The 72,089-nt window shown below is 41.0% G+C and overlaps 1 protein-coding gene across 2 annotated transcripts; it reads left to right on the top strand.

Moving 5' to 3' along the window:
* Window positions 1-11,369: 11,369 nt before the first annotated feature.
* LOC105498819 (DIRAS family GTPase 2) lies at window positions 11,370-42,752 on the top strand. 2 transcript variants are annotated; one of them, XM_011771169.3, is made up of 3 exons: window positions 11,370-11,537; window positions 38,035-38,146; window positions 38,724-40,305. In XM_011771169.3, exon 3 carries the CDS (start codon window positions 38,760-38,762, stop codon window positions 39,357-39,359), a length of 600 nt encoding a protein of 199 aa, XP_011769471.1. In that variant the 5' UTR covers window positions 11,370-11,537; window positions 38,035-38,146; window positions 38,724-38,759; the 3' UTR covers window positions 39,360-40,305. The 2 variants fall into 2 exon arrangements, with proteins under 2 accessions (XP_011769471.1, XP_011769470.1); XM_011771168.2 differs by lacking the exon at window positions 38,035-38,146 and having other exon boundaries at window positions 11,373-11,537; window positions 38,724-42,752.
* The last annotated feature ends 29,337 nt before the right edge of the window (window positions 42,753-72,089 follow it).

The following is a 72,089-nucleotide window of genomic DNA, read 5'->3' on the forward strand; positions in this document are numbered from 1 at the left end:
AGTTATGTGGTGGATTACATTGATTGGTTGATTTTCATATGTTGAATCATCCTTGCATTGCAGAAATACATCCTACTTTGACATGATGTATAACTTTTTATGTATTGGTGAATTGTATTTGCTAGTACTTTGTTGATATTTTTGCATCAATATTCATATAGAATATTGGTCGGTAGACTTCTTTTCTTACAGTGTCTTTAACTGACTTTGGTATCAGGGTAGTGCTGGCCTCATACAATTTTTTACATGACTGAGAGGAATTGTCTGTTAAGTATTTGTTAAGTTTTTGCTTACTGATCAAATCTCCCCATTGGTCATAGGTATATATAGATTTCCTATTTCTTCATGTTTCTGTCTTATCTGTGTTTCTAGGAATTCATTAATTTATCTTGGTTATCTGACTTCTTGGCATACAGTTGTTTATAGTACATTTTTATAATCCTTTGTATTTCTATAATATTAATAGTAACGTATTTTCTTTCATTTCTGAATTTAGTAATTTGAGTCTTCTTATTTTTAAAAGGTATCAATCTAGTTAAAGGTTTGTTAGTTTTGTTTATCTTTTCAGAAAGTCAGTTCTTGGTTTCGTTAACTTTCTATGGGTTCTCTCTTCTCTATTTGGTTGATCTCTGCTCTAATTTTTATTATTCCCTTCATTCTGCTAGCTTTGGGTTTAGTGTATTCTTCTTTTTCTAGTTCTTTAAGGCTGATATGGTTTGGCTGTGTCCCCACCCAAATCTCATCTTGAATTGTAGCTACCATAAGTCCCACCTGTTGTGGGAGGGACCTGGTGGAGGTAATTGAATCATGGGGCAGGTGCTGTTCTTGTGATAGTGAATAAGTCTCACGAGATCTGATGGTTTTATAAAGGGGAGTTCCCCTGCAAACACTCTCTTGCTGCCACATGTAAAATGTGACTTTGCTCCTCATTTGCCTTCGGCCATGATTGTGAGGCCTCCCCAGCCATGTGGAACTGTGAGTCAATTAAACCCCTTTTCTTTATAAATTACCGGGTTTTTGGCATGTCTTTATTAGCAGTGTGAGAACACATTAATACAAGGCATAAAGTTTAGGTTGTTAATTTGAGATATTTTTTTCACTTTTAATGTAAGCATTTACAGCTATAAATTTCCCTTAGCACTGTTTTTATTGCAGCTCATAACTTTTGAGATGTTGTAATTTTATTTTCATTTATGTTAGCTATTTTATAATTTCTCTTGTGATTTTTTTCTTTGATCAACTGGTTTTTGTTTTGGGGATTTTCCAGTTTTCCTTCTGCCATTGATTTCTAGTTTCATTCCTTTGTGAACATAAAAGATACTTTTATGGATTTCAATCAACATTTTAAAAAATATTGAGATTAATTTTGTGACCTAATATGTAATCTAGCAGAGAAATTTGCATGTATACTTTAAATTCTGCTCATGTTCGGTGGAGTGCTATATATGTGTTTGTTAGTTCCAGTTGTTTTACAGTGTATTCACTCTCTGCTTTTTTATTAATCTTTCATTTAGTTGTTTTATTTTTTTATTTAAAATGGAATATTGATATCTCCTAGTATTGCTGTAGAGTTGTCTACTTTTCCCTTAATGTTAATGTTTGTTTTTTATATTTTGGAGCTCTGATGTTTGGTGCATATATTTTTATAATTGTTATATTTTCTTAATAAATTGAATTTTATCATTATATCATATATTTATCTCTTATAACATTCTTTGACTTGAAGTCCATTTTTCTAATTTTAGTATAGCCCCCTCTGCTCTCTTGGTTACTATTTTCATGGAACATCTTTTTTCCTTATTTCACTTTGAACTTGTGCATGTTCTTAGGCCTGAAGTGAATATTTTGTAGATAGCATATAGTTGTGTCTTATTTTTCTGCATATTCTGTCAATCTATGCTTTTTGATTGGAGAGTTTAAAGTAATTATTGATGATATAAAACTTGCTATTACCCCTTTATTTTTTTCTATGTGTATGATAGGTTTTTGGGGGGCCCTCATTTTCTTCCTACTGCCCTCCTTTGTTTTCAGTTGATTTTTTTGTAGCAGAATATTTTCATTTTTTTCTCATTTTCTTTTGTGCATATTTTACAGATATTTTCTTTGTGCTTACCAGGGGATTACATATAACATCCTAAAGTTATAAAAATCTATATCAAATGTGTAACAACTTAACTTCAATTGCGTCTAACAAAAAAAGCCCTCTAGTCATTTACAGCTCTGCCCTCCCTTTATATTATTAAATGTCATGAATTACATTTTTTTTTTTTTTTTTTTTTTGAGATGGAGTCTCGCTCTGTCGCCCAGGCTGGAGTGCAGTGGCCGGATCTCGGCTCACTGCAAGCTCTGCCTCCCGGGTTTACACCATTCTCCTGCCTCAGCCTCCCGAGTAGCTGGGACTACAGGCACCCGCCACCTCGCCCGGCTAGTTTTTTGTATTTTTTTAGTAGAGACGGGGTTTCACCGTGTTAGCCAGGATGGTCTCGATCTCCTGACCTCGTGATCCGCCCGTCTCGGCCTCCCAAAGTGCTGGGATTACAGGCTTGAGCCACCGCGCCCGGCCGAATTACATCTTTATGTATTTTATATCCATTGTATACAGTACTCATTAATATAGACTTATAATTATTTTATGCTTTTGTATTTTAAATTATATAAAATAGTAAGTGGAGTGAAGAACCAAAATTACATAATAGTAATTACAAAATTTCAACTTGAAGAATTTCCTTTAGGATTTCTTTTGGGGTAGGTCTAGTGATAATAGACTCGCTCAGTTTTTGTTTACCTTGGAATGTCTTAATTTTGCCTCATTTTTGAAAGACAGTTTTGGGAGATACAGAGTTTTTGTTGATAGTTGTTTTATGTTTAGGACTTTAAATACATCATCCTACTGCCTCCTGGCCTGAAAAATTTCTGCTGAGAAATCTGCTGATAATCTTATTGGGGGTCCATTGTACATGACATGTTGCTTTTCTCTTGCTACTTTCAACATTCTTTGTCTTCGACTTTTAACAGTTTCACGTCTTTGGATTTAGTCTACTTGGAGCTCATTGTCATTCTTGCATTTATATATCCATGTCTTTCTTCAAATTTGGGAAGTTAGGACTTTTTTTTTGCCTCCTTTTTTCTTCTGAAGTTTCTCTAATGTATATATTGGTCTGCTTGATGGTGCCTCATAAATCCCTTAGGCTCTATTCACTTCTTCATTTTTTTTTTCTTTTTGTTCCTGAGGCTTGATATCTTAAAATGATCTGTCTTCAAGTTTGCTGAATCTTTTTTCCACTTGCTAAAATCTGTTGAAGCCTTCTGATAAAATTTTTAATTCAGTAATTGTATTTTTTAGCTCCCAAGTTTTGTTTTGGTTCTTTACTGATATTCTAATTTTGTTCATATGTCATTTTTTTCTGATTTCCTTTAGTTCTTTGTCCATGTTTTCTTTGGCTCTTTGAGCATGTATAGAACAGTCTTTGTTTAGCAAGTTTTTGTGTAGTAAGTTCAAAGCCAGTGTTTCTTTAGAATCCGTTTTTACAGATTTATTTTGTTCCTGTGAATGGGCCATATTTTCCTGTTTCATTGTATCCTTTGTGAACTTTTGTTGAAAATTGGGCATTTAAATAAAAATAACCACACTGCAGACTTTGCAGACTGCCTCCATGCAGGATAGATCCTTATTAATCAGCTTGGCATGGAGGTTTAAGGTCTTCTGTGACTCTTTTGGGGATGCATATTCCCTAGGACTGTGTATGTGCCATTTTCCCAGTACCCTTATATACATGACTGTTTTTACATGTCTTAATTTTCCTAGGGGTTTCACCCCTTCTTCTTCCCTGGCCTTAGATGTTCTATTGTGGTTCTCTGCCTATAATATCTTCCTTCCAGATATCTATGGGTCTGAAGTTCCCCTGTAGTTTTCAGGCATTCCAATACCCACCACTGCTTTCAATATCCCCTGACCTACTATCCAAACTGCCATCATTCTTGTGTGATTGCTGAGTCAGGAAAGACAGAAACCCATTCCTTGGGTGGTCCCCAGACAAGCTACAACATTGCAAACAAGTCCTATTCTTTTACTTTTTTCCCAAGAAAGATACCAGGAATTAAGTGGCTTCCTTTGGCACTCTGCTAGGGAGGGAATGGGGCAAGGTGAGCACAAACACAATGCCATTTTCTACTATTAAGAGCTTGTTTTTTCTTGATTGGGCATTCACTTGGTTGCTACAGATCCTTGGTCGGCTTCTAGAACTTTCACTGAGCTATTCACTCAGTCTGTTATTGCTTGATATTTCTACAGGGAACAAGAACCTGGAGTTCCTAGTTTGCCATCTTGCTCAAATATTTTGATTCCTGTATATTCTTAGGTATGTTCTTTATTGTTTTAGAATCTAGGTAGTGAGGGAGGTAGCAATTATGTACATCCTCCTTCAATTTTTTTTTTCAACCTGACATGCTGAAGAAATGATGAGAAAGACTCATGGTGTCTAACTTCATAGAGCTTATAGAATAAAGGGGAAGACAAAAAGAAGCATATAAATGACTGATATACAAGAATAAAGATATCATAATCTAGACCATAAAGGAAGCAAAAACTAGGGGCTGGATGATGGAAAGTGTCCTGGGCAGTCCAGGCTACTATAACAGAATACTACAGACCATGGATTAAACAATAGAAATTTAATTCTCACACTTCTGGACGCATGAAACTCCAAGATCAATGTGCCACAAAATCTGGTGTCTGGTGAGGGCTGTCTTCTAGGTATGCACATAGCCACCTTACTGCTGTGTCCACACGTCATGGAGAGAGAGTGTGCTGGTGTCTCTCCTCATATGAGGCTCCCCCATCATTATCTAATTCCCTTCCAAAGTCCCTATCTCTAAATACTATCACATTGGGCATTTAGGCTTCAAATATATGAATTTGGGGGAGGGTTACAAATATTTAGTCATATCAGGAAGTATATTAGTTTGCTAGGGCATCTGTAACAAAGTATCAAAACTGGATGGTTTAAAAAAGATAGACGTATTGTCTCACAGTTCTAGAAGGTTGAAGTCCAAAACCCATGTTTCAACCTTGTTCCTTTTAAAACCTTGGGGAACAATCCTTCCTCACTTCTCCCAGCTCCTGGTGTTTGCTGGCAATCTTTGGCATGCTTTGGCTTGTAGATGCATCGCTCCAGCCTTTACCTCCACTGTCACATGATGTTTTTCTCTCTGTGTGTCTCTTTCTCTCTTCTTACAAGGACACCAGTCATGTGTTCTATAAGGGGTGTTCCCCGTAGGGGCCCATCCTACTCCAGTATAACCTCTTCTTAACCTATTCTATCTGTAACAGCCCCATTTCCAAATAACATCACATTTTGAGTTACCAGGGGTTAGTATTGTACATATCTTTTTTTGGAGGACACAATTCAATCCAAAGCAGAAGGTGATGAGACTTTAAACAAGGTGATCAAAGAATGCCTCTCTGTGGATAAGATTTTTAGGGGTATATTGGAGGCAAGGAATCCGGTGAAACAGCCATGGCCATAAAAGCACACAGAGCCAAGTAATGGTATGTGCAGCCGCCCCAGTGGGAGGAGGGGCAGGGTGAATTTTGAGAATTGAAAGAAAGCCAGGCCCATTGGCATCTGTGAGTAGGGAAGATGACCTGAGATAAAACTGGAGATGTAGCAAGCAGCTGGATCGTGAGAGCTTTGTAAGCCAGATGAAGGTTTGGGCTTGATTCTCAAAGCTCTAGAATATCCTGCTCTGCTCATCCTGGCTGCTACAGGAACAGACTGGAGATCACATAGGTCGGGGAGACCACTTAGGAAGCTGATACTCACCTGGTAATTCCTTCAGTCTTGTTGATTTTTCAGAGGGGACAAATGAGTGAGAGGGACAGAAAATGTTTTTGCCTACCACTTATACAAATGGAGAAGATCTAACAGACAGGGAGAAGTGAGGGTGTGGAAGAGACAGATACTTAGAAAGAAGAGATCCTGAGCATAGGGGAGACATAGGCCTGCTGAAGAGGCATAGCTATGTGACTGGCCTGGAATTAGGATGCTTGAAACCCATATTCTATTGTGATGCTGGGGAGCAGGATATGACTATCTGCAGGACAGCTGGAGTGTGGTGCAGGAAATGTCAACGGGGAAAGGGAGAACCATGACAATAGAGGCCAGAGGTGTGGTGAATCTTTCAGGCAACCAGGTAGAGAGGAAGACCACCAGGCCAAAAGGATGGCAGATGATGACAGGATGAAGAAAAGAGAATGACATCATCCAAAAAGAGGCAAGATTTTGCCGCTGGGAGTAGAAGATATGGCCCAGAAAAGACCATGAGACCAGAGGAAGGAGAACTTCTGCTTGAGATGTGACCAGAAGCAGGGACCTGGAGAACAGTCCTTCCACAAAGAAGTTTATGAATAGGACACAAGCATTCCAGAGGATGTAGTGGAAGGTTTGGGGAGGAGGGAAGGAGAGGAGTGTGATGGGTTGGATCCAGCAATGTTAGTGCGCAGAGTTACATTTTATGCATATAATCATCTGTTCATGTTCACTAATATTTTGAGTAGACCGAGAAAACTAGGTCAACCTCACATAAGGCAGGGATGAGAAACTCTCTGAGATTACGGAGAACAGATGTCAGCTTTAGCATCTGTGTAGCTCGGGTAAGCTGAAAAGATTAATGGGGCACACGTGGTATCAAAGGAAGGAAGGAAGAAGAACGGTGAAACCTTGTTAAACTTAAGAGCATCTAGTACAGTTGGGTGGTACAGCCTGAAGGGATGATTAAAAATAGAGAATCAGGATTGAAGCCAATGGAATAACACTATAGCTTTATCTGCTGCAAAGAAGACCTACTTCTGAGATTCTATTTGCAACAAAATGGCACCATCCTCTAAAAGTCACCCTTGGGGACTGTGGGGGATGCCATTGGGCACAACCTTATCCATCACGCAGGACTGAAGCTCTTATTGCACCAGTGGCAATACAATAGAAATACACATTTCAGTCCCACTCTGGACCTACTGATTCAGAAACTCTGAAGGTGCAGCTCAGCAATCTGCTTTTTAGCAAACAATCCAGGTGATTCTGATGCACAGAAGGGTTTGAAGCTCATTGAGCTAAAACTAGTTTTTAAATATCACATATCTATAATTTTGGAGTATCACGGCAGAAGGCTCTCAGCTGACTCCCTTCCTTGACATTACCTTCTGCTGAAGACAGCCAACTTGCCCAAAATTATATTCCTGAGGAGTGAGGAGAGACGGCACACAGACAATGACTGATCCAGGGTGGCTTTCTTGCCTCAATATGGGCTGTCTTTGAAGGGCCACCCCAACTTCAGAGCTCTTATGTTTGGACCAGTTAACTCATGGACAAGAATGAAAGGAAAATTTTATTTTCTTCTTCCATTCTGGGGGCAAGCCTTTATGTGCTTCCTTTCTCCAAGATCTGCAGAGCATTTTGCACTTCAGGGCTGTGACCTTAGTTTCCAGGATTTGGCTCCTCCAGAGATTAGGATGGAGTGACCCTGTTGAGGAGGGCATGGTGACTGGGGCTTGAGGTACAGAGAGACCTGGGCCAGTCCTGGAGGTGGGCATCCTGGCTGGTGACAAGACTGCTGGGAAATGGAGTGTCCTCTGGGCAGCAGAGGCCTGTGCCCCACCCTTGTATGGTAGAACTTGAGAAGGGACAGCTGGGAAGAAACCAATGTTGTGATGTCAGGAAAATCTGCTAAGTCTTCATTACCGAAACATCACAGAGGATGGGGTGCATTGTTCCCCGGAGCACATTCTACCAGCATGGTAACTTTTCAAGAATTTTAGAGGAGATATGTTGACAGGGCATTTGCTAAATGTATAATTAAAAAAAAATTGTAGTGCGATGAGTTTCAAACTCTGCTGTGCACCAGAATCACCTGGAATGTTTGCTAAAAAGCAGATAGCTGGGCTCCACCTTCAGAGTTTCTGAATCAATAGGTCCAGGGTGGAGCGGACATGTGTATTTATAACAACTTCCCAGGGTTGCTGATACTGCTGGTCCCCAGAACCACTGTCTTAGAGAGAACAGGATAAAAGTAAGACAAAGAGACCCATGGAGAACATAGTCCAAAGGCATGTGTTTTCATTCACTGCATGCTTGCTTGCTTAGCACCTGATCAGTGCATTTACTGCCTTCTCCCTTAGTTTGTGTCCCCAGTGTCAAAATTTGGCCCTTCCTCTTTGTCGGCAGTGTCTGGCACTCTGTGGACCAAGGTCATAAATGGAGCTACGAGCCATCACACAGACCATGCTGGCCTGGTAGGGGAGCAGAGCTGATGTGTACCTTGAGGGATGTGCAGTTTGTATAATGTACAAGGTGACCAGCAGAGGGTGAGAGTGGCCTGGGGCTCAGCAGGTGCATCCTTCACCCAGATGGGTACCCAGAGTGCCTGCACCTGTCCAGAAAGTTCTTTGTACAAAGGGTCTTCTGCCCCTCAAGCCACGCACTGTCTGGGCAGAGGGAAGGGTTGTGTCCACACAGAGAGGGGCCATCTTCTCATTTGCACAAGGGCCAAGTGTGAGCTTGCAGAGTCCTAAGCTGTGAGAACAAAGCAGGAACTTGGCTGAAGAGGCTCTTTTTACAGCCACCCAAAGACCCTGGGGAAAGTGCACCTGTGAGACTGTGGAGAAGGATGGGGCTTCCCCAAAAGGAGTGACACTGGATAGAGTTACTGTTGAAAATGGAGGACTGTTATGTTTCTTCCACCTGAGCATTGAACAGCCCACCACCATTTGCTACTGGTCTCTGCATGACCTGAGTGGCATAGCTCATCTGGATTCCTGCTCTAAGCAGCATCAGCATTACCAGGGACCCCACTCCGGACCTACAGAATCAGAAAACCAGGGTGTGGCCCAGCTGGAAGTGTTTTAACAAGCCCCCTCCTCCAAGGTGATTCTGATATATTGCGGTATTTGAGATACTCTGGCTTGGAGCTTCTCCACTTCTACCAAACTTGGGAATCTCCTGGATATTTTATTAAAGTCAGATTCTGAGACTGAAGTTCTGGAGTGTGGATTAAAAGTCTGTATTCTTAATAAGTTGCCAGGTAATGTGGATGCTGCAGATCCGTGAATTCACGTTGAGTAACAAAGGTTTATACTAGATTAATGGTTCTTGACTTTGACTTCTGTTTTACTCTTGGCTGTTATTAAAAAAAAAAAACATAGACTGGGTAGCCTATAAACAACCAAAATTTATAGCTTACAGTTCTGGAGACTGGAAAGCCCAAGATCAAGGCAGATTTGGTGTCTGATGAGGGTCTGCTTCCTGGTTCATAGACGATGCCTTAGCTCTCTGGGCCCTCTTTTATAAGGACACTAATCCCATTCATGAGAGCTCTGCGTAGAGGTCCCACCTCCTCACATTGGTAACTAGAATGTCATCATATGAATTTTTTGAGGACACGAACAGCAACTTCACATAAACACATTGAAATATATGGATGTTTGGGTCTCATCCACAGAGGTCCTGTGCCAGTTGTGGCACGAGTTGGGCTGGAAATTGGACCTGGTTTTAAAATGTATTTATAGCTCCCCTGCTGATTCTAATGTGCAGGCAGATGTCAGGATCCCCTAGCCTAGAAGCAAATGGGACAGGCTCTTAAAAGGATATAAGTTAAGGGGAAGTAAAAGGAGGAATTTGGAAGCAATCTGCTCCTTCTGGCTGATGAAAGGTTAGGGATCGTAGGGAGTGCCAAAGAGGCTGGAGACATTGTTTTAAGTGAGTTGCTCCTTGTTTAAATGAGGCCTCTGGGCCTCTGCTTCACATTCTCAGAACAAATAATGATGGCATGTGGCAAAAGGCAGGATTCTTCTGCATTGTGGGATATTCAGCCTAGAACTGGCTCTCTTTATTAGCTCCTGATTTGCTCTCCCTGATTCCACGCTAGCACTGGATTTTTGCCTTCAGCATTTTGACTTCTTTAATCTTTTTACCCTCCTTTGTTGAGTTCTTAAATTCCATTTTGTCATTTAACCTGATAACCTACATTTTGGTTGTCATGGAAAACAACATCCTGACTTGTAAAGCTGGATGGTTGTCTCAGGACCCAGAAACTGCATCAGACGGTGCCCAGAATCCACTGTCATCGTATTTGGAGCCTCCTCTGGGATGGGTTTCTGAGTGGGATACATTCGTTTGTAATGAAGAGGAGACCGTGGAGGACAGGGTGATCACTCTGCTTTCAGACATCATTAGTGTAGGGGCAGGTTTATTGACAGTAGCCTTAAATGGCTTTAGTAAAAACAGTATATTTTTATTTTTGTATTCCAATGGCCATAGGATCAAGGCCATAATTAGGACGAACTGGGGAATAAAATAAGTTTTCTCGACTACAAGTTGTAAAATGTATAGTTTTGAAGTATGATTTTTAAAACACATATTTCCTGTGAATAGCAGGGCAGAATTTTACTTTGGAAATGAACTTCAAAGGTTAACATGTTTTAATTATTTAGAAAGTGAAGACGGGATTAAAACCGATAAATAGGATTCTACAACACCAATCAAATGTAAAGAACTACAGAATATTAATTTTGCTTAAGTCTTTTAGCATATTTGGTGTTACAAAAGAATGAGTAATATAACCAAGAGAAGGAATCTTCCTTCAGTCTGTAGTTTAAATTTAACATGGATCAATGTTACACTAAAGCACTTTTAAAAATGCCTGCACAGAATTGTTAGCCATTAATCTTTTTTCTTGCTGATTCACCTGTTTTTAATCAATGCGTCTTTGACAAAATTGTTTATCAATGTCAGGAAATAAACGTGGTTATTTCCTTGAAATGCTAATGTGAAACCACTCAGTGAAAAGGCAATTCTAATCCAAGCTTGCCAATAGCGGTGTTGTCATAGGATTCTATTAAATTAGCATATATTAATCTACGCTGTGTGGTTGGCTATGGTATGGGTCAGGGCATTTCGTCTGCCCTTAAATGAGTTGGTTTTTAAAAGTTAAAATCTGGAAATGGAAAAAAAAGTCTATATGGTTAGTAGTAATTATAGTTGGAAATGCGAACAAAAGAATCTGGTTCCCTTTCAACGGAATTATTTTAATTCATTAAATTATCAGAAAATTCCAGTCCTCGCCATCTATTCCAGGAGCATGCAGTAGGTGGCACCTAAAAGCTCTTTGGAGGCGAGCAGGCGCCATTTAAGCAGGAACAGCAGCCTCTGCAGCAGTTGGCACATCTGAGAAGGCAGAGATTGAAGAGAGTAGGAGGAGCGTGCAGCGGCGGTGACAGTGCCAGGCCGGCGCGGCTCAGGCCAGCGCAGGTGCAGGGGCTGCGGGCGGGTGGAGCGCGAGAGCGCAGAGCGCAGGGCGCAGGGCGCACGGCCGGCGGGCGGTGCAGGGCGCACGGCGGGCGAGCAGCTGACAGCATCGTCACGGCGGCGGGAGGGAGCGCGCTGCGCCTGCCTCCGGGAGGAGCCGCATCCACACACCCTGCGCTGCCCTGTCCTGCGCGAGCGGAGCTCTGAAGAAGCTCTGAGCGGAGTTGTGTTCTTCCCCAGGTAACCGATTTCCCCCTTCTGCCGTGGCTTCGCTGTGTCCGCATTGGGCACGGGTGGCTTTGGCATGATTGTTTGCAGCCCCTGGAAAGGGATTACCGCTCTCTGGGAGGGCTAGTCAGCGTGTACTGGAGTTGGTAAAGGGGGAAGAAACCTGCATTTTTGTATCCTTGTTAGGGAGGGTGAGCATCATGCGACCCTTGTCTAAAACATGTTCTTTTTAAAAAATCTGTATCTTACATATTATTAGGGATTCCTTCCAAAACAGGATTTACCGTTTTAGAAAATTCTACGGTGCAGGTGTTTCTGTTAATGTGGAAGTTTAATGGATTTAGGAAAAGAGTAAGAAGATGTGATCTAAAGTGAGAAAAATGCCAAGCACGCTAGAGACGGCCGTTTGGTTCGGCGTGCTTTCATCCTCGACTGCTTCACTTCATGCGCTTGGCTGAGACCTGTCTAAATCTTTTGTCTGTCTTCTTAAAGAACGTGTTTCATGATATCTACGTGGGTTTCTTTCCGCTTCCTTGTTGTAAGAGCAGAAGATGGGCAAGGGGCTGCATCCAGTCCTCAGTTGTAAGACTGGTTTCCCATCAGATGACAATGACTGCTGACAGCTCCCACGCTCGCCTGCAAAGCAGTGCTGGCTTCCGGCGGTGTGGGAACCTGCCTCTTTCGTCCTCTCTTGAAAAATGCTGTTTTTCCTCTTCCAAACTCCAATTCACCTTCTATGTGGGTTTGGGAGACTTTTAAACTAAAAGCTCTGTGAATCATGTGTTACATCTATTGAATGTTGGAATACAACATTGTGGTGGAATTCAGTTTCTTCCTACTGTGCAGAGACACAGCTTGCCTTCCCTGGGAACTTATTTTACATATTTGCCCTTGTTATCTTTTAAATAGATCCCTTAGGATGTGAGAAGCTAGTCTAGCATGTCAGAACTTTCCTGCTTCAAACTAAAAATTTTCAAAAATATTATTTTTAAGGAAGATTTTCTAGGTAACGCTAAAAGTCTGGAGCATTTTACATTCCAAATCAGTCACAATGCGCTCCATTTCCAGTGGCATTTGGATTTGAGGAGGTGGAGTGGGAGGGAGAGAAAAGGGGAGGATAAAATTAGAATAAATTTAACAAATTTGTAGGGGAAATCATACTTTTTTTTCTTCTTGGTTATTGCCTGAAATTGCAAATTGTCCACAACTTTATCTATCTCTGGAAATGCAGGAGGCTTTGTGGGCCGGGGACAGGAAGACACATAGTTCATTTTATAGAAATAAAAGATACAGTGGCAAGGAAACATTTTCATCCCATTTAACAGATGGCATTTAATTTGGTAATAGTCCCAGGCAAGCACAGGGAAAGGAAGGGGAAAGAAGGGGGAATTGCTGTCTATTCCAAGGCACAGAACTGCTGCTCACACTTCAGTGATCCCTGCAAATGGGAAGTATGTATTCATGGTTATTGTAGAAACCTCCAGAATCTTTCTTTGTTACAGCTTCAATAGAGTTGTTCCTAAGAGGCGACTCAGAAAACATACAGATTGAATGCCAAGTTGTGGAAGTCACTTTTCAGCTTGTGTCTAACAACCCACCGTTCTCAGCAAAGCAGTTTCCTCACGAGAAGAGTGGAGGAGACTTTTTTTTTTAAGAGATTATTTATTGTATGTTGTTCGTATCCTATACACCACACATGACTTTTACTGTATTGGAAATGTATTATTTCAGTGGTAAATACTGCATATCTTACTGAAAAATTAAAACCTTTTAAGAAACAACTAGGGTGCTTTTGTCAAAAAGAGAGTGTATCTGTGATAATAAAAAGTATCGTTCATTCTTCTTCTAATTTGGAGACCAGAGTTGATATGTTCAAAATTAACCTATTGATTTAAGCAAAATCATCATTTCGCTATGACAAATGCCTTACATTTTTCTACCAGAGAATTTCTTTGTGAGAGGACCATTCTGTTGTCTGAGATGGAGTGGTTGCCTGCCAGCTGTTTTAAGTAAGAAAAGTGCTTGGTGTTGATCTGTAACTTTCAATTCAGATAACAACCATCTCCAATTCTCACTCATAGGGTGGATTGGCTCTATTTTTTCATCATTCTATCTACCTGGTATGAGTATTAACAGTGGACAGATGTCTCTTTAAGAGCAGAACTGATTTGTAGGACACTAATTGATTTTGGTTTTGATTTTTCCAGGAAAACAGCTGCTCAACCGAAAGGGAATACGATGGTTGTTATGTTGTCAAAATTGCTGATGGCTTTTTAAGAGTTAAATTTACTACTTCATGCATACATATTAAACATGAACTTAAAATTATTTAGCTGGTGTCAAATAAATCTTTAGTTTTCATTATATTGCATGGCTCACAAGTCTCTCCTCACTGATGGGGAGGGACTCTTTGAAGTACTAAAAACAAATGCCCCCTCATGCTCTCCTTCTTTGCTCTCAACCACTGGCAAATTTAGGAAAGAGATTCCTTATAGCTGTCTTCTAAATGCAGTGAAGTGTTTTCTTAGAAATCAGTACTGTACAATAGAATTGAAATGTGTGAGTCACGTGCACAATTTAAAATGTCCTAATGGTCATAATGGAAAAGTAAAGAGAAACAGCTGAAATTAATTTTAATAATATATTTAAGCCAGCATATAAAAATGATCATTTGGGTATAATCCATACAAAATACTAATAAGATATTTTACCTTTTTAAATACCTGCTGAGTACTTACAAGACATCTCAATTTGGATTAGCCGTGCTTCCAGTGCTCAGTAGCCCATGCAGCTGATGGCTACTGTATTGTCCGGCACAGCTGTAGATCATTACTCAATTGATGGTAATTTAAAAGCTAAGATGTTCGGCACCATCACCAACTAAGCACTATCAAAAATAAACATACAAGTGATCTCAGATTGCTGTGAGATATGTGTCCTTCTCCTTCCTGCCATTAACTGTGATGCTGTCTTGAACCTATTAGTTCTTTATCAGAAAGACAAAAGGATTAGATCAAATAATTCCTGTGATTCTATGAAAAATAACCAGTGAGTAGATATGGGGGATCCAACCTGCAAACAGCCTAGAGGTTTATTGTGGCAGAAACAAAGGAAACAGGTATGCCTTAATGGGTGTCATCATTTTGCACCACTACGAACTTCTATCCTAAGAAGTACTGCCCCCCTGGGGTTGCTTCAGCATTATTCTTGATTACAGAGGTCAGCAACTTAGTCCGCAAGTCCCATTATGGATCATTCAATTTTCATATAATTTCTTTTACTGAACAAGCAGTAGCAAACCCATTATAAAACTAATGAACAACTAGTGGGCTATTCTTTACTATGCAATAAAATATATTTCGCAGATCTTTTAGTATTATTATTCTTTACTGGTATGTGTTTGTGTCTATCTGACACCATTATATGAAGTTTAGGGTGAAATCTAATGCTTTGTAATTGACCCATGAATACCAGATTCTTGAAACACAGAAATTAATGACCTTAATGAAAACATGTCAATTTCTTTATCTAGTCCCTGAATACCTCCATGATCAGTGAGTGCTCGTGGGGTGGGTACCATTTCCATCACATGGTTCTCTGTCTCAGAAATTATGACAGGAGATTTAAAGAGGGCAGTGTTTTGTATGAAAGGATTTGGGGCAATATTTTTCTAAAGCTAATTAACGTCTGCAAAGTGATTATTTTTCTGAGAAAATAAGAACGCAAGAACTTTCCATTAGGCCTTCGCATAATAAACACACAGACGCCCTTCCCTCCTTTACCATCTTTAGATACTCATCGGAGCTCAGACAAAGGAGCCTTTGGAGGAGGAAGCTTTCCTTCCTCTGTCAGCCTTACTTTCTGATTGTTTTATTGGAGCACTTTGTGCCTTTTGAGTTTGGGAGTTTCTCTCTAGAAGATGCTGGACAAAAAGGAAAAGTGATCAGAATCCAGGTTTCTGCATTGAGGGCAAATCCAGGTGGAGTCCACTCAGCTCTCTATTTGCTTTAAAAAAATCCAGCTTAATGCCATTTTTGTGCAAACTTAGACTCATCTCCCCAGCCTTATTACCCAGCTACCTACCACCCCAATTACACACATACACACACACACACACGATCAATGGAGCATTTCACTGCCTCCTTGCCTATAAAACAGTCATCTGACACTTAAAAAAGGATTGACTAAGCCTTTTGCTTCCTTCTCTTTACCTTTGTGCTTCTCTCTTGGGACTTCTTTGGCTTTCACTGGGTTCTTACTTACAGAATGAATGGGAGCAGACCACAAAATGTAAAACTGACATTAGGTTTTTAGTAAGGTCTGTGTAAATGTTTGTAAGCCAAGAAAAGATAGAACTACTGGATAATAGAAATGGCTGGGTAACCCAGATTTTGAAAAGAACCTGAATTTCTCTGAATATCATGAAAATCATGTGCTTATCTATTTTTTAAAAAATTTTGCCAGATTTACATATAATGCTTTGTGCACCTCTTTTTTGTTCTTCCATTCTTTAAATGCTAGTTTAAATTCCTCCACATACACAAGAGTTTCAAGATGCAGAAACAAATCAAGTTGTTGTAATAAATATTTAAACATAAAAAACGAAAAGGTGAATATGGGAGAATTCTTAGTAGGGGAGGGACTTTTTAAGGATAAACTCAAACTGAAATACTAAAAAGGACAAGTTTGTTAAATTGGAATACACAGAAATTTTAAATTTCTGTCCAGAAGACAGTTAAAAATAAACAACATCAAAGGAAAGATATTTGCAACATATTTTAGATGAGGCCTAATTTTTTAAAATACAGTGCTTCTCAAATTTTGTAAACATCAGAATCACCTGATGGCCTTGCTAAGCCTGAGATTGCTGACTTCAAACCCATGTGTCTCTGATTCAGCTGATCTGACTCAAAGGGGACCAGGCGTTTCTAAGAAGGTCCTGGTGAAGGGGATAGTGCTGCTCTTTCCAGCACAGCTGGAGAGCCATGGCCTTAATCTAAGATAACACCATCCTGGCAAACGACTGAAAACTGAGCAAAGAACAAGAACGCGCCGGTTTCAAAGATACAAATACCAATTACTTGGAACAGAAAAGATGCTCAATGTCAGCCAAATTAAGTAAATGCAATTAATTCAGTAATGAGAAACAGACATCTTGTTTCAATGGAAGGGATCAAAGAGTTTGATAATACACCATATTGTGCAAGGTCTGGGGAAATAGCACTCATACAGCACCATGGGACAGGAGATGGAGAACTGGGTAGTAATTTTCAACAGCAACAGGCAATCTCTACCAAATTTGAAGGTGCCTTCCCTTCAATTGTGCAGTTCCATTTATAAGAGTTTTCTCTACAGATAGGCTCAGAAACATGAAATATTTATGTATAAGGCTATTCATTGAGCAAAAGACTGAAAATAGAAAGTGGTTAATAAATGATAGCTTATTCCTCAGCAGAGTCTTACATACATCTGACTCTATATATACTAATATGAACAAATCTGTAGATGGCTCCCAACTTGCAATGCTCCAATGTATGATGTTTTGACTTTACAATGGTGGAAATACTATATACATTCAGTAGAAACTGTACTTCAATTTTTGATATTTTCCTGGGCTGGTGATATGCAGTGATATATTGTATGATACTCTCTCACGATGCTGGGCAGTGGCAGTGAGCCATAGCTCTTAGTTATCCCCATGATCACCAAGGGAAACAACTGATACTCTATAATTGACTGTGTTGCCAGAAGATTTTGCCCAGCTGTAGGCTAATGAAGGTGTTCTGTGCACATTTAAGGTAGGCAAGGCTAAGCTATGGTGTACAGTAGGTTAGTTGTACTAAATGCATTTTTGACATGATATTGTCAATTTATGAGGGGTTTATCAGGACGTAGCCACATGGTAAGTTGAGGAACAACTGTACATGACACACTGTGGATACCATACTTCCATGTGTTTGTCTATCTCTCTGACTAAATAGCTATCAGTTGATGTCTGTCTCTCTTTGACTATGTACCATTTTGTTAACACCAGATCACACTGCTGCTCCGTTACCAACGACCACTCAAACCGTTTAGTCACATGCTAAATGTTCCACTACCAACCCCTCTTCACATTCAATGTATGCTTTTGACAAGAGACCATTTCTGGCGATTGAGAAAAAAATCATGTTGAGTAAGTTGCCATTGGCAGTTAATGTGAAACAATGAGCCAGTTAAGTCAAAACATTGTAGAAATATTCAACTTTGTCTGTTTTGTTGCATTTCAAACAAAATATTGTTGATTTTTGCACTGGTAACTTTTTGGTGACATGTTTATTCTTATAGAGGTGTTCTGTAAGAATATTCAGGGCCGGGCGCAGTGGCTCACGCCTGTAATCCCAGCACTTTGGGAGGCTGAAGTGGGCAGATCACAAGGTCAGGAGATTGAGACCATCCTTGCTAACACGGTGAAACCCCGTCTCTACTAAAACATACAAAAAATTAGCCGGGCATGGTGGTGGGCGCCTGTAGTCTCAGCTACTCGGAAGGTTGAGGCAGGAGAATGGCGTGAACCCTGGAGGCAGAGCTTGCAATGAGCCTAGATTGTGCCACTGCACTCCAGCCTGAGCGACAGAGCGAGACTCTGTCTCAAAAAAAAAAAAGAATGTTCAGTTGTATTCTCTATCCTTTAGGACAATTCCAGATTCCACTGATGTTGTTCCACTTCCATTATGGAAACAGAAGCTATGTTTGGGGCAGAAGAGTCTTGCCCTGCAACCCTAAAACTGCAGATGGAACCCAGACCTCTTGGTTGTAGGACTTGTACTCAATAGGAAACTTATACTAACTAGAAACTGTGAATCTTTTACCCCAGCATTGAAAGATATGTAAATACTAATTATCATCTTATCTTCCATTACCTTCTCTTAAGACTGGCAAAGATCAACACATGAGACTCCCTGTTCTGACTCTAGTCTCCCATGGCCTGGGCCTTCTCTGGTCAGGCTTATGAGGACACTTTTGCCCCTAGTGTTAAGGCTACATTCAAATCATGAATTGAATATCCCATGATGTAAGTATAACCCATGTTTTCCTCTAAACATGTGTTTTCTTGACCTCTTCATGTAGTTGTTCAGAGTTCAGCTTTTGGTGTGGACCTTATATGAAGCATGTATAACATTTTTGATGTGTCAGAGAACATACACAGTTATCCATTATAAGCTGCCTAACATCATCGTTGCATTTTTAAAATGAATATTATATAAGTTTCAAAGTTGCTTGGCAATATTATAGGTTAGTCTGAAAGGCTTCCTTCTGTAGAATCCAGCGCTCTTCGTTTGGTTGTTACTAATTTGGATTAGTTTGAGTGCCTTCCCAGATTAGCTATGATTACTATGTCTAGGTGCACTAAAACGTTAGTGAAGATTCTGTCCCCAGATACCTGCATGGCGTGAAATGTACGTCCATAGCTTCCTTGTTTCTAGACCATGTTTCTGGCCCTCTAGGCTCTTGTGATTGACTGCTCTTCTTCCATGTGTGTTTGGACTTACTTAAACTTGAGTTCAAATGTGGATTCTGTCACTAGCTGTGACTTTAACCATCCAGAGCCTCAGTTCTCTCATCTGTAAAATGGGGCTACTAAGAGCTAAGTAAGTCAAAAGATGTTTTGAAGATGAAGCTTGCCTAGAACCTCTGGATTCTAGCTAGGTAATAAGGACTCAGGCTGTTTGGGTGGCTGCTATCTGATGAATATTTGAGTGGTTCCTCTTTCTCAGTGTCTCAGGTTTATTCCTCTCTTTTACAACTTGGCATGAAGCCCATTGTCTTAGAGTTTGTACTTTATTTCTGGATGGAATTCTGGCTTCAGCTTCAGCCCTTTCTCATTTACCAGAGCTCACACTCTCAAATGAATGTTAAAACGTTTGCTTTTTTCCTATATATCTTTCTGTTTTCATTGGACCAACTGGGACTCTATTTTTCATCTGGTTAAATCCACTTTCCTCCTTTTGCCAATGTTCCTTTCCTCTGTTGACTGGACTCATCTCCCCATAGGAGTTCCTGACTCTAACTAAATTCGTATGGTTTTGAATATGAAAGAACATGCCTTGGTTGATATTCTTGTTTTTCTAGCCTTGAGCTGTTCATCTGTGTAAAGATCCTGGGCATCCTGGCCTTGACTGGAAGCCTGTCAAGGGCTCCTCAGGTATAGGGACTGTATGAGGTTATTGATCATTGGATTCTAGACACATTGGTAGCTATTCCCCCTTTTAGCAGTATCGCTAACCTGCCTGGTCACCGTGGAGCAGACACAAATAAATTTTCATTGATAATGGCTCCTAGATCCTTACTATATGCCCTTGCTCTCTTCTGACCTCCTGGAAATTGTTCTTCATTCACCAAAGGTGTTGGCTCCTGGTCCATTGTCTTCCTCCTGACCTCATGTTCAGATATCATCCAAGGTCACTTCACTCTTTCTCCATCACTCTTCTTATGCTCCACAGGCACAGGAGGACCTTTTCAGGACTGGAAAATCTTGCATTTCTAGGGGACCAGAGGGAGCCTCCCCACTCTGACCATAGCACTTCCTTTTGACCCTCAGCAGGAACTTAAATTTAATCTTGCTGGTGAATTCAGCTATTACCTTCTCTTTAAAATGTATACATGTCTATATATCTGTACTTGAAAATTAATTTTTAAAAATGTAACAAATCAAAACTGTGTACCATGTAGCCAAACCAATTCACAGTCTTTCCTCTGATTCACAACCAAAGTCTCAGCAAGTGTTTCTGAGCTGCTTATCTCAATTTCTACATTTTATGTTCACTTCTCAATCCACTGCAATCTTATTCTACCCTGCGGTGCCATTGAAGCACCTCTTGCTGGGTTCACCAGTGACTTGCATTGCTTTGCACCCAGTGGGTGACTGGAGGGTTAATGTTGCTACTGACTGAGACAAAGAAAACGATAGGGGAGCAGTTTTGGGGTGTTACATGGTGTTTAGACTTGTACATGTTCTTTCTGGGGTGTGTGCATGGCACCCAGGTGGAGATGTTGAGGCAGGAGAGCGGTATATGAGCCAGCAGTTTTAGGGAGAGGTCCTGGCAGTGGGTGTGCAGTTGGGGGTGCTGGTATACGAATGGTATGCATATCAGATGCCCCCACTGACTGAATGAGTAGAGTAGCGGCAAAGGAAGAGTAGCAAAGATAGGGTGTGGGCTGTCTCACAGGCGAGCTAGTTGCAGTGATGGTGCTGCCTACCTCTCCTGCTGCCTCTACCCTGGTACAAGCCACCGTCGGCGTGTATCAGGATTGTTGCTGGAGACTTCTGACTGGAATCCTGCCTCCACTCCAGACCCTTGGCCCGCAGGCCCTCAAAGGGGTACTTTTACAATGGAGGTCCCACCCTATCACTTCTCTGCTCAAAACCCTCCAGCTGTCTCCTGTTTGTCTTAGAATAAAAGCTGACCTTTTCCCTGTGCTTACAAATCTCTACATGACCTGCCTGTCCTGGCCTCTTTACTTTGCTGACCTCATGTGCTTTTCTCTCTCCGTTCAAGAATTTATCCACATGTCTTAAGCACGTTGGACAAACATCTGTGTTTGCACCTACTGTTCTCTCTGCCAGAAGAAACCCTCCATCCACACACAGGTTTCTACAGAGTTCATGCCGTTACCTCTCTCCAACTTTTGCTAACATATCAACTTTTTAGGGAACCCTTCCCTGGTCTCTCATCATCTTTGATGCTCACTACATATTTTTATATCTAATAAAAATATTTTGTATTCATGTATTTTTGTCAAATGGTTCCACACTCAAGGAAATCCTGCATATGGACAACCTTTAAAATTAATTTTTAAATTTGATTTTCAGGTTCTTAATTGTGCCGATTGGAGAGTTAATTTTAAGGACACATTTACATTGCTTTGAGCAATATCATGTAAGGGTGGAATCATTTTTATATGTCTCTTTTCAAAATGCTGTCTCTATAGGATGATTAGGTTTCCAAAGCAGGTACTGTGTCTCTCACCTTTAAATTACAGGGATGAAGAAAGTATGCATATTTTTGGAAAATACCTGCTCTATGGCTTGCTACTGAAGACCTATCAAGTAGAAAACATCAATAAATTTAGAACAGTGCTTTTTGTATAAAAGAAAAATACACACCTTGATATTAGTTCTGCAACTCATTATTATTATTATTATTATTAGCTACAGAGTAACTAGCAAGCCATTGTGTGATAGAAAATATTTTCATGGTTGCTGCACATCTCCATGTAAAGTATTAGAAAGATTCTATTGTATTTTAAAAGTCTGATTTTTATAAATGAAAAATAACATATCCAAGTGCTTGCTATCTAGTAGCTCCCGCCTACTTTTGGCTTCAAGATCTTTTCTGCAATAGTGTAGTGATGAATGATGTGTTAAACTCACCTCTCGTTCTGTTTCTATCATGTTATCACATATCTTTGTGTAAGTTTTTATTTCAATTGGCATTGCCAACCTTTGAGTGGTTTTAAGTAGAGATTTTCAAAAAACTTTATTTACTTTTTTATAGTTCAATTCTCTTTGCTGCTACAGCTTTCCTTTGTTGGACCACACACACACACACAAAATGTATTTCCACAGCAAATAATCAATATGTACTGAGTGTTTCTGATGTACCTGACATTGGGCTAGAAGCATGGATGTGCTGGAGAATGAACCAAAAGTCCCTGCCTTCCTGTTGCTATTGACTGAGACAAAGATATTGATATTCAAGTAGGGATTAGGAGAGAGAGAGAAAAAAAGAACAGAAATAAATGCATAAATAAACACTGAAAGAAGAATATATGTGCCAAAGTATCTTATTGTTGAAAGAGAATCATTCTAGCAAATAATAAATGAGCTGAGGTGTATTGAGAACATTTGTACTTTTACCCAACTGTTTTGCAAAGCTCTCTCTCTCTGTACCTTCTAATAGGGTGGCGCCCCTCTGTATCTGTGGCATCCACATCTGCAGGTTCAACCAACTGAAAAAAAAATTGGGGAAAAAGAAGATGGTTGTGCCCGTATTGAACATGTAGACTTTCTTTCTCATGTCATTATTTCCTAAATGATGCAGCATAACAGCTATCTATATAGCATTTAAGTTGTATTAGATATGATAAGTAACCTAGAAATGATTTAAAGTATCCAAGAGGGTGTACGTATATAGGCAAGTACTACTCCATTATGCATACGAGACTTGGGTGTCACAAAGTTTGGTATTCACAGGTGTCCTGGAAACTATCCCCCTCAGATACAAAGGAACAACTGCATTGGTTTTTCACACCGTCAGCAGTTTTTTTTTTTCTATATGTCTTCCCGTAGGATTTTGAGAAAGAAGTGAATTTTAGTTTGTGCCATACATTCTGGTGGATTATTGTGTGTATTTTGCCAGAGCGGGAAAATAAATTTTTTTCCAGTGGCTCGTGGCTTTTTGCCTTTCACTATTAATAGAAAACCTCAAAAGAGGATTCTAAGCATTTTTTAAAAATCAAGCTTATTTAAATTTTGTAACATGTTGGATTAAGTATTGTGTGTTATTAAACTGTGTATAGAGATTTGTTTTTATGTTCTCCAGCAGTGCAGACGGTGTGAACCACATATGATTTTGTATTTGTAGTAACCACATTTTAAAAAGTAAAAAGATGAAATTAATTTGAAGTAATAGATTTTTAGGCTGGGCAAGGTGGCTCACACTTGTAATCCCACCACTTTGGGAGGCCGAGGGAAGTGGATGACTTGAGCCCAGGAGCTCGAGACCAGCCTGGGCAACATGATGAAACTCTGTCTCTACCAAAAATACAAAAAATTAGCCAGGTGTGGTGGCCTGAGCCTGTAGTCGCAGCTACTGGGGATGCTAAGGTGGGAGGATCACCTGAGCCCGGGAGATTGAGGCTATAGTGAGCCATGATTGAGACACTGCACTCCAGCCTAGGCAACAGAGTGAGACCTTGTCTCAAAAAAATATACATATGTGTGTGTGTATGTATGTGTGTGTGTGTGTGTGTGTGTGTGTGTGTGTATATATATTTTTTAAATTTTGTTTTATTTTGCATTTCATATATTATCCAGTTTTACATTCTCACAGGATCAGCAATGACAATGGCCACCTAGTCTTTCCAATCTGAAATGGCAAGACAGTCACAGCTGTGGCTGACAGAAAGTACGATATACTCACAAATCTATGAAAGATGATCATTTCAACTTGTAATCAATATCAGAATTTATGAATGAAGTTAAAAAATTTTTTTTATTCTAAGTTTTCAAAATCCAGGGCAGCACATTTCAGTTCAGCTAGCTGCATTTCAAGGGGCCAGTGGCATTGTGTGGGCAGCACAGGTCTAGGGGCTGAGTGTTAGATGCCATGGCTAATAGTGATGGCTTCACACAGTCAGTGATACAGTAGGGACTTAAGGCCAGCATGAAGATGTGCATTTTAATTGGTCTTCTCAATATATTAGTTTTGTTTTGTTCATCTTGTCAGATTAGATGAGATGGTTGCTGTTTTTTTTTTCTTTTCTTTTTTATGCAGAACATGCAAGTTTGTTACATAGGTATACACATGCCATGGTGGTTTGCTGCACCTATCAACCTGCCATCTAGGTGTAAAGCCTGGCATGCATTAGGTATTTGTCCTAATGCTCTCATTCCCCTTGTCCCACAACCCCTGACTCTTGCTGTTTTCACTATAGTGTGGATGAATAAGGAGGAGCTGTCTGCCTAGCTAATGCTGCCAATTATGTTCGTTACAGACATTATCTTTAATTCATGGTTCAGTTATTGCTAAAAATGTTTATATATACAGTCATATCTATTTTTATGGTAAAATATATATATATAACGTACAATTTTCCATTTAAATCATTTTCAAGCATGTAATTAATTCAGTGACAGTAAGTAAACTCACATTGTCATGCAATCATCACCACCATCCAACTCTAAGAATCTTTTCATCTCACAAAATCCAAACGCCATACTCATAAAACAACAACTCTCCTTCTTCCATTCCCTTAGCCCCTGGCAACTCCCATTCTTATTTCTGTCTGTGAATTTGACTACTATATGTACCCGCTATAAGTGGAGTCGTACAGTATTTGTCTTTTTTGACTGGCTTATTTCATTTAGCATAATGTCCTCAAGGTTCATCCATGTTGTAGCATGTGTTAGAGTTTCCTTCCCATTTAAGGCTGAATAATATTTCTGTTGTCCTAGTCCAGTTTTGCATTGCTGTAAAGAATTGCCTGAGACTTCATAATTTATAAGAAAAGAGGCTTAATTGGCTCATGGTTCTGCAGGCTGTACAGAAACCATAGCAGTGTCTGCTTCTGGGGAGGCCTCAGGAGGCGTACAATCATGGCAGAAGACAAAACGGGAGCAGGCACTTCACATGGCAAAAGCAAAAGGAATAGAGAGTTGCAAGTTGGGGGTGTGGAGAAGAGGAATGCCACATACTTTTAAAGGACCAGATCTTGCAAGAACTTACTCACTTTTGCAGACAGCACCAAGCCATAAGGAATCTGCGCCCATGATCCAGACACCTCCCACGAGGCCCCACCTCCAGCATTGGGGATTACAATTCAACACAAAATGTGGGCAGGGACAAATATCCAAACTATATCACCTGTCTGTGTACACTGCATTTTGTTTATTCATTCATCTTTTCTGTGGACATTTTGATTGCTTCCACCTTCGGGCTATTGTGAGTAGTACCACTGTGTGAACACGGGCACGCAAAGATCTATTAGAGTCCCCGCTTTCGTTTCTTTTCCACCAAAAGTGGAATTGCTGGATCATACAGTAATTCTATCTTTGATATCTTCCACAGATTTTGGACCATTTTAGATTACCATCAGCAATGCACAAGGGTTTTGGTTTCTCTCCATCTTTGCTAACATTTTTTATTTTCTGTTTTTTAAAAATAGCCATTCTAGTGGGTGTGAGTGGTACTTCATTGTGATACTTCATTAATTTACATCTCCCTAATGACTAATGATGTTGATATCTTTTTATGTGCTTGTTGGCCATTTGTATGTATTCTGTAGAGAAATATCTATTCAAGTTCCTTGTCCTTTTTTTTTTTTTTTTTTTTTTTAAAGAAACAGGGTCTTGCTATGGTGCCCAGGCTGGACACGAACTCCTGGGCCAAACCATCTTCCTGCCTCAGCCTCTCTGGTAGTTTGGACTATAGGCATGTGCTGCTGCACCCAGCTTCTTTGTTCATTTTTTAGTTGACTTGTTTGTGTTTTTGTGGTTCAATTGTAAGAGTTTCTTTATATATTCTGTATACTATATTGTTTTCAGATATGTTTTCTCCAATTTCGTAGGATCTCTTTTTCTTTTTTCTTTTTTTTTTTTTGAGACAGTCTCAAGCTGTCGTCCAGGCTGGAGTGCAGTGGCACAATCTCAGCTCACTGCGATCTCTGCCTCCCGAGTTTAAGCAATTCTCCTGCCTCAGCCTCCTGAGTAGCTGGGATTACAGGCGCGTGCCACCACGCCTGGCTAATTTCTTGTAGTTTTAGTGAGACGGGGTTTCACTGTGTTAGTAGCCAGGATGGTCTTGATCTCCTGACCTTGTCATCCGCCCGCCTTGGCCTCCCAAAGTGCTGGGATTACAGGCGTGAGCCACCACACCCGACCAAGAAGGATCTCTTTTAATTTTCTTGGTAATGACCTTAGTTGTACAAATTTTTAAAACTTAGATGAAGCCTAATTTACCTATTTATATGAGTTACAAGGGGCCTTACATAGATAAAAATTTCTTAAAAAAGAAGTACAAAGTTGAAGACTCATACTTCCCAATTTCAAAATCTACTACAAAGTTACAGTAAACAAAATTGGGTGGTGCTGGCATATGCACAGACATATAGAGCAATGGGATGGAATTGAGAGTCCAGAAATAAAGTCACTTTTATAGTTGATTGATTTTTGACAAGGGGGCTGAGACCATTCAGTGGAGGACGAATTATCTCTTCAACAAATGGTAGTGGGATAAGTGGATATCTACATGTAAAATAATGAAGCTGGACACCTACCTCACACCATATATAAGAATTAACTCAAATAGATCAGTGACCTAAATATAAGAACTAAAACCATAAAACTGTTAGGAGAGACATAGGAGTAAATCTTCATGACCTTGGATTCGGTAATGGATTCTCAATTGACACCAAAAGCATGAGCAACAAAATAATTCATTATTGTTTGAAAGAATCATTTTTTTGTACCTTGCCAAGTTTGTAAATGTTTACATGGCTAACACTAGAAATTCACGTAACCAAGAATACACGGGTAGCCCACGGGCTGACAGTGAATTAAATAATCTGAGCTGCACACGGTAGTGCATCAAGCCCTCGTAACTGGCATCAAATACTTCATTTTCCATTCATGCAGATTTGTGTGCTCCAGTTGACTTTATCTTTGGGTAACTGTTTCCCTGCAGAGGTTAGCTTGCTGCATTGGTCATTGGTCATCAGTCCTCTGACCAAGACAACAATCTTGTTTGTTATTCACATGATTTTCCTTTTTGTTTTCCTTACTCACATAGAAAATGAACAAATCAGAAGATGCCCAAAATGTAGTTAGGCTTTGGGCAGTCTTAAAAGTGTCATTAAGCGGCTGGGTGTGGTGGCTCATGCCTATAATCCCAACACTTTGGGAGGCCGAGGCAGGTGGTGGTGCGTGCCTATAGTCCCAGCTACTTGGGAGACTGAGGCAGGAGATTCGCTTGAACCTGGGAGGCGGAGGAGGTTGCAGAGAGCCTAGATTGTGCCATTGCACTCCAGCCTGGCAACAGAGTGAGACTCCATTTCCAAAAAAAAAAAAAAGTGCCATTAAGTATGTTTTATTTGGCTCTTTGGAATTTTTTGCCATCATATATTCCCCAAATGAAATTGTTCTAGACAAATATAAGTGAATCTTATTTGTATACTTAAGCTGTGGGCTTATTGGCCTCTTGGATATGAAACCTTAAAAATAATTTTTGCTATCCCCACTGTTCCAAGAAGTGTCCCATTTATATCCACTGACTTCATTCTTGCAGATAGTATGCATCTTGAAATGAGCAGCTGAGACCCTCCGGATGTGTCTCTTGCTTCCATATCTGCCCCACTGCCAGGGACGATGTCTTTATAACACTACAACACAAGATTCCTGGAAAAGCATTCTGCTTTTTTGGATAAAGTCGAGCCATGGGTGTTTAAGTCTCTTTTATGATCCAACATTTCCCACTAACAAATCTATCATTTTTTAGATTCAGCTAAGAAGGGATATAAACATTTATTTAAATCAAGATTCTAAAAATATATGAAAGTACACTTTTCTACTTAAAGAATTTACATTTTGTTGATTTTTGTTTCTTAATGACCATTATTCACGCTGTATTATTAAGAGTTTTAAGGGGCTCTCGTACAAATGTCAAATATAGGGTTTGTTTAAAGCTAATAACATTTTGTGGAAACCAAGTCAGTAACGGAGCAGAGACAATCTGTATAAACCTTTTAGCTTCATAAACCTTTTAGCTTAGGCTGTAGATAGAACATTTAGGGCAGAATAGTACACTAAATTATCAACCTTTTTCAAACATTTACTCTCAAAGATCTGAATTCTTCCAATCTATGATTTTCCCTCTAGTTTTGGCTGTTTGTTTAGACAGGGTCTCATTGCATCACCCAAGTTGGTCTTGAACACCTGGGTTCAAGCGATCCTCCTGCTCCTCCTGCCTCAGCCTCCCAAGTAGCTGGAGTTACAGGTGTGTTTCAACATGCCCAGCTCCATGACTGTTTTGAAGCAGAATTAATTTAGAGTAAAATACAGATAAAGGCTGTGGGTTTCTTTTGCCTGAGATCATGCTTCTATCTCATTTACATGTATTCAAGTTTCTTCTAAAATATTCTTGAATGGGAAACTTGTGTCACTCAGTAAATCAAAATGCATTTTCCCTCAATCTAGGCCCTATAGGCCTAATAATGATTTTCACTGCCTAGGAGGTCTCATTTTGAATTCTTGACATATATTTTTATATTTTATGCACTTTGGGATGGATTTTTTTTTCTTTTCTTAATCCTTTCCTTCCTCTATCTGTCTATGTATAAGCTTTTTCAGAGTATAAGGGAGTGTTGAGGCAGTTTAGTTCAACCAAGTTCAAGAAAAGGAAAATAACAGGGGTGTGTATCAAGTCATCCCAGCCTTCCCATTCAGGGGATGGGCTGTGGATAAACAGAATTGCACATCTTCAAGAGTACGCACACTCCAGCTACCTCTCCCAGCCGATGTGATGATTCTTTCATAAATCAAATGGAAAACCAGAGACCAGCAGACATGTGGGGAAACGAGCAGATGAAAAAGAAGGATTAACATGAACAAACAGACAGAGATAGCTCAGATAAGCGAGGAGAACAGCCACAACCAATGACAATGGGCATTCTCATTGTAATTCTGCATGGTAGCATATTTCCCAAGATAAGAAACTACTTCTGTGAAAAAGGGAAAATCAGAGTACAAGAAAGGTTATTAAAAATAGAAGATGCTGGAGAAATCGAGAATAGGTACAATCAATCCCTCATCTAATAGAAGCTTCAGAAAGAGAAAAGATATAGGGATTGGAATGTTGTAATTTTTAAAAATAGAAGAAAATGTCCCCAGGCTGTGGGAAAAATTGGGTTTTTATCCCTTCTATCCCCCTCCAGCCCTCAAAAAGCAATTCTGAATGGATCCCTGTGAATCTTCAGAACTCCAAGGTTAAAGAGAAAACTCTAACTCTTCCAAAAAGTAGGGAAAAAACACAAATTTCTTACAAAGGAAAGATAATCATACTGGCTTTGGATTTTACATTAACAAGCCTGGATGCTAAACTTAAAAATGAAATAACGTCTGAAGAAGGAAGAATTTGAACTTGGACTGCATTCAGGACTCTGTCAATCAAGTGAGAGACCATGAATTCAGAAATTTTAATGTCATCTAAAATAATGTATTAGTCTTGTTTGTACCAGCACATGAAATGGTTGAAAGGAGACAAATTGAAATACCAAAATTGGCAACTAAGAATTAGAGGAAAAAAAAAACTCCAGAAAAAAAAAGTAAGATCCAAATGTTACTGGCAGAAAATGATTCTTCAATTAGCAAAGTTTGATGAAAGAAGATTATCCTTCTCTCTTAGTGGGTCCAGTCCTATTACTTACTCCTGCAGTGAAAAATAGTTACAGAATCCTATTAATGTTCTTTATTGATAGGGTATATATGCGTTTATTTATTTGAGACACCGTCTTGCTCTGCTGCCCAGGCTAGAGTGTAGTGGTGTGATCACAGCTCACTGCAACCTCACACTCCTAGGCTGAAGAGATCTTCCTGCCTCAGCCTCCTGAGTAGCAACTATCACAGGTGTGTGCTATCACGCCTAGCTTATTTTTGTATTTTTTGTACATACAGTGTCTTGCTATGTTTCCCAGGCTGATCTCGAACTCCTGACCTCAAGCAATCCTCCTGTCTCAGCCTCCTAAATGCTGAAATTGTAGGCATGAGCCACTGCACCCGGCTTTTTGGTAGGATTTAGAAACAGGCTGTGGACAAGGCACAGAACACTTATATATTTTAGAACAAACTATAAATAACATAGCTGGAAATCTTAAATACTGATGTCTACTTTATTTTTCTTATAACAAAAATCAGGGTAGTGGAGGAAGGAATGTCATTGTGTTAATTTTGTAGATAGATATGGTCCAAGGTCAGTAAGTCAAGACACAAAGATCTGTTATTCAAACAATAAGTGCCTGATTTAAAATTATAATCGTGGACATCAGAAGATGATGACTAAGTTCTCATTCTTTTAAATAGCTGTTATTTCTGAAAAGGGAAACTGGGTGGGGTGGGGGTCGCTCCTGAATGAAGGGGACTGGCTATGCATAAAAGAACATTTTATAATCACCTTATTTTTTTAACCACACATGCATTGTGCCCATTTTTTTGTTTTAAAGTCTACTTTTATAAAAAAATTATTAAAATGCAACCAGGCTTTCTCCTGCTCTCTTTGTGAGCTGAGTGATTTGACTTGGTCTGGGCGGCTTTAACTTGAGCTTCTGAACTAACACCTGCCCTTTCTCCTCTCCTTCCTCCCCTCCTTGAAGACGGACCTGCCGTGTGCATCCTAGACCCCAGTGACTCCTACTTCCTTGAAGATTTGCTCCATCAGTTATCCATCACCAGATCTATACAGAATCTTTCCTACCGCTCTAACCCTGCATTACCTTATACTAGTCATTCTTTCTCCTTTCCTTCATCTCCACATTTATTTCAAGAGAAATCTACATTTCTTGTCTTTCTAGCCATCTCTTCCATTTCCATCATTCCCAGTCCTATTGCAACATAACTTCTATTCCCTTCACACCTCCCAACGTCACTTAACTAAAATTTTCTCAGTCAGCATCTTCTGATGTCCACGATTATAATTTTAAATCAGGCACTTATTGTTTGAATAACAGATCTTCACATCTTGACTTACTGACTTTGGACCATATATATCTACAAAATTAATACAAGGGCATTCCTTCCTCCACTATCCTGATTTTTGTTATAAGAAAAATAAAGTATGCATCAGTATTTAAGATTTCCAGCTATGTTCTCAATTAAAATTATTTAACCCCTGCTTTGTGAAATCAAAGATTTACTTTCTATTTCTATCGTACTTGATATCTCAACACTCCTATTCCTCTAACTGGGATCTGAAAATGTATCCTATTAGATTTTTGAGTTTTCAGATTTTTTAAATTTGAAATTTTATTTTCATGATAATTTTAAATGAATAAGATAGGATAATCTAGATATTGGCCATATAACAACAGTGTTAACATCTGTGTAACCACCACCTACATTAAGATATGTAACATTTCCAACACCCAGCAGGCCACCGTCAGGTTTAAAGAGGTTGTTGCATGTATCATTTTTTGTAGTGTTTTCTCTTATTTTTCCTTCTTTTCTTTTTCTTTTTTTTTTTTTTTTTTGAGACGGTGGAGTCTCACTCTGTCGCGGAGGCTGGAGTGCAGTGGCGTGATCTCTGCTCCTGGGTTCAAGCAATTCTTGTGCCTCAGTCACCCGAATAACTGGGATTACAGGCACACACCACCAGGCCTGGGTAATTTTTTGTATTTTTACTAGAGATGGGTTTCACCATGTTGAGAAGGCTGGTCTTGAACTCCTGGTCTCAAGTGATCCACCTGCCTCAGCCTCCCAAAGTGTTGGGATTACAGGCATGAGCCACCGTGCCCAGCCTGTACTGCTTTTTCTTAAGGTATTAATATGTTCATTTAGGGTACTGTTTTTCATGGTATGAATATTTCAGGGTTTGTTCATCTTCCGTGAATATTTGGGATATTTCGATTATTTGCCTAGTAGGAATAAAGCTGAGGTCTGTTACCTTTAACAGGTTATTTATCATACCGGAGTCTGCGACCTGATGTTCTTTATGTGTGAATCATTTTCAGTAGATAATGGATTATATACAGTGGACTACTGGCCCTCCTGATGTCTGTGTTTAAGTAAAAGCTTTATTGAGATATAGTTCCCCCTATTAAAGTATATATTTCAGCAGTTTCTAGTACATTCACAGGGTTTTACAGCACAGCCATTACCACTGTTCTAGGATACTTCACTGCCCCTCAAGAAACCTTGTACCTATTATCAGTTATTTCTTGCTTCCCCGCAGTGCCTACCCCACCCCATCCCTAGGCAACCACAAATACCCTTTCTGTATATTTGCAATTCTGAATGTTTAATGTAATGGAACCATACATTATGTGTGGTCTTTTATTACTGGCTTCTTTTACTTACCATAATATATTCAGGATTCATCCATGTTGTAGTGTGTACCAGTTCCTTTTTCTTGATGAATAATATTTCATTGAATGGATAGATCACATTTTACTTATCCGTTCATTAGTTGCAAACGTTTGTGCTATATCCACTTTTTTGCTATTACGCTTAATATTGCTATGAGTATCTTTGTATAAATTTTTGTGTTTTTATTTATCATGGGTATATACAAAGGAGGGGAATCGCTGGGTCATATTATAATTCTGTTTAACCTTTTGAGGAACTGCTAGAATTTTTTCCAAAACAGCAGTATAATTTTACATTTTGGCCAGCAATGCACAATGCACAAGGGTTCAAATGTTCCTACATCCTTGCCTACATTTATTTGTTATTTTTTGGGTTTTTTTTTTGTTGTTGTTGTTGTTGATTGTAACCATCCAAGTGGATATGAAGTAGTACTTTATAGTTTTTTGTTTTGTTTGTTTTTGAGACGGAATTTCACTCTTGTCGCCCAGGCTAGAGTGCAATGGCGTGATATTGGCTCACTGCAACCTCCGCCTCCCGGGTTCAAGCAATTCTCCTGCCTCAGTCTCCCTAGTAGCTGGGATTACAGGCACCCGCCGCCACACCTGGATAATTTTTTTTTTTTTTGTATTTTCAGTAGAGAGAGGGTTTCACCATGTTGGCTAGGCTGGTCTTGAACTCCTGATATTAAGTGATCCACCCGCCTTGACCTCCGAACGTGCTGGGATTACAGGCATGGGCCACTGCCCCCAGCCTTTGTTTTGTTTTTTGAGACGGAGTCGGCGTCTCACTCTGTCACTAGGCTGGAGTGCAGTGGCACGATCTTGGCTCACTGTAACCTCTCCCTCCCATGTTCAAGTGATTCTCTTGCCTCAGCCTCCCAAGTAGCTGGGACTACAAGCATGCGCCACCATGCCCAGCTAATTTTTGTATTTTTAGAGACGAGGTTTCACCATTTTGGCCAGGATGGTCTTGATCTCTTGACCTTGTGATCCACCTGCCTCAGCCTCCCAAGTGCTGGGATTACAGGCTTGTTACAGTTTTGATTTACATTTTCCTGGTGACTATTATGTTGAGTATCTTTTCATGTTATTGACTTATTATTGACTATTTGTATATCTTCTTATTGACTACTAAATATAGTCAATATATTCATATATCTTCTTTCAAGAAATGTCCTTGTAAGTCTTTTGCCCATTTCTAATTGAGTTGTTTTGTTGTTGTTGAATTGTAGAAGTTCTTTATATATACTGAAACTAGTCCCTTATCAGATATATGATTTATAACAATACTCACTTATTCTGTGGGTTACTTCTTTCTTGATTGTGTCCTTCAGTTTTGATGAAATCAGATTTACTTAGTTTTAATCTTGTTTCTTATACTTTTGGTATCACATCTAAGAAAACACTGTTTACTCCAAGTTCATCAAAGTTTATAACTATGTTTTCTTCTAAGAGTTTTATAGTTTTAGCTCTTATATTTAGGTATTTGATCTATTTTGAGTCAATTTTGTGTATGGTGTGAGGGACAGGTGCTCCCCTTATTCTTTTACCTGTTTCAGCATCATTTGTTGAAAAACTATTTCTTCTCCCTTTTGAACTGAATTTTCTTGGCACACTTGTCCAAAAACAATTGACTGTAAATATGAGGGTTTTTTTTCTGGACTCTGAATTCTATTCTGTTCATCTATCTTTGTATCCTGTGTCTGTACCACAATTTCTTGATGTATTATATCCTTGACGTGAGTTTGAAATCAGCAAGTATGGGTCTGCCGGGTTTTTCATTTTTATTTTTTCAACATTGTTTTGACTATTCTGGGTCTCTTGAATTTTTATATAAATTTTGGGATCAGTTTGTCAGTTTCTGCAGAGTAGTTAGTGGGATGCTTTTAAGAATTGCATTGAATCTGTAGGTGATTCCTGGAAATATTGCTATCTTAGCAGTATAAGTCCCCTGATACATGACATGGGGTGTTTTTCCATTTATTTGTGTCTTCAATTTCTTTCAACCATGTTTGTAATTTCCAGATATGTTTTGCATCTTTTGTTAAATTTATTCCTAAGTATCTTACTCTTTTTGATGTTATTGTAAATTGAGTTATTTTCTTAAATTTCATTTTCAGATTGTTCATTGCAAGTGTATAGAAATACAGTTGGTTCTTTATATGAATGTTGTATTCTGAAATCTTGTTGAATGAGTTTAATAGCTAGTTGCCCTCTTGCGAGTTTTTCTCCCTGTCCATCATACTGCTCCTTTATGAACCCCTTATCTGCATAGTCCTTCTTGAATGTAACCAAAAACCCATGTGCTGAGAGCTGTTCAAGTGCTTGATTGCGTTGTGTTACTCACTCCCCACATTAGTCTCATAAACAATGTGGCATTATTATATCCATTTCCTGGCTGAGAAAACTCAAACGCAGAAAGTTTAAGTAACTTGCCAAGTTCTCCCAATAGCATATAACAGATTGGGCGTGTGGTATTCTCCTTTCATTCTACATGCTCTCTCCCTGGAGAATTTTTCTTTATTATACTGCTGTTTGTATATGAATGGTATCCAGATATTTATCAGTAGATGAAACCTCTCTTCTGAGCTTTCACACTAAACCCCAATCACCTACCAAGTATCTCCCCCTATTCGTCCCATAAACCTGACCCAATCACAGCTCCTTTCTCCTTGTTGTTTACTGCCATTTCTCTAAAGCTGCTTCTCTCTTCCGCCTTTTATCTTGATTCACGGTGAGTGCCACCACTCCCTCCCCCAGATTCACTCCTGGATGCCAGTTTACACAAGCTGTTCTACCATGGCACAAGCACTAGCTCTATTTCCTTCATTTATTCCTTCTTATGAGGTTCTTTCTTCTGACTAACATGCCTTTCATCACTTTGCCATCTGGCAAGTTCCAGCCCTCTATGAAATGTTTCCTGAGGGCCCCAGGCAGAGCTGGATTCCCCACTAGGTTCTTGTCCTGCCTTTGTTGATAACTAGATCACAGCATCTGCCAAGTGCGGTATAATGTATATTTTCCTATGCTTGTCCCTACCCCCAATGCTATGAGTGCTATTGGGTAAGCATTGAGTTTGCACAGTATCTAGAAGACATTTTATAAATGCTTATGAAATAAATGAATGTTTCTGACATGGAAGAAAATAGTTTACAAGTTTTTTTGTTTTTTTTTTTTGAGGTGGAGTCTTACTCTGTCACCCAGGCTGGAGTGCAGTGGTACGATCTCAGTTCACTGCCACCTCCACCTCCTAGGTCCAAGTGATTCTCTACAGTTTGGGTTTTTGTTAGTGAGTTGATCACTATGGAGTTATTGCCCCAGGCCTATCTCATAAATGCACATTGAACTTCATAGCCCTTCAACTTTCTGACTCCTGTTCAACTTTCAGATTCATGCTTCCATGCCACCTCCTAAATTCTTCCTGATATCTCAAATTTCATGAAGTTCCTTCAGACCTCTCTTTTGCAGCACTTGCTATGATATAATTTATCACACATTTGTGAAGTTATCTTTTGGATTGATGTCTGCTTTACTTGGTTCTGAGTTCCATGAGAATAGAGATCCTTCCTTAAGTCCGTCCTTCTCCTTAGTTGTTTCCTGGCCCTTTGTCTACAGCCTAGTTTAGTGGAAGCTCGATGGATATTTCTCTGGGCAATTGAATAATTGTAGCCATGAATATTTTATTTTATGTTTAGCATTTACTTCCTGTGTGTTGGTTGCCAGTTTAATAATGGAGACACCTTAACATAGCTGACCACATATTCAGCAAACTCATAAAGAATGTGTGTGTGCTGTGAACCAAGAGATCGTTGAGATAATTTGGGATGCAGAACTTGTTAAGACATGTTCTCTTCCAGCTAGATGCTTATGCTCTAGTCTGGAGCTAAATAACCATAATACAAGGCAAAGCAGAGTGAGGAAACTCCCTTCTAAGCAAAAAAAAAAAAAAAGAGCTTCATTCTGAGGATGTAGAAAGAAGCTTAAGATTAGATTCCTTTGGCCATTTTCTATGGTTTAAATGTGTCCCCCAAAAGTGCATGTGTTGGCCAGGCACATTGGCTCATGCCTATAATCCCAGCACTTTGGGAGGTTGAGGCGGGCGGATCACGAGGTCAGGAGATCGAGACCATCCTGGCTAACATGGTGAAAACCCGTCTCTACTAAAAACACAAAAAAATTAGCTGGGCATGGTGGCAGACGCCTGTAGTCCCAGCTACTCGGGAAGCTGAGGCAGAAGAATGGTGTGAACCCGGGAGGCGGAGCTTGCAGTGAGCTAAGATCACGCCACTGTGCTCCAGCCTCAGCGACAGAGCGAGACTCTGTCTCAAAAAACCAAAAAAAAGTGCGTGTGTTAGAAATGTAATCCTCTAATGTGTATGTTCATGGTATTTGGAAGCGGGGCCTTTGGGGAGGTAATTAGGAATAGATGAGGTCATGAGGAGGCTGGGCAATGCCTGTCATGGCATCAGTGGCTTTCTAAGACGAGGAGAGAGACCCTAGCTGACATGCTTGCTCTCTCTCATCATGCCATGCTCTCCACTATGTTATGCCACAGCAGAAGGCTCTCACCAGATCCAGCTTCTTCATATTGGACTTACCATCCTCCAGAACTGTAAGAAATAGATTGCTTTTAAAATTATTTTGTCTGTGGTATTCTGTTATAGTGACAGAAAACCAACTAAGACACCATTGAGGTTTTTTTTTTTAAAATTGTAGAACAATTTATCACAATGCTCCACCCTTGAATTAATCATAATGATCTTATAAGCATTTATTAAACTTCATCAAACTCCTAAGCAGACTCTTCTGCCATCTTTTGGTGTTAATGAGCTTCCTAACAGTCTTTTATATTCTCTGTTAGCACTGATGTTTCCTTAGTTTCTTGGAGGGTTTGGGATTCCAAAGTGCATGCAAGAGCAGCGGAGTATTGAACTGAGCAGATCTGTAGGCAGACGCACAAGGCAAATTGAGAAGGTGCGATGCCTCAGTCCGAGACTTTGATCTGATGTTCTGTCTGTCACGAGAACATATTCACTGCACAAATGCATTTCCTTCCATTGTTAGTTCTGTTTAATACTTTTACTGGACTCTAAAACGGATTTTCTTCCGTAAAGCTTTTTATTGTTTTTCCACAGTTGCCCTAAAACTAGAAAAGCAAAAAGTCAGCACAATGCCTGCTTGCAGAAAAGAATGAATTCCACGCTTCACATTAACATGTTAGTTTTAAAAATTTATCCAAATTTGTGTAATTCTCTATTTTATTTGGTGTTATATGCCCTTCCTTACCAAAGAAGATACAGAATGAAAAAAATATGATAGGGTGTAAATTAAGAGGGCACATCTACACGTCCCTGAATAAAAATAACTATTAGAGTAGGGGTGAAGTTTATGATGGAGAGTTGCTGCATTCTCTTCATTTTTAATGACCCTTAATAAGTAGTTTATGCTACTATCCTGGTAATACCCAATTCCTATGTTTCTTAAAAATAAAGCTTATATAATCATCTTAATTTTGATGAATGAAATGACTATTCACGCTTATTAGTTAGCTCTTCATGCTTAATGGAGACAATCTATACTCTGGCCCAAGTAATGCCTAAGTCACTGTGACCAGCTCTGTCTACAGACAGCCTATGGGATGGGCATTGACATCCACAATGCTTTGGTTGTATCCTAGCCTTCCCTCTTACTGGCTGTGTAACATCAGAGACATTCCATTCCCCATCTCTTCCTCGTTTCCAGTTTCATCATTGTACAACAGAGCTAATGGCACCAACTTCTGCAGAGTGGTAAGGATTTCATGAGTTAATATAAACACTGAATTAATATTCAGAACATCCTTTTCCCTCACTCATCTCCCTCTCCCATTGTTTGTTAACACACACACACACACACACACACACACACACACACACACACACACACACAATGATGACCAGTATATTGGGTACTCAGTACTTCAGGTAAAACAGCAAAGATATGCTGCTGATGATGATGGTGATGTGTGTGTGCATATGTGTGTCTGTGTTTTTTGGGGGTGGTTAATTTCTCTTCTCATTGCCCTTCCTTGGTGCTGCCTCTCGGGCTCACTTTGCATGTTTTCCCTGGGCTTAGGGCCTATGTGGGAGCAAAGATGCTCATTGTCATGGTCCAATAAAGAGGAATAGATGGGCTTCAGCGAGCCCGAGTAGATTGTCTGTTCTTTTGAAAACGGCAGATTGACCAAATTTATTGGATTTAGAATTGTAGCTATTATAAATGTCATGACCTCCCATTTTTAAGCTATCAAAAGAGGGTAGAGCCATCCTTATTAACGTTTTTATATTTTAATTATTAATTCTCTTAAACATCTGGTTCCTTTGCTAGGTGTGTCCTGGCTGATAGTTGGAGCCCTCCAGCAACATGCCTGAGCAGAGCAACGATTACCGGGTGGCCGTGTTTGGGGCTGGCGGTGTCGGCAAGAGCTCCCTGGTGTTGAGGTTTGTGAAAGGCACATTCCGGGAGAGCTACATCCCGACGGTGGAAGACACCTACCGGCAAGTGATCAGCTGCGACAAGAGCATATGCACGTTGCAGATCACCGACACGACGGGGAGCCACCAGTTCCCGGCCATGCAGCGGCTGTCCATCTCCAAGGGGCACGCCTTCATCCTGGTGTACTCCATCACCAGCCGGCAGTCCTTGGAGGAGCTCAAGCCCATCTACGAACAAATCTGCGAGATCAAAGGGGACGTGGAGAGCATCCCCATCATGCTGGTGGGGAACAAGTGTGACGAGAGCCCCAGCCGCGAGGTGCAGAGCAGCGAGGCGGAGGCCTTGGCCCGCACATGGAAGTGCGCCTTCATGGAGACCTCAGCCAAGCTCAACCATAACGTGAAGGAGCTTTTCCAGGAGCTGCTCAACCTGGAGAAGCGCAGGACCGTGAGTCTCCAGATCGACGGGAAAAAGAGCAAGCAGCAGAAGAGGAAAGAGAAGCTCAAAGGCAAGTGCGTGATCATGTGAAGGCCCTTCCTGCGGGAGGAGCAGCTGTGTGTCCCCGGCACCTCACTCCCCCCAAGTGACACCCACCGTCGTCAGGGTAGCATGTACAATGCCCACGTGTTAAACATTGCATTTAATCGAGATGCGCCCTATAGTCCTTAAGAGGGCGTTCCACACCACCAACAGTAAGCCACCCCCTCTGGAGTCACACAATCTGCCAGGCGGTTCAAGTGAAAACCAAAACGCTCAGCATCCCCGGGAACTGAGAGCTGCCAGCAATTTCTGAAGATGGCGATGAACACCCGAAGGTGGGAGGGAGGACTGGTACCCACAAAGCAACATGTACCGAGAGGACTAAATGTCATCTACGTGCATGTGAGAGCCTGTTAACCCAGAGCTACCCGCACCAACCCCAGACAGAAGCCAATCACATCTTTGGGGGAGGGGAGGGGCAGGAAGAGGTGAGAAGATCAGATGGTCCAAAGTGGACCACAGTTGGTCCATTTTACACATTTTTAAAGGGGATTAAAAACCACAGCCTCTCCCCCAAAGGGTGTTCATTCTTAATTCCCACCTGGCCTGTTAGGAGCCTTGCTACCCTGAGGGCATGTGTTCACCTCACGTAGACCTAGTTAGGAAGTATCATTTTAACCTATTAGAGTATTTATCTTCATGTGCAGGGATAAGTGCACTAATAGTGTGCTGCTCTGTCAGAAGTTCTTCAGTTTTTAAGTGAGGATATCGTGACAGTATTAAAACATCGCAATAATGTTCCTGTGTGTTATACATCGAGGGTTTTAGAAATGTGATTTTCTTCTTTTGATCTGTGAGGAGTATAACTTCTTTCAGCCCTCAGATTTTAAATATAAGCAAATAGACTCGGTATTTTTAGACGTTTTTTTCCTCCAAGGTGGTTTTCTTCTCTTAAATAACTCAATCGGTACCCAGCTGGGTAGCAGCCAGCAAAGGCCATCAGACAACCTGAAGCACATCCATTTTTGTAGTGTCACAAACATGTATATGCCACACTTTGCACCTTAATGAAATACTTTGAAACAGAAGTTATTCACTGTGTTTTTGATGATCTATCTATATTGGAAATATATTCCTGGAAAATGCATTTAAGTAATAGTAAATTCTCCTGCATGTTCCATTATACATGTCTTCTAAGAGCGGTTCGATACAGTATTCACTCTAGAAACAATTATCTTTTTCTCCTAATGATTTTGTGTGCATCTTTAATCTTTCAAGCCAAATTACAGCCATTTCAGGTTTCCTGTGTTAGCTTGGGGATAGGATGGTAGCTGGAGACAGGCAGGCTGCTCTGCCCTGGGAAGAGCCCACTCAGCTTAATTGCTCTGCCATCGTAGAGCCTGGTTGGACTTGGCTTCCTGAAAACTCCCACTGATAGTGCCTGTTAGATCTCCTGTTTGTTTCAGTTGGCAGAACATTTACTGGCCCCAACTGTGGCATCATCCTCTCAGCAATCTTCTTGTCACCCGCCTGGCAGGCAGAAGAAGCTGCAGTCCCACGTGGGCCTGCCTGGGGGGTGGGGGCTGCCTGGCTGTTGGGTGGCAGTGCCAGCACAGGCAGGGCTTAAGTTGGGGATGTTTAACTGTGCCACCTCCTGCAACTGCTGTTTCTCCTGTCCCTCCTGTGCAGGGTTAGCAGCAGCAGCAATGTGGCCATCTCCATCCCCCAAAGCGCACTTGCTCTCTCAATATGTCCTAGTTTTCTTTAGCCTTTTCTGGTTCAGTTCCCTTGTCCTGATCTCATCCTCTCTGGTCTCCCAATAACTCACCCTTGGGATGTGTTTAGTACGTGGGAGGTGCCTTTGAGAACTGCTTGACTCCATGGTCTCCTAGAACAAAACCGCCCTGACTTTGCAGGGGGAGCACTTATGCTGAGCTGAGAAAGCAGAGAAGTGGCCTGGGAGCCAGCTGGGGGTGCAGAGCATTTGGGCCAGTCCTGTGCCCCGCTTCAAATTCCTCAAGCAGGATTGTTCTGTTCTAGAAAGCTGTTGCACAGCATTCGCAATGAGATCTTTAGTTGGCGGATTTTCTGGAACATTTGTTTTTCAACTTGTCCCGACATTTTTTTCTGTTTCTATTCTGAGAGAGAGATGATCAAGTTTTAATTTGGGTATAGGTTAAATGGAAGAAGAAACAGAACTTCATGGCCAAAATGGGGTGTATAGATTTTGAGTGGGTTCTTTGCTAACGGTAGAATGTGATATTTACCACCGACTATAGTGTTAATAAAACTTTTAATGTGAGACATTCCTACAAACCATCCCATTTCTACTGATTGTAAGTCAGAATTTCTTTTATCCCTTTCAAATCGGTTTCTACATAAGTGTTTAGGGCTTCATCAGCATGAGAAGTTTATAATTACTGAAAATCTGATTTCATTCAGGACACGTTTTTTCCTTCATATTTTGCCTGTGAATTTATAGGCTAGGAAGGCTATTGAAGCTTCAATTATGGGTCTTCATTTTGAGATCATTTTCTATGAGCCGAACTGAGGATATCGATGATTATCGCAAAATCATCTTTTAGGAGCTCCCCAATTGACTCAGGGTTTGAGGAGTTAGTATCACAGAATCAAATTTTTTTAAAGCATTTGTATGTTTCCATTCCCAAATATGTAGCTGTGGTTCTTGAAAACACATCCTACATTGCATATGGGCACAGCAGTTTTTGACCCAGCCAGAATCAGTTAATATTTAATTAAATATTGCTTTGAGGATGGCGCTCTGGGCATGAGCATGGGGCTCCATGACTTCCCTTCTGTCCCCACGAGCCCCTCCTCCATCCAGCGACAAGCCATGGGCATGCACACAATGCAGCAAGACCAACACAAGAGCAATATTGAATTGTTCATTCTATCTAAAATTACATGTATATAAAACATATAATTTATCTTCCTGCATTTTTGAAGTATAAAGTCATAAATTGTACATATCTGTAAGCTAGTATACTTGTTTCACTGTTTGTAATATTTAAGAAATGCTCATTCTTTGTAGAACAAAAATGTATTAAATATTTTAAAAATTGCTCTGTGATACTTAATTTTTTTCCCCTAAATTTGTAATGTGTTGCTTCTACATAAGTTCTCTGGAAATATCTACAACTAATAGGACACATGTAAATCCTTGAAGACACATCCTGGAATTCAGTACCCCACAAGGACAGTGTGTATACAAAATATTTGCAGAGCATGACTTTTATATGTGTGGGATATCGATGTGTATATTTATATTTAAAGTGTATTTATTGTTACAAGTCTATTCTCTATTATATTTTATTTACTCTGCGGTTATAAAAATCACCCTTGCATACAAGTTTCTAGTTGCCAGTGATGTTCTGGAAATAATGGGACATATTACAATAAAGTTACAGTTATGACACCCTGGCTGGAAAGTGGTGCTGTGTCTTATGGGGTTAGCTGGTCTAGGATGACCTTGACTTGGTGACCCCTCAGCAGTTGTTATGTGCTTACGACCACAATAGAAGGATATCAGGCTCTGCACAGAACTAGTATAGGCAATAGTAGCTCACCCTGGGGTGTCCTGTGAACCTTTCCCATGCTCCCTGTCATTGGGTGGAAATGAAGCAGAAGCTCCAGACAGGTTAAGGTGAGAGGGAAGGAGTAGGGCAGGGCCCTACTTGTGTCAAAATAGAAGTGAAGACAAACTCCCTTCTCTTTTTTTTAATCCTGCCTTCCTCCACAACCCCAGGCTATTAAACTGTAAACCAAAAATAAAATTCTAAGCCCCCCAACTGATTGATGGATGCTCCCCTTGGCCAAGGGCATTCCAAAGTTAACTCAAAAACTAATTCAGGCCATTATGGGAAGTAGGGATCAGACATGCCTCATTATATCCTCCTCCTCCTCTTGAAATTCAGGCACAACTGACCAGCATTAACATTAAAACATCTGAAGAATGATAGACTGTTCGGGTCTGGTAAGAGGCATTTCCTTCTATTGATTGTTTCTGCATAATAGAAACCTTGGTTTCCATAAGCCCTATCTTAATCCAGACATTCCCTTCTATTGATTCCAGTCTTTAGATAATAATCTAACTCTTTCAACCAATTGCCAATTAGAAAATTCTGGAATCTACCTATGACCTGGAAGCCCCCATTTTGAGTTATCCCACCTTTCTGGACCAAACCAATGTACATCTTACACGTAGGGATTGATGTCTTACATCTTGCTAAAATGTATAAAACGAAGCTGTAGCCAGATCACCTTGGGTACATGTTCTCAGGATCTCCTGGGGTTGTCTCTAGGGTCATTAGCCACTCCTCTTAGGCTCAGAATAAATGTCTTTGGAAATTTTATATAGAGTGTTCTTTTCATTGACAAAATGATGGCGTTAAGCCTGGGACAAGTCAATGCCTGAGACATGGGGTTGCAGTAGAGCAAGAGGTTTAATTGTAGGGTCCCCCTATGAGGAGACAGGAGGAAACCTCAAATCCATCTCCCAGAGGACTGTGGGGCTAGTGATTTTAAGGGTTTTGGAGTGGGCCACAGCATGAAGTGTGGAAATCATTGATTGGTCAAAGAGTGAGGGGTGAAGTTGTGGGATGAGGATGAAGAAACTGCAGTCTCATGCTGATCCCATCCTTCTGTGGGGTCTTCAAATTGGGTGCTGGAATTTGGGGCCTGAAAAAAATCTTAACCGATCCTTAAACAAAAGCCTTATGATTCTAATGTCAGAGGGCCTGTCTATGGGAACAACAGGGATGCAAATCAACTCTTAAACCATCTTATAACCTTAATGCCAGACATCTTATCTACAGGAACAAAGAGATACAAATGGTCAGGATCTAGTGCTATGTGACTTTTAGCAACAAGGAAGTGGGCCAAAGTGCAGCCTGATTAATGCTTAATTATGACTATATTTCTGTACAGAACTTGGCATACTGTTCTTGTCAACCCTGTGGGGACAGTTTCTGCCCTAGCATTGTTGCTGAGTACTGCTTCAGTTTTGTCTTTATTTGTCTTTTTCCACACTGGTTGTAAAATGAAGCTTAATTTTGATGATGCAGGAAAAATCCATCAAACACTAAAAGCAAAGTCGTCACTCTGCGACGGAATGGCTGAGTGACACTGGGTAGGTTCTTGCCCTCTTAGTGCTTCTGCAAAATGGGAATGATTGACGTCTGCAGGGTGGCGGCCTTGAGGATTAATTTCATGATAAGCACAAAGCACAGAGCTGGCTGGTCATGTATTGAGCTTTCAGTGGAAACATATAAAAATCTGCTGACTGTGTAGCATTCTATCAGGAAGGTTGGCGGCAATGTGAAAATCAAACTATCCAAGTATAAAAACCACCAGAAACTTCCGCTTCTTCCAGCCTCTTTATCAACAGCTTTCCTGGTCTTGCTGTCTGCATGCCCCTCCCGACTCCAACCCTCCGCCCAGCTTCAGGTCATTATTGCAACATTAGTCAGGGCTCCCATTTATGGAGATAATGACAATCAGCAGACCCCATTAGGCACCATTAAAGCGTATTCTGGTGCTTATCAAACTTTAATGTGCAAATGAAGCACTTCAGGGTCTTGTGATTCTGTAGCCTCTGAGGCAGCAGGGCTGAGTGGGGCCTGGGACTCTGCATTTCTATCAACTACTAGGTGATGTCCTTGCTTCTGGTCCGAGACCACACTTTGACATGCAAGGCTATAATCTATTTGCTCTTTAGTTTTGTTGCACATAAGAATCACTTGGTAAAAGAGTTTTGCAAACTATTGATACCCAGACCGCCTACCCCTTGCAGAAACTGTGTATTAGTAGGTAATTTTGATATGGAATCGAATATAAGAATCACTGCTGTTAGCCAAGTTTAATTGGGAATGCCTGCCAGCTCCCTAAGTCTTGGGGTGGGATGGAGATGCGAGCAGGCTTTGTTAAATCAAGTTTTCCTTTAGTGACTTTTTTCAGTCAGTGGTATTGAGGGTCTCAGCTTTCTCTATGTACAGTATTTTCCAAGGTTAGCATTGAGAGAAAATTGTAATTCAGGTATAGAGCACCTGCCCACCTGCCCCACCCTGGGGAGTTCCATCAGGGCTACGTGGGCAGTGATGTCCCTGGTTGTGGGTCTGAGCCCCAGCAACCATCTGGACCACCCCTCCTTGCCCTCCTGATCTAAGCATGGCACACTCTCTATTCTTAACAACTCCTCAAGCTTCTTCAGTGTCTGCAAATACTGAAGACAGGTGCCCCTAAAACCATCTTTGCAAAAATTATGACAGTGAGAAAAATCTGACACAGGAAAATTAAGAGTGAAAGAAATCTGACCTAAGAGACTCCATCTTTCTTCTAACCTCCAAGCTGCCCTTATTTATTCCTGGGCTTAGGCCGAACTAACTTTGGGATGAATTTATAGTTTAACTTTGAAACATAGATAATAATGGCTCCTGCTTGAGCAAACTTCTCTTTGCCTGGAGACCAGACTCTTTAGCAAAACTAACAAATTAGCCACAAGATTAGAAATTATTATTATTATTATTTGAGACAGAGTCTCTCTCTATTGCCCAGGCTGGAGTGCAATGGCACGATCTTGGCTCACTGCAACCTCTGATTCCCAGGTTCAAGCAATTCTCCTCACTCAGCCTACTGATTAGCTGGGATTATAGGCATGCACCACCACACCCGGATAATTATCGTATTTTTAGTAGAGACAGGGTTTCACTATGTTGGCCAGCCCGGTCTCGAACTCCTGACCTCAGGTGATCCACCCACCTCAGCCTCCCAAAGCGCCGGAAGATTAGAAATTATTATGGCTCAGAAACCATGCAGCCAAAACCCACAAGATTTCTAACCTCTCCAATTTTTCCTATATATAACAATTCTACTGTGATCTAAGATTGATGTTCAAGGTATTTTTCAGACCCTGCATTCTCATGGACCAGCTAGTACCACCCAGACTGGTAAACTGGCACATCTGGTCTTGTGGCCCCCACCCAGAAACTGACACAGCACAAGGGGATGACAGCCTTGACTCCCTATAATGCCGTTCCTAACCCAACCGTGAGCACTTCCCATTCTCCAGCACCCTGTCCACCAAACTACCTTTTAAAAACCATAGCCTCTGAATTTTCAGGGACACTCATTTGAGGAATAATAAACCCTCCAGTCTACCGCTTAGCCATCTCTGTGTGTATTAAGCTCTTTCTCTGTTGCGACCGCCCTCTCTTGATAAATTGGCTGTCCCTGGGCAGAGGGCAAGATGAACCTGTCAGGAGGTTATGCCCCCATCAATTCTGCCTTGGCTTTGCTGACTTGCGGTTGCCCCAGATACTGTAAATATGGGGTCCGTGGCCACAGTTTCTTGCATTCAGCACCCAGTGGCTGCTGCTGTGGCCACATCCACAGGATTCCTTTAACCCACAGCACTGGCTCTGCCCTGCCAAGGTTACTGCTTCAGATCTGGGCAGGAACTCTCATGCCTTCATCTTTTCACATCTCTGAATTGTCCTCATTCACTTTTCAATTTCCATTTACCTTTCTTCACTACAAGGGGTCTTTGCCTATCCTAGTCTATCACAAGTCACTGAGGGGCCCAAAGAGGCAGGCATCTGCCTGAGACATTTTAACATAAATTCTATTGTCACAATGATAATAATTATCATTATTGTTGCTATTATTTGTTTGCTCTTCTAACTCCTCACAGTCTGCCTCAAACAACACGGAGTTAGCTTAGATATAGGAAAACAGAGGAAACCACCATACTTCAACTTTACTTCTATAAGGAAAGATGGGGAGCTCAGAAAAAAAACCTAGTGGAGATAGAACTGTTCGCCATGAACGTAAGATGAAAGTTACGCAGTTTCTTTGTTAGGGAGCGACACCGTAGATGTGAAATGTGTTATTTGCCCTTGCCAAAAATCAAGACTATATCTTTTGCAGTCCTTTTAATAAAAAGTACACATTAGCTTTCAAGAAGTACCTCTCCAAGTGTTCATGTGCACACACACGCACACACACATGACATGCACACACCCCAACAAAAATAAAGCAGCCCCCACAGTTAGATACTACAAAATATCTCAAATATCCCCATTGCAATCTTAGCATAAGAATCAGGAACTCAGAGTGGGCTGGAGAATGGGCTTTAATATATCATTGTCACTATGAAACTGGAAACACACACTTACAGAGTGGATGTGTCAAAACGTACTGCTTTGATTATGTTATTTCCTCTGCTTGGAAATCCCTTCTTTCGGTCTCCATGTCCATCCCAGCATATGAACATCTTTCCTATACTAAGGCTGCCCTCAGATGGCCCCCTCTATGCTTTTTCCATTCATTTAAGTCAAAAAGAAAAAAAAAGGGATTTTCTCTCTCTTTGAAATGTTTCTTGATTCTTGCTTTCTTGACCTTTCTGGCTTGTAGGACATTTTGCTATACAGAAGTGATTTCTTTATAATTCTGACTTGTTTGAAGTTTAACCCAAGTCCATTATTGAACCCTCTCGACAACCTGAACTATGCTTTGGACCAATAAGTATCCCATGCACATTTGCTAGACAGAGCAGCAAAACCTGCCTGGCTGCTCTCCATGGGAATCACCCGTGCAGTTCTCTGGGTCTTCCCATTCTTCCCCCTTCTGGGCACAGAGTAAGATTGCACTTCTGGCCCTCTTGTTGGTGAGATCCGACCATTTCTGCTATGCAGTTGTGAGTGAAGGAGGACCCTGATTTTAGGCTGGAGCATTTCATTGCCCTCTCCCCAAAGAACAGGCAGTGTTCCAGAGAGGGGTTGCTCTCCTGACTTGCTTTTCAGAGTGAGGGCAAGGCTGAGATGGGAGCAGAGGTCCCTGTTGACCTGTGATAGATTTAAAGTCTATGGGAGAAATAAACCTTTGTTGTTTTAAGCCTTCAAGATTTTGGAGTTGTTTGTTACTGGGGCATAACCCAACCCATCTTGACTAATGTGTTACCTCTTTTTATAGTCTCAGAGATTAGCATTTCCTTCTTGTCACCCTTTTCCTTCCAAGATTCAAATGAGAAGTTGCTAAAATCTGTACAATGTAAATAAATATAGCACAATAGAGGTTGAAGTTCTCAAGAAATTTAAGAAATGCCAGAAACTCATAAAGTGTTTTTTTCCCCAATCCTTTTAGCAGGTTATAAAAAAGAATATTGTCAAATGTAGGCTGACTAGTGTTAGCAAGAAATAAATTAGACTACAGAAATTATGCAACAGAGTCAACCTGATAAAAAGTACTCAGGTATTCTACACTTTTTTATCTTTGCCTGGTAAGTCAGTATTGTTCAAGATAGTCGGCAATTGAGTAGTCTGTAAGGTTTTGCATAGTTTCCAAAGAAAATGTAGTGAGTTTTTTTTCTTCTTGTAAATTTAAAGATGTGAAATATAAAACTAATTGACATTTATCAAAATTCCATTGAATTCCTAACAGTGGTGTTGTCAACAGCAGTTGCAGAGACAGTGGGACCTTTGTCATGACATTGAGGCAGATATTCTAGTAACATTGTGCGTTTCATCTTGGCTAGTATACGGTAGGCTCACCTGAGAGCAAGAATTTTTTTTTTTTTTTTGAGACAGAGTCTCACTCTGTTGCTCAGGTTGGAGTGCAGTGGTATAATCTCAGCTTCCTGCAGCCTCCGTCTCCCAGGTTCAAGAGATTCTCCTGCCTCAGCCTCCCGAGTAGCTGGGATTACAGGCGTGTGCCACTAGGCCTGGCCAATTTTTGCATTTTTAGTAGAGACGGGGTTTCACCATGTTGACCAGGCTGGTCTCGAACTCCTGACCTCAAATAATCCACTGGCCTCAGTCTCCCAAATTGCTGGAATTATAGGCATGAGCCACCACGTCCAACCTGACACCAAGAATTTGAGAAATGAAGGTTGTCATATGGAGGTTGCTGAGGGAAGGTGCTCAGTGAGGGTGCTGAATCAACTGCATGCTTTTTGCCGGTGGTTGTGGTTCTCCCGTTCAGCCCTCCACCATTGGACTGTCCCTGTATTTAAAATTCCCCAAATAAAACCCTATGTCTCATTTGCTGGCTCTAGGTCTCTTTGGTCTCTTGAACCTGGTGCCATCCCTACTGAAGTGAACAGGGATTTGACATGACAGCTAGTGTATTTTCATGTTTGTTGCATGTACTTTCTTATGTTTGTTAAATTGCATTTTCCCGTTACATTCCTAACTCATGGTTCAGTGAAGCACAAAGGTCGAGATAAAATAAGAGCAAAATACTCAACTTATAATGTCATAAAGCACCTTGAAGCTTTCTGTGCCTACAGTCAATTTGTCAGTCTGTGAGTATGATAATTTTCCAAGTCAAAAAATGTAAACTAGTACGACCACAGTGGAAAACAGTGTGGAGATTCCCTAAAGAACTAAAAGTAGATCTACCATTTGATCTAGCAATCCCACTCCTGGGTATCCACCCAGAGGAAAAGAAGACATTTTACAAAAAAGATACCTGCACATGCATGTTTATAGCAGCACAATTGCGATTGCCCAAATGCATATCAATCAATTAGTCGATAAAGAAAATGTGGTATGTGTATGTGTGTGTGTGTATATATATACCATGAAATACTACTCAGTCATAAAAAGGAACGAAATAATGGCATTTGCAGCAACTTGGATGGAATTCGAGACCATTATGCTACGTGAAGTAACTTAAGAATGGAAAACCAGACATTGTATGTTCTCACTGATAAGTGGGAGCTAAGCTGTAAGGACCCAAAAGCATAAGAATGACAAAGTAGACTTAGGGAACTCAGGGGAAAGGGTGGAAGGAGGTTAAGGGATAAAAGACTACACATTGGGTACAGTGTATACTGTTTAGGGTGATGGGTATACCAGAATTTCAGAAATTACCACTAAAGAACTTATTCATCTAACCAAACACCATCTGTTCCCCCAAAACCTAGTGAAATAAAAATTAAAAAAAGTTTTAAATGTCTCCCATACCAAAAATGGTGTGTATAGGAGATAAGACAAAAATATCTGAAGACGTGATATTTTAGGTCTGGATTCCTCATGACAATGCATTGATCTTTATGAAAGTTTATCAATTCATTAAACTTCTGCCACCACTGGTACACCAATCAAGATCTTATTTTTTAACAGAACGAATGCAAAGTAATCCTGTGCAAAATTTGAAATAAATGAGTTTTTAAAAGACGATAAAGAACCCAAATTATATATTTTGTAGCAGTGTGAAATAAATAAGTTTTTAAAAGAGAAAAATAACCCAAAGTTATATATTTTATAGCAGAAAGAGACATAAGTAACATAACAGAGACCTATAAAACCAAACCAAAAGTTTTTTGCAAAATTTCTCAGAGAGAAAGAACAATTGGTCTTTGGTTAAAATTTCTTTACTTATTGTTAGATATCACGTAACATTAAAAGCACACGATGTGGAAGAACACAGCAATAGGCTGTTAGCTGATTCTGTTTCATACTTGGCTCAGCTCGTCATATGCTGGTGGAACATGTGAGTGGTCAATAGAGAATCCATGCCATATAAGATGTTCTGTTATTGTTATTTGTTTAATTAGTAATTATTGTTTAATAGAGGATATGGGCTGAAGAAAGTACACTGGGGTCAGGACCAGCGGGGACTCAAGATGACTGGCATGAAAAGGGAAGATTTTACTTAAATGCCAAATCACATGCTGCTTTATTTTGCAGAAAAATTAGTGGTTCACAATATGTCTCCTGCTCTTGATGTATTATTTCTTGTTCAAGGAAATAGTGAAAGTTGTGAACATAATTAAATCATGTCCACCGGCATGTTGTGGTCTGCTATGTTTAGGAAAACGGGGTGAGGGACAGAGGATTGATTGAGCACCCTGATTTTCAGCACTGAGCATGGTGACCCTTGAAGGGGAAGGCGCTTACCATGGTTTTGACATTACAGATGGGTAAAACTGTTTTCTTTTTGATATTGATAATATCAGTAGCATGATCAAATGACATACTTTTGAGACGCAGTCAGTACCTTGACAGACAGATGTTATGGTTTTTCTTCCATTAAGGATAGTGCATTATCTGTGATGAAGTCTAGCTGAGTGCAACAGAAAAACCTCAAATAATAGTTACTTAAAAAACAGATTTTGATTATTTGTTCCACAAAAGGAGTCCATGGATCCACGAAATCATGAGCTATTCAGATTATTTAGATAAATCATCTTCCCCATCCTAGATGATTCTAGGATGTGAGTGTGGGCTGCATCCTAACGGCCCATGATGACTGCTGGAACCCCAGCCATCAAATCCTCTGCAGCTGGAGGAGGCACTCAGAAGAAAGCATGCATCCTCCACAACACTTCGGAGAGCACCGTAAGCAAGGAGCTGACCTGATGCATGTGGCCGCTGCTAATAGCCAGGGAGAATCAGCAAAGGCTCAGTCTTTTTTTTTTTTTTTTTTTTTAAATCTTGGAGGCCATATGCTTATCTAGAAGTTGGGGATTTTTTGTTAAAAAGAGAAACATGGGTATTGAGAGGAACTGGCTGTTTCTAAATGTAGGTTTTATTACTATTCAGGTATGGTGAAACCAACAGATCAGGAGAAGGCTTCCTTTGAAAAGTCAGCAGTTACTCACAGTTCCTAAGAGGAGGGGGCATGCAATGCCAAGTGGGGCTACATGGGGAAGTACCAGGGTCAGTGAGGAGGCTGAGAGAGGAGGGGTGAAACCTGCACAAGAGCCTTTCTCATGTGGCTTCTGCCGGAAAGACAAGGCAAGGCAGGGTAAGCAGGTTTAGGATTGGCTAGCTTGGATAATTTCAGCAGGCTCTGGGACAGGAGGGCTATCTCTTGACATCCGGTGCCTGGCTCTGGAGTGATTAGGGAAGGAAGATGGTGGCCTAGATGGTGAGAACCTGAGGAAGAAGGTTGGAGAGGAGGTGAGCGCTGGGTTGGTTGGTTTGCATACACGAGGTGTGCTCGTAGGGAGTCATTTACTGCTTTTAAAAGTTGGCTAATCTGGATAGGATGCCTCCAGGGTCATCCAGATATCAAAGCATCAGAAATACAGAAAATAAAAAAGGATGATGAATAAATCGCCAGTCTCTGTCTTGGATAGGACATCAAGATTTCATGAGAAGGTGAAATGGTTCAATCATCAGCATTTCCCTGATATGTTATGATTTTTCCAAATATTTTAGAGAAATAAAGCAATGCCATATTATGAATAATTTGAGAGCATATCCAAATGCTGAAAAAAGAGCATGAGGAGACACTTTATAAAGCCAAATGAAATAAGTGACTAGAGAAAGAATCCATTTGTAGCCACCTTTTCATTGAAATTTTAACCTCTGGCTTTTGGGTATGTCATGCTCTTTGGCTACCATTAGGTAAAACACTGAAAATAGGGTCCACTGAGAAATCTTTCCCCCTTCCTGGGTCCATTTTTAATCATAGTGCCCAGAACTGCCTGCCAAAATAATCAACCACTGACTGTCACTCATAATGAGCCATTATTCCTCTGACTTATGAGTTTCTAATTTGGTAGGCATATATTAATATGACCAATAAAACACTGTGACTAGGCAATGAGATGTGACAACCTTATGAAGAGATGAGAGCACTTGCTAGTGCCTGGGGACACTGCTTCCCCCAAGCATATGACATTCTCCCGTGGGGTCTGTTCAATTGTCCCATGGTTGAGAGACCACATAGGGCATCCAGGTCCCCAGACCTCTGCTCAGGGGCCCTTTAAGTGTCCAGACTGTTGCATGTATGAGTGGAGGATGGTAGCACACCACATCCAAGGATGCTCATTTCACTGTCCCTCCCAGTGGTCCCCTGGTCCCTTGCAGTCAGTGTGTTCTAGAGGATAGTTCCTATTGGCTCACAAAACCAAATGTGTCCAGTTTTTCAAATGCATCCAGTAACTTGAAATGGGCTGTAGCAGGAATATTTCCACCTTGGCAAAACGCTACAAATCAGGGTTTCCCCTTTCTTCTCTGGAGAACTGGTTGTTAAGCTTTTACTGGCACACCGTTACTTGCAATGCACAAAGCTTGTAACTTCTCCCCTTTGAGATGTCGTCACTCTTCATATCCTTCCTCTCCTGGTTCAGTGCTCTCCATCTTCATCATCCTCTCACCAGAACTTTCCCCAAATCTCCCAGCTTGTCAGTTACCAGTTGATTGTTAAATTCACACTTAGGAATTACATTTGAAGAGTTTTGAAGAACTATAACCTGGAAGCAGTGTGGTAAAAATTTGTGCAGCATTTTGGGAAGATTTTTGGAAGCATTAAAAAAATATATATAACCCTGTTGGCCCGGCATCCACTTTAGGCATATCTGAAACTAATGTGAAATATAAAAGAAATAATCTTATACTCAGGGATGCTCTTTGTAGCCTTAATTAGTAGAAGAATGGAAAAAAACTAACAGTTGGATACAGCACGGAGTGGGGAGAAGTGACTGTCAGTATAGCCACCCTGAGGCACCGTCAGTGACTTAATTATCAAAAAAGTTTAAATCGGGTTCACTAAGTCAAGAAAGTGTGTTTTATACACTTTAAAACAATGTGTTTTAATGGGAAATTTTTTTTCCGGTTAGTGCTCAATTAAGCCAGGAAATTAGATTACTTGGAACACTCAATTAATTGAAGACTCCTCTAATTGAGATTTTTTACAATCACATTTAAAACAAAAAGCCTTGTAGTGTCTTTAGAGTAGGGCTGTTTGTTTCTGCTGCAGGCGACGTAGCTTTTTTAGGTAGATAGAAAATAGCAATGTCAAATTCATCGAGAGCTATGATTGGGGGCAGATCCACACCCCAGTTTCCTCAACTGTAACTGGGAATTGTGGTAATATCTCTTAAGGTTAAGTGAAACCACACACAGGTAAAAGACTTGGCACAGTGTTGTCAATTGTAAACACTCAGGTGTAACAGACATGATTATATTCACTCAGTGAGAGCTGTTCCCAGGCAGGATGCACAAGATAGTATCCAGCACCTTACGTGATTCTAACCCGCGCACTATTTCTTTATGTCTTTATTTATTTTTCTGATTGTAACATCATGATTTCTAATAGTCAATGAGAATTGAAATAATGTAGTTTAGAATGACTTTGCTATAGTTTTTCTTCTTTAGGTTACGTTTTCACTCTTTCTGTTCACATTCTGTTTTAAAATCTGCTGTTACTTTCTTTCACCCAGAACTCAAACTGGTGCTAAATATAGGTAATTTGAAATAGCTATTTTGACCCCTTCCTTTAAGGTTCCCTTTCCTTCTGAGTTCTTTGAAAAGAGGTTTGTGGTGGGCTCCTGCTCACTCTTCCTGATGGAGACCCAGGTGGCCCCTCCTGAGGTCAACAGACCTTCTTCCTCCTCCGCTGCGGTACTGGCCAGGGGCTCGTGGTCACCTTGCTGCGGGCCAAGGTCCTTATGAGAGGCCCTGTCCTCCCCATGACACAGCACCTGATGAGTGTGATGCGTGACAAGGAGGGGTGCCCTTCTTCTGAAGGCTTGTGCTCAGTAGCATCTGAAAGAAACCCCCAATGACAGTGGCTTGAGCACAGTTTTCCTCTTAAGTCATAAGGGAGTCTTCAGGAAGCATCCAGGGGTCCTTGGGATTTCTCTAGGCTTCTCCATCCTGGTTACTTGGCAAATGGCTGCAGCAGCACCAATTGCTATGCCATATTCTATATGGCCAGTGGGAGGAAAGGCAAAGGGGAAAAGAGATCCTGCCAGCCAAGTCAAACTCCTCTGCTTTCTGGAGCTTTCTGGAAGCCCCACCTAACAACCTCCACTCATCCTTCACTGCCCAGCACTGTCTCACAGGGCCACCCACCTACTGGTCTATTTATAAGACTGTAAATAATCTTATATGCAGAGATGCTCTTTGTAGCCTTAATTAGTAGAGGAATGGGAAGGGAGAGGGTCAGCAGTGAGCTAGGCACATTGCGACACCTTGTGAAATTGGTATTCTGGTAGGAAAGGGGAAGAGGCCACCACTGCCTTGTCCCTTCATTGTTGACATCATCCCTGACACAACTGTGTGTTTTGATTCCATATCAGACATTATTGAATAGCTAGGGCAACTAAAGGAGATTGTTTCATAGAAAGCGTCCTCATTTCCTAGCCTGGCTGGGTTGCTGCCTTTGTCAGAATGTCTCCATCAACTCTTCATGAAGCCCCACCCCATCCACAGAAGGGGGCTTGCCTCTGGACTTCACCCCCTTATTCCCTTACCCTCAGCGGCTGCCCAGTATCTTAAATATTTCCTCCCAAACAGCACTTCTCTATTTTGAATAATGAACTGGTAACTTTGCAGAAAAAAAAAAAAAAAAAGATTGTGAACCTTGGGTGGAGATCTATACTATGTGTACTTAATGTTACTTAATAAGTCCAAATGCAGTGCTTGCTGAACTTAAGCTGATAGTTTTAATGCAACTTTAACACAAAAACAAAATTCCACATAAGCTTCAAGTAAAACCATCCAATCAATTCATATCAAATTAGCATCATTAGTCTAGTGGGAAATAGATTTTTTTCCTTCCAAGTCTGCTCTTCGTCAAATACAGCACCGATGGGTCTGATTCTGCAATTGTGCAGTGGCTACAGCAGATTGTGCTATGTGCTAGCTCAATTATTCCAGCGTATTGCTGTCTGCAAGTCACTGCAAAAAGCATTATTGCAAAGTGTATCAGAGGCCATTTGGGCCCCATCCCTTTCTCACTCATGATAAAGAGAGTTAGTTTTCCTTGGTTCCAAGGGTATCATAGATACAAGGAAGCTTCAAGGTGGGATGCCACATTAGGTGATCCTCCAGTCCTGGCCAATTGTGGTCAACGCCTTCTGTCTTCCCTCCATCTCCACAACAAAATTTCCCTTAGGCACTATCTGACATTACAAACTTCCTAAGAACATGAAAATCTGGGAAAATTTAAAACTCTTGCTTTGATTAGGCTCTCAGTTAAGCCCATCATCTACCAAGAATGGGGATGAAGTAGGGAAGTAGAGGGGTGGTGGAGGCCTTAGAGATTAGCAACTACATGTCACTCATATTTTTGAGAATAAAACAACTCAATCGGGGTATCCCAGTGCCTTGGGCCTTGGATGTTAATTTATCATCTGTGATGGTTAATACTGAGTGTCAACTTGATTGGATTGAAAGATACAAAGTATTGATCCTGGGTGTGTCTGTGAGGGTGTTGCCAAAAGAGATTAACATTTGAGTCAGTGGGTTGGGAAAGGCAGATCCACCCTTAATCTGGGTAGGCACCATCTAATCAGCTGCCAGCGAGGCTAGAATATAAGTGGGCAGAAAAACGTGAAAAGAGAGACTGGCCTAGCCTCCCAGCCTACATCTTTCTCCATGCTAGGTGCTTCCTGCTCTCAAACATTGGACTTCAAGTTCTTCGGTTTTGGAACTTAGACTGGCTCTCCTTGCTCTTCAGCCTGCAGATGGCATCGTGTGGGACCTTGAGATCATGTGACTTAATACTTAATAAACTCCCCTTTATATACATATATATATATATATATATATTCCATTAGTTCTGTCTCTCTATAAACCCTAACTAATTCATCATAATTGTATATGAAGTATGAGCAAAGCGTGGCATAAGTGATCTGAGAAGGAAATAAAAGCCTATTCACTTATCTAGAGCAAAGTCTCAGGAGAGTTTAGGAGAGTTTAGCATGCTGGAAAATCTGATCCTATGTATGGCAGTAAGGAACTTCTCAGTCTCTTAGTAGAAGTACATTTTTACTATTTTGCTATATAATTTAACACCAGAATTTATTGACTCAAGTGGAAAAAATGATGATCAGACAGCATCCCAGCATTCTATCTAGGTTGACAGTCTCCATTAAGCAGCAACAGGGGAAGGTGGGGGAAATGTAGTAGGTATTGTTTCAGAAGTATCTGTGCCATTTTTTGGTCAAATTGAATATATTCCATTCAAATTCTGATAGGAATCAACCTTCTCTCATCCTCCAGGAAGAAATGAGACCTTAGCTGAGGATGACTGGACCCACGAGTGCCATGAGCCACAGGCATGGTTTAGGCCTTGGCTGTCCCACTTCATGTCCCTGTAATGTGGAGTTGCTCTTGCCTTTGAATGTGACTTGCATGAATTTCTTCTCCTGGCCTCTCCTCTGCTCATTAAACGTAACTAACTCTGCTTAGTGTCAGACAATGATTCTGGAAGTAAGTCTGAAAATAGTTCTGAAGAACTGAACTTCCTAATCATACCAGTCAGCATAGGCTATGTTATATGGTGATAACAAACAGCCCCAAATATCAGTGCCTAAAAACAACAAAGTTTCATTTCTTGTCCTGCTGCTTTTCCTCTGTTCCTTAGCTGGGGCACTCCTCCAACAGGATCTACGATGTTAATGTAGCCTTTATTCTCTGGAATGAAATGACACACATTGTTTCTGTCCATAAGTAATTGGCCAGAATTAGTCATATGTCTTTGCCCAAGCTCAAAGGAGCCAGAAAATACAGTCCCACCATGTTCCTAGAGGGAGGAAGCCAGTGAAGAAGGAAATAGCACTAATGATCACCCGTCAATCCAGCATTCTAGCTGGGTGCAGGGTCTCCATTGAAAGGCAGTGAAAATAAAATGGGAAACTGGAATTAATCCTTCTATTGGTGGATTCTATCCTCATAAAATTCATAGTTTTTACTGAGAATATGTGCTTTCAAAGGAGGACAAAAAATCTCTCTACTGAGAGTAGAAAATGAGACCATGTACCATTTGGAGAAGATGCTGTCTGCATAACCAATCACCCCTGCCATTTTGGTCTACATTCACCAGTTATTTTGTTCAATTATGTTCAATTTCATGCAACATCCAACTGGCTGTGTATTTAGATAAGATCATAATCAAAGTCTCATCAGAAGAGCTTGCTGAAGGAAGTCCCACTGCATAAGATTTTGGAGGCAGAAATATCCCTATATGAGGTAGATAGAGGAAAGATATTTTAATTTCCTGTTAATAAAAGCACCAGCTAAGGTGGGAAAGGTGAGGCGAGGGTAGGTGGTTTTAATGAGGTCCCAGGGTGCATCCAAGGCTGGAGCAGCATCCAGGCGGAGAGTGAATTCTAGATATTGGAACTTGTTGCCATGGTGATTGGTTGGAGGAAGGTGGGACCATTTTTAAGAAAAGGAATTCTAGATCATCTGAATGAAAAGAGACGCACTTAACCTCCACATTGTCTAATTCTATGGGGAAACTTGATTAGATGGCATTTGAAATTATGTACATCATATCTACTTTATTATGCAGTATCAAGAAAAAACATGAAGGCAGTTAGCAGCCATGGAAACCCTGACAAAATTTGACAATACTTGTATTTCGACCTCTTGCAACCTCCAAAACAAACAAACAAAAAAATAAAAAGTGGGAACTGGAAACCAGTCAGAAATCAAGTACAGAGAAAAAGAAACTTGATTTAAAAAGAGAATGGTGCTAGTGGTACACTGAATTGCATACAATCATCCTCTGCAAGCTGCAAAAACATGCTCAGCCATGGCAATGGTACCCACACTTCTTCACAAATGCAAGTTCTACCCAGGTGGAAAAAACGGGTAGACAGGTGCACCAAAATACCAAAATAATCCGCCCAGTTTGAAAGATATTAATAACATGGTGGACTGATAGCACCATGAATATCTAACTGGAAATACCCTACTAATATTAGTTTCTAATGGAATGTAGTCAACAAATGTGATAGGAATTGGTGAGCTCCTTGAGAAGTATGATATGGCCACAAAGCTGAAAAGCAAGCTTCGGCTATAGTAGTTAGGAAGTTTCAATGGCAAGCGAAAACCACCTTTAAGTTTTCTAGAAAAGGAATTTTTCTTCTTACATCACTCAAAATGAGTATCTTCACTTTCTATTTCTAAGAAGTTAGTAGTAAATACAAATAATAATAATAAAAGGAACAACAACAGGTAGGCAACAGAGGAACCTAGAGAAAATAGAGAGGAGTTGTTTGTGAACTTGGAATCTTCGCTTCTCCAAATTCTGTGGATCTAGTTAAGAAATGGGAAGCCTATGGGCATCTGTCCCATTCTACACACAGTTTAGGTGGAGGAACTCCCAGGGTTAGAGTGGATGATGCCTGTGTTATGAATGAAAGGCGAGAAGATTGAGTCTTGGTTGGGCATGGCGACTCATCCCTGTAATCCCAACACTGTGAGAGGCAGAGGTAGGTGGAGAGCTTGAGCTCAGGAGTTTGAGATAAGTCTGGGCAATATAGTGACACTCCATCTCTTCAAAAATTGCAAAACTTAGCTGGGCATGGTGATGCATGCCTATAGTCCCAGCTACTCAGGAGGCTGAGGTGGGAGGATCGCTTGAGCCAGGGAGGCGAGGCTGCAGTGAGCTGTGTTCATGCCACTGCACTACAGTCTGGGTGACAAAGTGAGACCCTCTCTCAAAAAAATAAATAAATAAAAAATAGAAGACTGAGTCTGGGCTCCTGTGGTCAGAGGGGATGAAAGAGGGTGCTGGGGTAGATGGTGGCACTGAGACCTAACCAGGGTGTAAAGGCTAAGAATTACCATAGTTTCTGGTCCTATAAACAGGGTCCCCCCATGAGCACTGGGGAAGCCCAGCTTAAAAAGACAGGTGCCATCCAGACTTTGTTTCCAGCCATTTAAAAAAAAAATAAGAGCAAAAAGATGATTCTCATTTATTTCCCCAGGGGAAACCCATCAGCTTGGACCTGATGGAGTCAGGATGCACTGAGTAATGGGATCCTCTACAGACCTGAAGCCGCCTGTAGGAAAGAAGGGTTACAGTCTCACCAAATAGGAGAGCATCTTCTGTGGGTCAAGCTGAGACTGATGGGCTCTTCAGCCTTATTTCTGAAAGCACATATGCAACAATCCCCATTTCAACAAGGAGAAAATTCATCCCTCTTTGTTTCTTTCCCTGTCCTCCCGCTAACAGACGACTTGTTAGAAGGGAGGGGAAGACCGTCTCTGTAAAGTCTATGATGTGAACAAAAACCTCAGACCTTATGTGGAAGCGCCAACTTGCATCCCAAAACAAAGATATTTCTTTATTGCATCTTTTTGAGTTTACCTTGTGAAGACATGGTACCAGCAACATATATGAAATTTTTATATGCAAAAGAATATGAAATAGACTTCCCCTAAGACTCAGCAATTGCACTTTTGGGAATTTATCACAGAGAATTGAAAGAATGGAAAACTTACTTTTATGCAGACACTTGTACACAAACATACAAAACAGCCCTATTTGTAATAGCCCCACACCAAAAATGACTCAAACGTCCTTCAGGGGATAAATGGTTAAATAAAATGTGCTACTGAGTTGCTGCAAAAGTAATGGCTGTTTTCATGACTTGCGATGGCAAAAATTGCAATTACCTTTGCACCAACCTAGTACATCCATACCATGAAATACTAGCCTGCAATAGAAAGAAACAGGTGAATGATACAACAGCTGAGATGGACCTCAAGGAAATTATGCTGAGTGATAAAAGTCAATCTCAAAAGGTTATACAGAGGTGATTCCTTTTAGGTGACGTTCATAATGTAACCATGGACATTGAGAATAGATTAGTGGCAGCCCGATATTAGAGATGGGGAGTAGGGGTTGGTGTGGCTATCAGATTGAGTACGTTGTTTGTGGTGGTAGTTACATTAATCTACACATGTTGATAACATTGTACAAAGCTACACATACACCCAGACTCATGTGTGGGGTGCATGTATACTTTGTGAAATCTGAGTAAATGCTAAGGATTGTACCAATGTCAACTTCTTGGCTTTAGTATTGTATTATAATTGCAAAAGATGGGGGAGCCTGGGTGAAGAGTGTTCAGAATGTCTTGGCATATTTCTTTGCAACTTCCCTTGTATGTATAATTATGTTTTTTAAAAACGTTAAAGGCAGTATGAAGATAACTAATTCAATTGCTGCTGCTCATTTGGTGCTATTTTTCCATTAAGATGTCTGAGGAGCCTCAAATTCCTGTCCTTTTAAAATATAATATGGATAATATTTTAGAACACCACGTGAATACAGCTATCACATGTAAATAACATTAAAAGTTACAATAGAAAATTTAACAGATATTCAAATGTTAAACAATCACTATTATTGAAACTATTGGTGAACCACTAGCCCTTGGCCAACAGACTCAGCTTCAAAATGAAATAAAAATTGTGCCCAGTGTACATTAAAATAAGAACGTCTATGATTCAAATAATTACAAATACTTTAGGACATGATGTGATGTATTGTAAACCTTTTGAAATGTTTCTAACCTTAATACTTTAAGAACGTTAGTCATAACACTCCGGTGAACTTGACAATACAGCTTGGTTCAAAAATGCAGACTGTGTTGCGGGGGGCAAGAGAGGCAGGTGCAGTTTCATGTTTAAGGTTTTTCTGAGGATGTTGGTACCATCTCATTCAATACCACAGCACAGTGTATCTCCATGAAATGGGTGTTAATCTGCTGAAGAGAGAGAAATGAGTTCAATAACTTTTTAAGAATGCTAGAGACAGAAGCAAAATTTCCCAAAAACCACCATATATCCCAGATACAAAAGAGAAATGAGAATAAAAGTATTATTCCTGCAAAGATAAAACATTACTATTTATCTTTAGTGTTGAAGAACAGAAAGGAGGAAATACAATAATTTGTATTTGACTTTGGAAAATGGCAAATTCTTTTTTACATTCTATTTTTACAGTCTTGAATATTTGACATCTTTAATGGAAATTAATATATTTAACTAATTAAAATGATATGCTTTCATTATATAACAGAATTTTATTGATATGCTTGTCTCAGAAAGAAGTTAAAATTTGTTCTGTATTCTGAACAGGTTCCCAAATGACCTACTCTATTTTAGCATTAAAAACTGTTACTTTCCAGAATGGTGGAATTCACTAAATTAAGAATTATGCCTCTAACATGATATAGGCAATTTAGAAAGCTGGAACAAATCAGGAAAAGGCACAAGAGACTCTATGTTTAGATAAAAATTTTCTTTTTGTCTTAGGACCACACTTTGAATCCATGTTCATGAATATTTATTGGTTGATATCTTGATGTGCCACACTGTGCACATGAGCTTCTGCACCGTCATTCCCTTCTCACTGTAACTCAGCCTCCTGCCACGTCATTATTCTCTTACTACCAGTGCCTCTTTGTGCCAAATATTTTCCTTCCTTCATTCTACTTTGCACATCACAGTGGGCAAAACTTTATTTCATATTGGGTAAGTTTTTGGTAGTTGTGTTTTTGAGGAATTGTTCAATTTTGACTAAGTTTAATTTACATCTGTAGGGTTGTTGATGTTGTTATCATTCTTTTAATGTCTGTGGGGTCTGTAGTGATATCCACTCATTCCTTTTTGTGTTGGTAATTTTTGTCTTCTCTCTCTCTTTCTCATCATCTCTTCCAGAGATTGACCAGTTTTAGAGTTGCAAAGATCACTGTTTGGTTCAATTAATTTTCCCTATAACTGGTTTTGATTTTCATTGATTTCTGCTTTGAGCTTTATTAATTCCTTCCTTCCTTCTTCACTGGGGTATTTGGGTTTATTTCTCTCTTACTTTTCTATTTCATAAGGTGGAAGCTTATTATTGACTTGATGCCTTTCTTCTTTTGTAATGTAAGCCTTATGTTTATAAATGTCTTTCTAAACACTGCTCTTGCTACATCTCACAAATTTTGATGTTGTATTTTCACATTCATTTTATTCAAAATATTATCTTATTTCTCCCTTTAAACATTTTCACAAGGACTGGAAAACTCACTTGGCAATCACGGTAGACTGAATAATGGCCCCCAAAGATGTCCACATCCTAATCCCTGGAATCTGTGAATGTTAGTTTACATTGTAAAAGGGAATTTGCAGTTGTGCTTAAGATGCAGAGGTTATCCTGGATAATCCAGTCGGGCCCAGGGTAAACACAGGGTTGTTAGAAGAGACAGACACACAGAATATGTGATGAGGAAGCGGTGACAAGCAAGGAGAAGCAGGAAACTGCGAGACGATGGATCTCTCCTTGAACCTCCAGAAGGAGGGCAGCTCGGCCAACACCTTAGTCTTAGCCCATAAAACCCATTTTGAACTTCTGATCTCCAGAACTATAAGATAATGTGTTGTTTTAAGCCACTTAGTTTGTGGTAGTGTGTTACAGTAGTCATAGGAAATGAATATACCAACTTTTATTTTGAAAAATGTCAAGTCTCCTGATTAGCTGCAAGAATAGTATAATGCACACCCATGGGCCCTTCCCCTGCATTAACGTCCTGCTGGGTTTGAACCCCTCCCTACATGTGTGTGCTCTGTGGATCATTTGGACATGAGTTGTAGACATCACCATGTTGACCCTGACTATTTCAGCATGAATTGAAGAACAATCACCTCTCCTTTATAAACAGTAAACTGATGACATTCAGGTGATTTAAAGTTGGTGTATACTTTACCTAATACAGAGTTCATGTCCACGTTTCCCCTTTTATGCCAACAATGTCTCTTATTGCCGGACTTTTCCCCCAATACAAGACCCATTAAGCATCCCACGTTGCATGCAGTGTCATGTCTCCATATTTAGTCTCCTAAATCGGAGCAGTTCTCAGCCTTTCTGTTTATTTCCCTCCAATAGTATTGACAATTTTGCAGAGTCTGGACGGGTTGTTTTGTAGAATGTCTTGCAATTTGGGCTGTTTCCTTATGATTAGATTCATGCTCAACATTTTTTGGAAGGTTTATTACATAATGATATTACAAACTTTTCAGGGCCTTACTTCAGGAGGGATTGATACTTTTTATATGTATGTGACTTTACATTTTATTTTTCAAAATGTATCATGTAGTGACTTATTTTTTGGCATACAGTTCTATGAATTTGAACACATGCATAGATTCCTGTAATCCCCATAACGATTGGGACACAGAATAGTTCCATCCCCACAAAATCTCCCAGGCCCCACTCTGGACCTACTTTGCCAGAATCTGCACCTTAACAGGATCCCCAGGGGATTCTCAAGCACAATAAGTCTGAGAAGCACTAGTTTTAGAGGACTTGAGATAATGTTTGCAAGTGTCATGGCACATAGCAGACTATCAATTAATTATGGCTGTTTTAAATTATTCTCTTTTATGATTAGAAGGCTTCCAAGCTCATACATTCATGTTCCATTATGTGAGAAAGATCAGCAAATTTATGGTTTCAATAAAGAAAATTACACTGTGGTTAACGCCAGGCACAGTCTTGCTGTAATCACAGTACTATATCACTTCAGTGGTCATTAAATTGTCTCCTCTCCACTGTGGTGACTTCAGAAAACTTTAATGAGTTGAGATTGTTGACATCTGCTCCCCATGTGTATGTGGTTGTGCACTAGACAGACAAACCCAAGCACACGCACGGACATTCACACCTTAACTAAGGTCACTAGACACACAAACCCATGCACACACACAGACCTTCACACCTTAACTAAGGTCACTAGAAATAGCCTTTTGCTTTTCCTTATGGAAGATGCTGCTATAAAAGTTAATTCTCCACTTGAGCCTTTTACTGAGAAGAGCATTCTGCTAAAACTGAGGAGGCTGCGTGGAATGTCCTGGGTCCTCTGCCCATCGTCACTTCTCCTGTAGATGATTTTAAAAGGATGGTGCAAAATGGCCTGCTGAGGGTGGGCTGGGCAGGGCTAGGTGGTGGTTCATGTCACTAGTCTTTGCATACTCATCTAGAGCCCAGTGTACTTGACTCTCTCTTTCCCAAATCTTGCTCAATTAGGGACTAAGACTGCCATGTCTTGAGAGGGTCTTGAAAAACATAGGGCATATAGAATTCATGGTCCCTCTAATGTCATATTAATGACCAATTTCAAGATCATTTTAATATATCAGTCCATTAAACCAAAGTGAGTATTGACATATTTGTGTGCTGTCACATTAATGGTAGGGTTTACAGTCCTCAAATGTCAGCTGTCCATTCCCCAAAACAGATCACTCTCAAAATTCCTGTTGATCAAGCAAAGCTAATTTTGTTAGATTTATTGCAGTATGGGAAACCACCAACTCGAGAGTCACAATGTCTCTGATGGGGGAAGTAAGGGAAAGAGTTTTATCAAGTTTTACAGACTGGGCTGGGTGACTTAAAGGCAGTATTTCAGAAGAGGAACTGGTTGGGGTTGGACAGAGGTTATGGCCAATAACTTTGATTGGTGTGCATAGCCAGGCAAGGGTCCAGAAGAAAGTATTGATATTATAAGAGGCTGGTATTGATAGTTAACTATTTCATCAGTCAAGCAACTATTTTGTACAGCAAGTAGCCATGTTATTTTTGCCTGATCCCAGTATTATTTAGCACAGAAATGAGAAAGTATCTTTGTACTAGAAATGTTTAGCACAAGAAAATATGTTTGATCTGAAATGATACAGGAACACGAAGAGGAAAGTTGTTGGTTTCAATACTAGCAAGCAACATCTTGCATCCTGGATCAGTATGGGGCAGTCCTGGGCCTCTGTAGTCATCTAAGATCTGAGAGTGATGGGACACTACTGATGTTCTGCCATCCTGCTGAGATGTACACATGTACATCTGTCAGAGGTGTGTGGATGCCAGGCCAAACAGGGACATCCCTCTCAATGCTATCCTCCGTCCTCTCTCATCTGTGCTTTGGTTTGTTACTTCGTGGGGCTGTTTTTATGGCTTTACAAAAACTTGAACTGAACATCAAAGTGGGGACTTACTGTGTAGACTAGGAAAAGAAAAAAAAATATTCTATGAGATGAAAAATATGAATTGTGAGAAGAATTGAGGCAGTATTTAGTATAAATCACTGGCAATTATTGACTATAGTTGCATTTTCCACTTGAGTTTCATAGAGTGCTGTGTCCCTAAGAGAAGCCTTCTGTGGACCAGAGGCCTGGAGATATGGCCTGCATGCTCTTGAAAGATCCTTAGTGCTACTCAGCATCTTGCTCCTACAGGTTCTCTTATGGAGCCACTGGTGACATTTGCTTGCTAGTGATGCTCAAATGTGTGACCACTGAGTACTTTTAACATTTAATGAATACTCTAGTCCTTCAGAAACCCATTTTAGTAAATGCTGAGCCATATTGATTGTGGAAAGTAGATAAAACTATCTTTGTAGACTAGAAAGACAGTGAAAAGAGAAAAAAAAAGATAAAAAATGAAAGGGAAATGGACATGGTGATGAGGCAACAAATGAGGACTTTGACATTTAGGAATCAGATTTCCAGCACCACAAGGGCCCTTTCGCTTTATTTTTTAATATTCAACAATCTTTATTTGAAAAATAGTGTCTAAAATAGTACAATTCTAATGCTATCTATCAAACTTCAGTAAGAGCAATTTCAGCATCAACTAAAGGACAGTAGCTAAACTGACAATAGGTCAATCAAAAGTGCTTTAAAGGGGGCAGCACCAGCTAATGTTCTGCGGTGTCTCTGGGCGTTCCGGACCTGGCTACAGGGAAAAGAGAATCAAACGGGCAGGTGCTCTGCACTCAAGCCCTCCCATCATGACCTGCCTCGCTCCTGGGGCCCCCGGCAGCCCATGGTGCCCTTGGCACTTCTGGGCCCCTGCCAGCTGTGGGCAGAGCTTCGGGAGCCAAAGGACCTTTCAGGAAAGGTTGGAACTTGGCCTCACAGCTTCTGCCTGTTGGGGTAATTTTCTTTCTAGAGCACCTGGAGTGCTCTTGAGGGGATGCGACTGCCATCCATCCTTCCTGGGCCCTTCTCTCATGGAAGAGGATCACCTTCTGAAAACTACAAGTGTCTTTCTTTGATTACCTGGGCCGGGTTTTGGGCTATCTTCTTGTAGCAGTTGTGAGTCTTGACACAAACAGTTCAAGTACCCATGCACCTTGGGAAGTCTTTTCTTGAGGCCCAGGCAGGAGGCGTCCTCCCACTGAGGCCCCATCATGCATTCTCAGTGCAGTTCAGGCAGAGTGGGAAGCCTCAGCTGCAGCTTCAAGAGTTCCCTCCCTGGCTGTGCCCTTGTCCTGCAGAGAGTCCTGCTCTGGTCAGACTTTGGGCTTGTGTTACACATTCTTTACTCCTTGGAAATTCTTCCCACAATTGCATGTCTGCTGTTCCAATGTCCCCCTCGGGACATTTGAAGGATGCACCTAAGTCACCATCGTCATCCACACTCTTCAGAGAGACTTGTGACTGGGACGCTGGGGAACCAGCATGTTCTGCTTTCCTGTTCCCCTCCACTGCTAAGTCTTCATCCTCCACGTGGTCTCTACTGCCCCGGAGCAGATGCAGGACCCTCATCTGGGTGTGGGCCAGGGAAGTCAGTAGTTACCTCACTGCAACATTTGTGGCCTGTTTGATTCCTGCCTTGCCCTGCTCTGGCCTTTCCGTCTTCTCCTTCTTTGACTGCAAGCGTTGCTTCAGTCTCACTGTTTCTTGGTTGAGCAGCTCTGCAGGTTGCTGACAGTCAGTGCGGTCATTCAGATCATTTATTGTTTGCTCCTAAAGATCTTCTCCACCGTGTGGTGAAGGGTGTAGGATACTCCTTGCATCAGTCACATATGGCAGTTCAGGAGGACTGCTTTTTCATGCTCTTTTCAGAAGCTCACCTAGATGGGAAGACCATCTTATTGGGATGGGAAGACCTGCTTATTTCCTTTAGAACCCTCAAGCAGAGGGTTTGGGGTGATCAAGGACTGGCTTCTAGTCTGGGTGACATGAGGCCAGCACCGGCCTGGGGTGCTGGCTGCATCTTGGCTCTGGTCTCTTCATGGACCTCACCCTGGGCTGAATCCCTTTGTGCTGGCTCCTCCCTTCTTCTCACTGAGTGTCCTCTCCTGACCACAAAGGCCACCACAGCAGTGCATGCCCGGACCACCCAGGGTATCCACAGAGTCGCTGGCACTAGTCCCAGGATTCTGTACATCACTATCACTGTAGTCCACAGAGGGGCCAGCAGCAGCTGAGCAGGCATTGTGGTGGGCAGCCGGCCCTCCGTGGCTCCCCAGGGCTCCGCAGCACTGCCTCCACTTGCTAGTGGCCTGTGGGCCACAACTGACCACTTGGAACCCTGCGGAGTGTTCCATGCCTAACAGAAATAAGGGCCCACCAGCAGGGTAGATCATCCGTTGAGCTGGGGGAAGGGAAGGCATCTCGTGTGTTAGAAAACTCTGTCCCTGATTTCGCTGTGCAAACTGAAAGTGGCATTACTTTTGCAGGGTCTTAGGGGAGTGAAAAGAGCTCCTGGCAGCCCCTAGCTCAGGTCATTCCAGGTCCCACCTGGCCCTACAGCACAGCTGAGGGATCAAAGCAGAGCCATGTCTAGCCCTAAGTCCACACACCATCCTCTCAGGGCAGCATGGTGGCCCATCCCTGGTGGGCCTCATTACCCCAATTTTAAGTTTCCTTCTGCAGCAGGGAAGCCTGGTCCTGCCTGCAAAGAGTTTGTCTCCCTTTCTAGATGGAGCTCCTTGAAGAAGGGTCTGTTCTCTTCACCTCCATAGCCCCAGTAGCTCACCAAGGCCCGGTATATACTAGGGGGTCAGTCGTTGTTTGCCTTGTTTTGTTGAATCTACTCTGACTTGGGACTTGTCACTTTCCCCTCTGGGACTCCATATACAGATCTGTGAATAGAAGTAAGTGGGTGAAGTCCCCTCTAGGTCTAAAACCTCTGCAATACAGAGAGAACTCTGAAACCAGAACCAGAAGCTGAGGCACGGGGAATGGAGCATTTCCCTGGCATGATGGCTGAGACCTAAGGATCTGGCTATGAAGGTGGTATCTTGTCACTGGAATGCCTCTGCAGACTCAGACCCTTGTAACTCATAGTTTGCAAATCAGACTCAGAATGATTTTCAGTGTTGGTGGTTCTGTGTGGGTTTGGTTTGTTATTTTTGTTTGGTTTTGAGTCTTCGTTATTGGCACAACAGCTTCTGGAAATCTGTTTCCTGGAGAGTATGGGGGCTTCTTTGGCCAAATGGAGTGGGTGCTTGTGGGTTGGGTCAGTGCCTGAGGGAGCACTCACTTCCTTGCCTGGTCATATTTTCATTGGTGCAGGCTCCATCTGCTTGGCAGCCACTGTCTGGGCCACAGCTTGTCCACAGGGTCCTGCTCGTCTATAGTTTGTTCAGACATTATGGTGTGTCTGGCCATGTCATTTGTCATAGGTGTAAAAACAATCACAACCAAAGTATAAAGCTGTTGGAATGAGCAGCTGCCTGGGAATTGTGCTCCTTCCTGCTCTTTCCAAAGAGCCAGGCACACCGGCTAGCATCCCATTCCCTCTGACCCGCAGTCCGTGTGGGCAGTAGGCCTGGAGTGGTGCCAGCAGGAGGTGGCCTTAGAAAGGCGGCGACCCAACGGCCTCCGGCTCCACCTGAAAGCGCCATCTTGTTGCCACTTCCCTCAGGAGCAGGCGAGCTCTTCCCCAGGACCCACTTCACAGCTTCCCGTCCCATGCAGTACCACCGGGCAGAGGCGGCAGCCTCTCTGGCACTGTGGGGGACAGGAATCAGGGTGGGGAGCTGCAGCATACGGGCCTGACGCAGGCAGACGGCCTGCGGCCTCTGGGTGCTGCCTGCTCTGGCCCAGGAGCCCCCTGGATCCACACCCGGCCACCCAGGGCCTCCATCTTTCACTTTTTTGGTGTCTATGAGTCTTTAGAGATGCAGCCCATACAAACACAGCCAAGTACAATAGACCAGAGCGTTCTCCTGTGTGAACACCCCCTGGGGCAGACGTCCTGGTTTCACTGAGCATCTAACACAATACCTTTAGTACCATGGCACACACTGGAATGCTACAGGCTCATTGAATTCGTAGTTAAATAACTAGATATGAATAAACAGGTTTATGAGCTACATGTCCTTGTATTAAATGCCTTTTTAGTAAAAGTGTATTCAAATGATAAAAGTAATACACCCCATTACAAATTATAATAGTACAGATTATGTCATCTCCAATCTTCTCCAGTCCCATTCTTCAATTCTTTACAATTTGGTGTATATTCTTTTAAACTTAAAAAATATTTATATGTATTCTCACTATTTTTCTTCATAGTTACAGAAGAAAAATAAAAACAGTAATTCATTAAAACTCCATTTGCCTTTCTCTAATTTAATGAGATATTTGGTCAGCTGGTATATTTCATTTTATGATGTAAGTTGTTATTCTGAAAAGTTAAGTGTTTTATCAGTATTGTTATTTTGAGTCATAGTATTAAGATGTTCTCTCTGTGTTTATGATTGACTTTTGTCATTGAGTGACTTCTTTTAAACAGTACTTCACTGTTAGTTTTCATTAGAAACAGAAAAGAAAGAAGTCAGTTTTGCTGTATTTGATTGAGTCTGAGGATGACGATGGTCTGTAAGGAGGACACTGACATAAGGAACTTCAAGAAGTTTTTACTCAATGCTATGGCTTGAATGTTTGTTCCCTCCAAAACTCATGTTGAAATTTAATTGCTATTGTAATAGTATTAAGAGATGATTCCCTTAAAAGGTGATTAGGTCAAGAGGGGTGCAGCCCCACATGTAGGATTAATGCCATTGTAAATGGGTGCATTCAGGCCTTTCTTGCCTCAGCAATGAGATGACATAGCATGAAGGCCCTTGCCAGATGCCAACCCCTCAATCTTGAACTTCCCAACTTCCAAAACTATGAGTCAATACATTTCTATTTATTATAAATTACCCAGTCTCAGGCATTTTGTTAGTGCAGCAAAAACAAACTAAGGCACCCAATTTGAGAATTTTATTTCTTTTTTCCTTTATAGAGACAGAGTGTTGCTCTGTCACCCAGGCTGGAGTGCAATGGTATGATAGTAGCTCACTACAGCATCATATTCCTGGGGTCAAGGGATCCCCCCACCTCAGCCTCCTAGGCATGTGCCACCATGCCTGGCTAATTTTTAATTTTTTTGTGTGTGGAGATAGGGTTCCACTATGTAGCCCAGGATGGTCTCTAATTCCTGGCCTCATGTGATCATCTCACCTTCGCCGCCCAAAGCACTGGGATTAAAGGTGTGAGCCACCACACCCAGCCTAAGAATTTTATTTCTTCATAATGTGCCTGTTTTTCATTATGTTAAACTCTAGTTGGCAGCCTCTAAAATGGCTCCCAGTGATCTCCACTTCCCAGTACTCACACTCTGTGTGATCCTCACCCCTGAGTGAGGACTGGATCATGTGACTTGCTTCTGACTGATAGAATATGGCCAAAATGATAGGAAGCCATTTCTGACAGCAGCAGCAGGAGACTCTAACCTCTGTCTTTCTCAGATGCTCTCCATGGCTCTCTTCTCTTGCCCACACTGATGAGCCCAGACTGCTGGGGTGACTGTCCTGAAGAGAGGACCATGTGGCAAGGAACTGAGGGATGCTTCTAGCCAACAGCAAGTGAGAAACCAAGGCCATTAATCCAACAGCCTGAAAGGCATTAATCCTGTAAACAACCAGGCCAGAGACTTTAGAAACAGAACTTGAGATGGCCACAGCCCCAACCAACACCTTGGCTGCAGCTTCCCAAGAAGCCCAGAGCCAGAGCGAGTCATGGTTGGGTTTTGGACCCATAGAAACTGGGAGATAATAAATATTTTAATCTACTCAATTTTGGAGAACTTGGTTATGTAGCAACAGATAATTAGATACTGGCTAATTGTCCACTGATTGGATATTCTACAATGTGTAGATCTATCTTTAGTTCACATGTGTTTTCTCCAAACAGTACAGTTTTTTCTTTTCTTTATTGTCAAAAAAGAAAGTCCAATTTGGGTCTG

This window comes from Macaca nemestrina, chromosome 14 (genome assembly GCF_043159975.1).
Source record: "Macaca nemestrina isolate mMacNem1 chromosome 14, mMacNem.hap1, whole genome shotgun sequence".
Taxonomy (NCBI): Eukaryota; Metazoa; Chordata; class Mammalia; order Primates; family Cercopithecidae; genus Macaca; species Macaca nemestrina.

Bases quoted from the DNA above. Each gene is read 5' to 3' on its own strand.
- LOC105498819 (XM_011771169.3), top strand. From the start codon at position 38,760: ATGCCTGAGCAGAGCAACGATTACCGGGTGGCCGTGTTTGGGGCTGGC.